The sequence below is a fragment of the Vombatus ursinus genome, unplaced genomic scaffold, assembly GCF_900497805.2.
Source record: "Vombatus ursinus unplaced genomic scaffold, bare-nosed wombat genome assembly UNPS02014863.1, whole genome shotgun sequence".
Classification (NCBI taxonomy): Eukaryota; Metazoa; Chordata; class Mammalia; order Diprotodontia; family Vombatidae; genus Vombatus; species Vombatus ursinus.
This window is the reverse complement of record NW_020954641.1, coordinates 40,007,611-40,079,699: the sequence shown is the minus strand read 5'-3', so window position 1 is coordinate 40,079,699 and position 72,089 is coordinate 40,007,611. Positions and strand designations below refer to the sequence as shown.

Here is a 72,089-nt window from a genome sequence, read left to right as displayed (position 1 = left end):
TTTTTCTCCTTACCTCCCTCCCCACCCCTTCCCAAGCTAAAGAGAATTGAGAAATCTCTTGCACAACAGAAGCTACTGTCTAAATGCTTTTGATGGTCGGCATGGGAAAGAAGAAGGAGACATGGAAACCCCTTCCCTAGTGATGCGGCCGGGATTTCTTCACCGGCTAGAACTGCCTAAGCCGGTCTCCCGAGCTTCACCTCCAAGCCCTTCTCTTGGTTTCCCAGTTCCTGGTCGACTATGAATTTTCAGAATGTAAGGTCTCTATCCCTTTCTTTCCCCGGTGACGTCAAGACTGGTACCACCAAGAAAGCAGGAGAAAAAAAAAAGCCTTATCTTTGCTACGCATGCAACTGTTTCCTCTCTGGATTTCTCCATCTCGGCATTATATAAACCCACTTCCCTCCCCACCCCCTTTACAGCATTGCCCCCCACCCCACCCCTCAAAACCCAAAGAGAATCCCAGGGGCAAAGCAAGGAGACCAGAGTCTAGAGAAGGGTGGGGATGGGGCCCGAGGAAACCGGAGTCCTGCACAGCCCCAAGAAAAAAAGGCGACTGCGAAACAGTTGCACAGAATAAAATGCTAAGGAGCAAAGGTCAAACAGTAAAGATCTTACACGCCAAGGAGCCGAGATCAAAAGTGCCCCAGGAGGGAGACACCTTGGGAGCCCTAAGCTCCGACGAGACCCACCCAGGAGGAAGGAAAGGGATCATATCAGGGATCCTAAGGAGAAGGGAAAAAATCTACGTCGAGTGCTTAGGCCACTGCGGTTGGGGAAGGAAAGTTAGGGCGAGGAGGTCCCCTTCGGCAAAGGGCGACGGGGCGGGCGAGCAGACCTATCTATAGGGCACCCCCAGAGCCCCGGGAGGCGGTTCCTTTGCCCCTGCCCGGCTAGGGGCAGATGCTCCCTCCCTGCGTCCGAGGCGGGTGAGTGCAGGGAGAAGGTAAGCGGGGAAGCCAGAGGGGGAGTTATAGGGACTCGGAGATCCTAACACAGAGTAAAGGCTGGAAATGCTCCCGTCTGAAACAGCGCATCCCGTTGCTGTGATCACCCAGAGCCCGGTGACGGGCTTGTATGGGAGACTGCGGGACCGGGAGTTCCTCGCAGCTGCCTCACTGCCGTCTGCGAAGGCGCAGGGACAGAAAGTTTATAGGGACATGCACCAAAAAGGGAGCAACTTTGCCCCTTTTGGAGGAAGGAAATGGCCTTCAAGATCAAATTTTCTGGAGGAAGAAGTGGGATCTAAGAGCCTTAAATCAGCTACTTACTTTAAGTAATCCAGTCAGGAGCATTTCTCCATAGGTACTTAATCCTAAATTCCAAACAAGTCAGTGGCTGTCCTTGCAAACCCCAGCCAGATGAAACAGCATTGATCCCGGCGACCTGAAACGCCTGCACAGCGCTGTCAGCTTTCCCCGCTCTGCCTTGGTGTTGCAACTACTGCCTGGGAAAATGGCTTTTTTATGAATGGGAGGGAAGGGGGCCTCTCTGCGCATGCGTGCCTTCCCCAATTCTATGAATGGGTGGGCACAAGAGACCCTCTAGGCGCATGCGCTGCTTCCTTACACTCCCCCTCCCCCCTTTTTTATGAATGGGGGGCCGGAAAGGAACTTAACCCGTCGTTGCTGGGGGCTGTCGCTCCTTACCGGGCTGTCGCGCCTTACAAAGAGGAATGATTGTTGGTTTTTTTTTTTTTTAAATGAATGGAGGGCGGCGGCAAGCAGCAGCTGCAGCTGGATCAGCTGCGCGTGCTGTACCCCACCCGGCCTGGGAAAGAAGGTAAAGAAAGCCTTCACGCCGCGGGCCTGTCCAGTATGTGTGCGTGTATGTCGGGGAGGCGATGCGGCCTCAGTCGTTGGGCCCGGGAGCTAAAAGGGTTCGCGGAGTTGGGGAGGTGAATGCACACTGAAATCCATATGGGAATCTCCACCCGGCCGCGACGGCCCCAGATAGCACAGGCTGGAGAGGCCAGTGGGAGAGTAAGAGCCAGGATGGAGGGAGGGTACAGCGGGTAGCCCACTCGTTGCCTACTGCGGAGACAGTGCTGATTAGGTGTTCCTACTTCAAACCCCTAGGACAGACTAAGCTATACCTGAACCTTAGAAACTCACTTTGGAGACGTGCTTAAATCTCATCCCTATGTCCATATCTGCAATGGGGACCACCCTAGGCTCCTCGGGTGTGTTCAGTGGTGGGGAAGGAGGTGCTTTGGCCTCCAGCTACTGAGCAGCAAGGAGGCTGATGAAGGAAGATGTAGGGATTGCGTTTCCTTCACTCCCTGGGTAACCTAGAGGGGCCTTCTTCCTCTGATCTGACGTTTCTTCTCATTCTCAGTGAAATTACCGCAGCAACTTTCAAGTCCCTCTGGAGCATATCCCTAAGCATCCCTTCCCCACCCTCCCCCACCAGCCCCAGTAGGGTTCCCCGCCCCGCAGATATCTTTTGAGAACCTATAACCAAAGGGCTGGGGGGGTGGGGGGGGTGGGGAAGGGGGAGAGGATTCCTGTAGAAGGCCGAGGGGCTACGGTGAAGGGGTGGGTGGTGGTTGCCTGAGTAGGGTTGGCTGCTCTCCCCTGCTCTGGGTGCGGCTCCCAGATGCTGCAGTGATGGCGACCAGATTAAATAACAAACAGGCCACTTTGAAATCTTTTTTCTACCTTTTAAGCCCATGTGATTGTCAGAGATAAGCCTTAGGTAGAGTTGGAGATATGTGGGCCACCACAGCAGATATGGTCAGATTTAATTGTCCCCTTCCCTCTTTTTTTTTTTTTAATCTGACATCTCTAAGGCCTAACTCACAGAGACTGTGGGCAGTCAGTCGCTGGTGCAGTAAGAGAGATCAATATGGCATTTGCTGGTGGCCTTTCAGATAGCTTAAATTTTAGAGTAAGGTAAGAAGAATAGAGGCCTAGGATTAGGGAAATTTATCATAAAACCTAAAGCTAGAAAGGACCCTTAGAATTCATGTAGACCATTCTCTTTACTTGTACAGTTTAGGAATTGGAAGCCTAGAGAGGTTGATTTGAGAAGGTCATACAGGTAGTAATATCAAAGGCAGGTTTTGAAATCATGTCCACCAATTCCAAATGCAGTGGTCTTTCCACTACATTGAGACTAGAAGGCCTGCTTAATAAGGATCTAGTGCCCCTGTCAGTAAAATGCAGGAAAAGAAACTGAAAAGAACTTGTTAACGTCAGGCCACCCACAAACAAAGCAGAGATAGCCTTGGCTCTCTGAACCATTTTTTTTTAAATAGGCAGAGATCTCTCCTTCCTCAGGGGATATATCCTTTACCAAGACATACTGTATACATCCCAGAAAGACTCAGAAAGAATTGGCATTTAAAAAAAAACCCGAATACAGCTTTTTTTCTCTCCCAAACTGGTTGCTATAAGTAGACATTTGCTTAGTGCTTGCAGTCTTAACTTGATTTGAGGTACAACCTAGTCATTGGAACTAGAAAGAGCTTCAAGTTTAAGTGGTCTGATTCCCTACAGTTGGGTAGTAGGAACTAAACATTAAAATAAAGGCAATAAAATCAACCATTGAAATCAATCAATTAACAAATATGTCACCTGACAACAGATGCTTTACATCCAGTACTATCCTTCCCAAATTTCCCATCTTTTTACTCTTTCTCTTTTTTGCTTATTACAACCAGGGACAAAACCTCCTGTATGTTCCAGTTCTCCTTTTCTAAATAGGGACTCTGCTCCCTTCTGTTCCTTTTGCTTGCCCACCTGCTCTCCTAAAGACCCTGACTTCTTAGACCAAAAAGGGCCCTGGCCCTCCAGGGGGTCTTTGTCTTTCCATCCAGACCAAGCCCTTTTCCTCAGCCTAATGAGCCTTCCGTCTCTGCTCAGTGATGCTATCCCACGCTGGAAACAGCTACTTCTCAGGTATTACAAACTGCCGTGTTATTTCAGTATTTTTAACAAAGGAAGGAGGAGCAATTAATTTTCCAGCAGGTGGTTAACCCAGTTGTTCTTGCCTACACAATGAGAAGGTTAAACATAAATAAAATCATTCTGGAGCATTTCAGAAAAATGAGGTGAGAAGGATACTCTGCAGAGTCTTCCTGATAGAGTTTCCTCTATGAAACGCATTAGCAAAGGGACAGAGATGATTCCATTTCCTGATCCTTTCTCAGCTTTCCTGAAGGAGGATGAGGGAAGCTCATATTGCCTGCCCTCTGCAGTGCTAAGGATGAAGGAGACCATATTTCTGAGCAATGAATCCAGCAGTCTCATGATAGAAGCACAAAGCTGGACTGGTGATGGGGGTTAAAGGAATAATACTGTGAGTAGGGGAATTTTTGAAATCACTGGCTCTTGGGCTAATTTAGACAATTACACAGATAGATTATTATAAAGCTGGACAATATTTGGCAAATTAAATTTTAATAAATCCTCTGAATTTGGCACCTAATTTACATGCTTTTGATTATATTTGTGGCATGGATTGTTTCCTGCCTACTCAGAGTAATTGAGAGATTTTATTTGGTCTATGATTCTGTGATTCAATTAAATAAAAATAATCCAGGTTACTGTTCACCCCATCTCTTCAGCCCAAGGCTGAATACCCCTCACTCTCTGTATGCTTCTGAAGAAGAGAATTTGGACCGATGATAGTTGATAATGAGAAGGAAAAGAGAAAAATAAAGATATGTTGACCTTTTGTCACTGTATTCCCAGCACATAGCATAGTTCCTGGCACATGGTTAGTGCTCAATAAATTCTTGTTCAACTCCACTTGAAACTGCCTGAGAATGTCCCTATTATTTATACTTATGTAAATCACACATGGACAACATTGTCCCTCTTCTTTTTCTTATACTTGGATGTGGTTCTCAGGAAATGAGTGCTATAGGGTTGGGACTGGAAGCTTTTCAGAGCTACAGTGCCAAGTCTCATTTATTCATTCACTCCCTTGGTTAGGGTAGAGATGGAGAAGCATCCCTCTTTACCTGCTTCACAATTAGGTCTGCTACCCTTCCTGGTCATGCTACTCATAATAAACGTATTCACTCTAAACAACAAGTTGACATTTATTTAAACTCTGCAGAGTGCTTTACATTCATCTTCTCATTTGAGCCTCACAACAACACTGGGATGAATACTACAGGTATAATCATCCCCATGTGAGAAAACTGAGGTTCAGCGCAGTTGTTATCTTGCCTAGGGTTGCTCAATAAGTCTCAGAGGCAGTATTTGTACCCTAGTCTCTCTGCTTTCTCGACTAAGCATGCCATCTACTCTACTGCCCTACCTATCATCTTTGTCATTTGGTACCATATAGGTTGCTAGCTTCACTGAAGTACAACCTCAAAGAATGTAGCTATCATGGAAAGATCACAGAATTTGCTTTCAGCGTGCTCAGATTCTACTCTACAGGCAGCTAGGTGGCCCACTGGATAGAGTATTGGGCCTGGAGTCATGAAGACCTGAATTAATGTTCAGCATCAGAGGTTTCCTAGCTGTGTGACCTTGGGCAAGTCATTTAATCTAATTTAGCTTAATTTAATCTGCCTGCCTCAGTTTCCTCAACTGTAAAATGGAGATAATAATAACATCTACCTCTCAGAGTTGTAGTGAGGATCAAGTGAGATAATATGTGTAAAATATCTAACCCCATGCCTGACACTTAGTAGGGGCTTAATAAATGATTGTTCCCTTCCCCCTCTTTGCTTCGTCATGGTTCAGCTATGTGATGTTGGGAAAGTCACCTTAACTTCTTGGTGTCTTAATTTTTTCATCTGCAAATTAAATTGACTTGGCCTGGATGGTCTCTGCGGCTTGAATCCTTTAATGCTACAAAGCAGTTTGATTAAATGGTCTCCAAAATCCCTTCCAAGGGTCTCTCTTTGAGTGTATCTACCCTGGAGTTGACAGGAAGAGGAAAAGGCTTGGAGATATACTTGTTTTCAGAGCTCTGATCACATTCCATGTGGGAACATTTAAACGTTTTCATCACTGTGTGCTGCCTGTTTAACCTGGCTGTGCAGTCTCTCTAAATCACTCTTCATGGGGCCATGCATAAATATCACCATTCTATTCTGTTTTTATTAATTACATGCCCACTATGTGCCCGTTACCTTCTGTGACCATGTGAACTAGAACCAGACCTCGGAGGCTGTCTAGCTCAATCCTTTCATTTTACTGAAGAGGAAATCGGGTGTTAACTTGACCTCAGACCTCACAAATAGAAAGCAACAGAGGTGGCATCTGAAGCCATATCCTCTAACTTCATGGTACCAAATTACCTCCTTTATGATAAGTATCTCTTATAGCATAGTTCTTTAGACTTCTAAGAGTCTGTAATCTGTCATCCCCATTTGATAGATGAGGAAAATGAGGCATAGAGGTATTAGTCAGAGAGGCAAGAGACAAAGCAGAGAACAATAGGAAGAAAACAATGAGCCAAAATGTGTGGTAAATGCTCTTTCTTATTTCTCAAATAGAGATTTTAGAATAAGGAATTTTCCTCAGGAACTTTGGGGTTGATGGCATTGTAACTTACATTGGCAATTGACTTAGTCCTTAGGTTGGGAACTCTTTGAATGATTCCTTAGTCAATCAACCAACATATTTATTGAGCACCTACTGTGTGCAATATGCAGAGCTTTTAAGCATTTTCACATAGTAGAGCTGCTATATAATGAAAGGTGGGGGATGGGGAGGTCTTGCTTTTTCTGTATATTCCCTATTTGGCTTGCCTGTCCCTGGATTCTTCCTGTCTCTCCGGAATTGTCTCGTTCTTTTTCTCCACCATCACATTTTTTTTATTCATACAAACCACCTCTTTATTACTTCAACTGCACAGCCTCCCTCAGGCTGTTGTTGTGTGTCCTCTCCAAAGTGGTCAGACCAGCTTATTCACTGGGTTGGTGTAGGTTGGTGACCAAGCCTGGCTGGTCCCCATTAGCAAAGCTGGGATCTAAGACAGGTAGAGGATCTTGGTCTTTTATTCTCTATAAAGTCCTGTTTGTTTCTATGGTAAGACTGGTCATATCCCTTTCGATACATAGCTTTGTTTATTGGAATAAAGTAGGCACTAGACAAATATTTCTTGACTAGCCAGTAATAACTAGATATACTGTATTTATACAGTGTTTTTTTTTATGCAGGCTTTTTTCAAAAGACTTTGACAAATATTAGCTTACTTTTAATCCTCACAAGAACCCCATGTGTAATGTAGGGCAGGTTTTAGTGTCCCTGTTTTACAGGTGAAGAAACAGAGGCACAGAATCCAGTGTGCTTTCTCTTATACTACAAAGTTTCCCCTTTCCCCAGAGGGGAGGACTTAGGAGAAACCTAGTTTGTGGTAGAGTCTGATCCCTTCATTGTTACTCCACATACAAGGAGTATGGTAGTCCCATTTCAAAGAAGGAGTAGTGATGAAGTGCCTCACTTCAGGGAGAAATTATAGGATTTTAGAGGTGGGAAGAGCCTCAAGGGGCATCTAGTCTAACCCTTCCATTTTACTAGTTGAGAGCCTGAGGCCTGGCAATGTTACGTGACCTTCCCAAGTCAGCATAGATACTATAGACTTAGCACAGTCAAGGAAATTTTGAGATTATCTAATCTAAGCCTCTCATTTTACAGATGAAGAAACTGAGGCTAAGAAAGGAAGTGATTTGTCAAAAGACACAAAGGTAATATATGGCAGAACTGGGATTGAACCCCAATACTTTGACTCCCAATCAATTTTTAAAATGCCTGCTATGTGTCAGGCACTGTGCTAGGGGCTGGGAATACAAAGAGGAAAAAATGAAACAGCCCCTGCCCTCAAGAAGCTTTCCTTCAATTGAAGAGACTGCATATGCTCATATGATTATATCATTTTATATAATCATATATATAATATTGGAGGGATGAGGAGTAGGGGTTAGAGTGTGGATCAATACATACCTGGTATATGACATGGTGGTCAAGTTGACCCCATGTTCTTTGGAATGCCTCTGCAAGGCCGTGAGATGCTGGGGAAAAGCACTGAATTTGGAGTCAGAGAATGTTGGTTCAAATGCTACCTACCTGTATGGTAGTAAGGCCTCTATTTTCTCATTTATAAATTAAATAAGATGCCCTCTAAGATCCCTTCCAGCTCTGAAGCAATGATCCTAAGATCCCATGATATGATTAATGGCAGATCAGGAGGAAAAATTCAGGTTTCCTGTCAAAATTGGTAACTGAGGCAGCTAGGTGGTTCAATGGATAGAGCCCTGGAAGTTTGAAGCCTGAGTTCAAATTTGACCTCAGACACTTACTAGTTGTGTGACCCTGGGCAAGTCCCTTAACTTCTGCTTCTCTCAGCTTCCTCAACTATAAAATGGGGATAATAACAGTATTTACCTCACAGCATCATATGATCCTGTGTGAGGATCAGATGAGATGCTGTTTGTAAAGTGCTTAGTGTAATGCCTGGCATGTAGAAAGTGCTGTATAAATCCTAGTCCTTATTATTGTTAACAGAACTAAAGTTTCTTGACTTGCAGAGAAGTAAATTCAAGCCATCACTGAAATGACAGGAAGCTTGGAGATGCTTCTTGGTGTAGGAGGTAGGAGGTAGGAAGATGGTGCACACATCATTGGAAACTGCTAGAAATAAGGTTTCTTTCTTCACTACCTAATACCATGCATTTACCTCCCTGTGCTTCTGTACTAAGGAAAGGACTATTATCCAAGATTTAGGATTAGAATTCAAAGATACCTCAAGGTCATCTCCTTTAGCTAAGTGGTGAAGTGGATAGAATGCCAGGCCTGGAGTCAGGAAGATCTGAGTTCAAATCTAGCCTCAGATACTTACTAGCTGACAGTAGATACTTACAAGCTGACTTACACAGCTGACTGTGTGACCCTAGGCAAGTCACTTAACCTCTGTTTGCCTCAGTTTTCTCATCTACAAGATGGGAGTAATAATAGAACCTGTCTTCTAGGGTTGCTATGTGGATCAAATGAAGTAATAATCGTGAAGTGCTTGGCATAGTGCCTGGCACATAGTAGGTACTATATAAACTTTAGCTATTATTGTTGTTGTTGTTATTTATAGATGAGGAAAACAAGCTCTAGAGAGATGAAGTTGCTTGCCCAAAGAAGTTTGCCCAAGCAGTAATGGGTCTGGGATTTCAATCCGGGGTCTATTGGCTCCACATCTAGCATCTTTCCCATTATATCTACCAACTTTAGTCATAGCCTAGAATACAATGACATCTGAAAAGTACTTTCCCCAACAACACAGGGCACCAGAATAGCACCTACAAGAATAAGAAGAACTTGGGGCAGTGGATAGAGCACTGGCCCTGGAGTCAGGAAGACCTGAGTTCAAATGTAGTCTCAGACACTTGACACTTACTAACTGTGTGACCCTGGGCAAGTCACTTAACTCCATGGCCTAGCCCCTCCCCCCCCCAAAAATACAAAAATAAAAAGAACTTGCATCTTTATCATACTTGAAGGTTTTAAAAAATTACTTATTTTGGGGGCAGCTAGGTGGTGTAGTGGATAGAGCACTCAAAGTCAGGAGGACTTGAGTTCAAATCTGGCCTCAGACCAAACACTTGACACTTACTAGCTATGTGACCCTGGGCGAGTCACTTAACCTCAATCGTCTAAAAAAATTTTTTTTTTACTTATTTTTATTCTGAACTGAACCAAATAAATAATGGAAGGGAAAAAAGAGGGTTGTGTGTGAAGCTGGTAGCTCTCTGTTATGTGGAGTTTTTCCTTTTTAATATATAATAAATTTAACCTGTAGCTTTTAAAACTGTCCTGCTGCATGAAGATCTATAAAGTGCTTTTGTTACAACCAGTACGCGAAAGGGAGTATGAGAATTCTTGTCTCCATTTTATAGTTGAGGAAGCTGAGGCTCAGTGAGGCTGTGGCCTTGTTGGGGGTCACAGAGGAAGTGGCAGAGCTGGGACTGAAGCTTCTAACTCCAAGCACAGGGATCAATCCATCACAACGCATTAGCTCCCCAAAACAAAAGGACAAAAAAAATTTAAAAAATGATGAACTTAATGAAAGCTGTATGTTCCAAATTATTAGACATATACAAATTGATTAATGATACATTCAGTTCTACTTACAATAAAATATCACTGGATTGTATAGTATGTGGAGGGGAGAAAAGGCAAAAGACTGGGAAGGTAGGAATGGGCTAGATTGTGAAGGGCTCTAAAAGCTAAACTGAGAACTTTTGGAGGTAATAGGGAGCCACTGGAGTTGCTGAGTTGGCAAGGAGGGGGGGGGACGCCTCAGACCTTCACTTTAGGAAGATCATTTTGGTAGCTATGTGAAGGATGGACTGAAATGGGGAGAGACTTTTGGCCGGAAGACCAAGCAGGAGACCACTGAAATAGTTCAGGTGTGAGGTGATGAGAGCCTGCAGCAGGATGGGGGGCACTATCAGAGGAGAGAAGGGAAAGTTTAGGGGAGATTTTGCGAAGGTAGAAGTGATAAGACTTGGCAACAGATTGGCTATGGGAGGGGATAAGAGAGAGTGAAAAGTGGAAGATGACACCAAGGTTTGGAGCTTGGCTAATTGGGAGGATGGTGGTGTCCATGACAGTAATAGAGAAATTGGGCCAAAGGGATGGGTTTTGGGGAAAGGTAATGAGTTCTGTTTTGGACATGCTGAGATGTCAAGAGACAATTGGTAATGTGAGGCTGGCTCTCAAGAGAGAGGTCAGGGCTGTATGTGTAGCTCTGGGAATCATCTGTATGGAGATGATAATTGAACTCATGGGAGCTGATGAGAGCACCAAAGAAGATAGTAGGGAGGGAGAAAAGTAAAAAGTAAAAATAAGAGCAAAGCACTTTTCAATGCAAAGTACTGAACTGACATACCCTGCCTAATATCAGTAATGGGGTATTAAATGAAAGTATTCCCAGGAACAATGTTAGACTGTACTTCAGTGGTTCTCATCCATGAAGATAATCCCTTGAAATCTATATAGCATCATGGCACAGTGGAAAGAACTTTGGTTTTAGAGTCCAAAGACCTCATTTTGGATACTGACTCTGCTACTTACCACCTGTGTGACCTTGAGCCAGTCACTTAATCCCAACAGGTTGCTAATCTATAAAATGTGAAGGGGGTAGTTTGAACTAGATGACTTCTGCAGTCAGTTCTAGTTCTGAGTCTATGCTCCCAAGATCCATCCACACCTCATCTTGTAGGATTCTTGTCCACATCCTCATATTCCTTTCATATAGTATTTACCCATTGTAATTGAGACCTATTACTAGGTCTTTTAGTATTCTGTGGGTACAAGTGCAGTCATTAGATAATTATGTTGCTATTGAACCTTCTTACCTCCTGTTCTAAGCATGCTTTTCCTAGGTTTTTTTATGTTTTATGCAACTTTTGTGCTCAAGTGACCATTGGTTATATGTTCCTCAAAGTGGTTCTCGACAAGTTTCCATAGGTGTGCCATGAAATTCCTCCTCCCACTGTGAGACTTCCAACATTCACCAACTTCCATCCCTACCTGCAACTTACTTCCTGTTCTTGCTGCCAGGAAGATCACAGCAGCAGCTGTCTCCCAGGAGGTACTAAGCTGCCTCCTTTATTGTGAGTTCTAGGGAGATAAAGAAAAAAAGAGAGAGGATGGAAGAGGCGAAGGGGAGGCAGAAGAATCCTTAAACTTGTGTGATAGGTCTTCATGAATAGCCCAGGAACTCTTCTTAGTTCTAAATTTAAACACTTAGTGGGCCCCAAGTCCTCACTGTAAAGAATGTGTTGGGAGAGGGAAAAAAAAAAAGTTTAAGAACCTCTTGGCTGAGATACTACTGAGGCCTGCCATGAATCTCTCCATTGTTCTTTGGGTTGCCTACATTTTGATTCTTCCGAGGTTAGAGTGCTACATGATTCATTATCATATAGCATCACTTGGAAGAATATCAGTTAAAAAGATGTATTTTGTGTTAGGGAGTAGTTTGGGATGCTTGCAAGCTCTGCACAATTGACTTCTTCCTCTTTGCCTTTCCATGCATAATAACTCTTTGTCCCAGATTTTCCAGGCCCCGGCTTGGTTTCAAGGAAAGTAATCAAATTAATCAACATTTGTTAAAGCATCTGCAATGTGCCATGTACTGTGCTAGGCCATGGGCATACAAAGACAAAAACCAAAACAGTTCCTGACTTCAAAGATCAGCACCTCCTTCCTCCAGTAATGCATCTTAGAATACCAGGGTCTATTCCCAAGAGCCATCTTTGACTTCATGAAAGAATTATATTCTGGTGGGAGAAACAATATGTACACCTAAAAATAAGTGCAAAATATACACAAACTAAATACAAAATAATTTTGTGAGGGTGCCAGCACCTGGGGTGGATGCAGAAAGGCCTTTTGTAGGAGGCGGCACTTGATTTGAGCTTCAAAGGGAGATGAGGATTTTAAGAAATGGAAGTGAGGAAGGAGTTCCATGCTGATCATGGGTGACAGATGGCCTGTGCAAAGGTTAAGAGACAGAAGATGGTATACTCTATAAAAGAGTATATGTGGCCAGTAGGGCAGTTTGGCTGGTTGGTAGAGTGCATAAAGTATAACAGGGAATAATTGAAAGGTAGGGTGGAGCCAGATTTTGAAACTTTTTAAATAACAAAAAGCATAGCTCATGTTCTTTCCTAAAGGTAGAAGGGAGCCACTGAAGTTACCTGAGTAGGAGAGTGCTCTTTCAGACCTGTACTTCAGGAAGATCACTTTAGTAGTTGGGTGGAGGAGAGTGGAGAGAAAGAAGACTTGAGATGTAGAGCTCAATTAGGAGGCTGTCATATTAGTCCAGGAGAGAGGACCATTCCTTTTCAATGACTCTCCCTCCTCATCTCTACTTCCTGGCTTTTCCTAGGATGGTGGCTGTGTGGGGTGGAGAGAGATGAATGTGAGATATGGAGTCAATAAGTGCATTTTGCAGAAGGAATATCCTTTGTCACTTTGTGTATCCCAATTTTTGGCTATAAAAATAAGGATTTTATAGGTATAGTTTGTTGATAATATCACATGGAAATGGAGTGCTCTATTATACTGACAGGGGGCAAAAGTGTCTGTCCAGCACAGTGATTTCTAGACCAGGCAGCAAAGGCTGTTCATATATTCTGTTCCTTACTCTAGGACATCCTATTCCTGCCCCCACACTCAATTGTAGTTTCTTTTTTCCAATTACATGTAAAGATAGTTTTCAACATTCATTTTTATAAGATTTGGAGTTCCAAAATTTTCCTCCTCCCTCCCTCTCCTCCCCTCTCTTCAAGGCAGCAAGCAATCTGATATGTTATACATGCATAATCATGTTAAACATATTTCAACATTAATCATGTTAAAAGAAAAATCAGAATAAAAGGGGAAAACCACAAGAAAGAAAACAAACAAAAAACCCAACGACAAAAAAAGTGAAAATAGTATGCTTCAAGCTGCATTCAGACTCCACAGTTCTTTCCCTGGATGTAGATAGCATTTTCCATTATGAGTTTTTTGAAATTGTCTTGGATCATTGTATTGCTGAGAAGAGCTAAGTCTATCAAAGTTGATCATCACACAATGTTGCTGTTACTGTGTACAGTGTTTCTTCTCGCTTCACTCGGCATCAGTTCATGTAAGTTTTTCCAGGTTTTTCTGAAATCCATCTGCTCATCATTTCTTACAGCACAATAGTATTCCATTACATTCGTATACCACAACTTGTTCAGCCATTCGCACAAAAAGAGCTCCTATGAATACTTTTGTACATGTGTATCCTTTTCTCTTTTTTTATGATTTCTTTGGGATACAGACCTAATAGTGGTATTGCTAGATCAAAGGGTATACAGAGTCTTATAGCCCTTTGGGCATAGTTCCAAATTGCTCTTCAGAATTGGTAGATCAGTTCACAACTCCACCAACAATGCATTAGTGTTCCAATTTTCCCACATCCCCTACAACATTTGTCATTTTCCCTTTCTGTCCTATTAGCCAATCTGATAGGTGTGAAGAGGTACCTCAAAGTTATTTTATTTTATTTTCTTGACTAGACAATGAGGTTAAGTGACTTGCCCAGGGTCACACAGCTAGTAAGTGTTATGTGTGTTATATGTCTGAGGCCGGATTTGAACTCAGGTCCTCCTGAATCCAGGGCAGTGCTCTATCCACTGCGCCACCTAGCTGCCCCCTCAAAGTTATTTTAATTTGCATTTCTCTAGCCAATAGTGATTTAACGCATTTTTTATATGACTATAGATAGCTTTGATTTCTTCATCTGAAAACTGCTTGCTCATATCCTTTGGCCATTTCTCAATTAGGGAATGACTTGTATTCTTATAAATTTGATTGAGTTCTCTATATATTTGAGAAATGAGGCCTTTATCAGAAACACTGACTGTAAAAATTATTTTCCAGCTTTCTGCTTTCCTTCTAATCTTAGTTGATTGGTTTGGTTTGTGCAAAACCTTTTTAATTTAAATTCTTGATATCCTATTCTTTTTGGGGCCTTGGTCCTCTTCAGTTGCTTTCATCTGTAAAATGAAGATAATCGTATTAGCTTTGGAGTCAAAGGGCCTGGGTTCAAATCCCACCTCAGACACTTACTATGTAACGCAAAAATCGTTCAAAATCTGTAGGCTAAAGCTGCTACAACTATAAAATTAGGAAGTTGGATTAGATGGCCTCTGAGGGCCCTTTCACCTCTATAGCTATGGCCAGTGACCCTTCTGCTCACCTCACAGAGTTGCTATGAGGAAAGAATGCAAACTTTAAAACACTCTAGAAATGTATTTTAGTTATTGTTGTCATTGTCATATTAAGGTGGAACCAAAGCCAAGCCAGAGCTGTCCATCCAAGAAACCCAAACAGCTTCATTGTAGGAAGGGCCTTGAGTTCGCCAATCCTCAGCCTGCAGGTTTCCTGGTGAGTTGTGCCAGGAATCAGCTAGACAATCAGTATAAATTCTTTACTAAAAACAAAAGTTGGAGCGGAGGGAAAAAGGAAGAGGATAGGAGGAATTAGAGGTTTGAGAGAGAAAAAAAAAACCGACCAAACCAAATAAACAAACAAACCCAACCTGACTTAGAAATAGCAATAAGAGGCCTAACGATGAGACATGATGGATCGAGGGGCGGTGTGAGTGAGGATGGAGAGGTCTTGAGGTGATTTTATAATTTTCCTGTCTGACTTTTTTGCATGAAGTCAAAGATGGTTCTTGGGAATGGACTCTGGTATTCTAAGATGCGTTACTGGAGGAAGGGGATGATGAGGTGGCTTTGTAAATAAGCACCCATGCTTGGTATGTTTACTCAACCATGCCTTTATCCAGGCACCCGGGAGGAGACTGCTCCTTGGTTGTCCTCCCAGGCTACTCTCCTAGGGTGCTTGGGTGGCCCTAAGCCAGGCTGTGTGGAAGACTAAGTGACTGGTTTAGGCTCTCAGATGAGTCAGCGACAATGCTAGGATTAGAGAACACTTTGGTTCCTGTACTCAGCCTGGGCAAAAGCATGGGAATATGGATGGGGGTAAGAGGACAGAGGTTGGATGTTGGGTCTGGACGATAGCCCCGAGTCATCAATGATGAAAATTCCCATGTCTGCCTTCTCTGGAGCTTGTGCATATACACGTATCTTCCTTCACACAGATCAGTCTCGTCCCTTCCCCCCAATGAAACAGCTGCTGTTGTGTCTCATTAACCAAAAACCCATTTCCTTCCTTCCCTTTGGCTTCCTCAGGGTTACTTGACAACATGCCCCATTTTCAAAATCCCACAATTAAGTGGCATGTGAATCTTCTCCTGGGATTTCCCCCTCCAACTTCCAGAGGTGGGGGGGAACATGAAATATTGGAGCTTCTTTTGAGCACGGCTGGGAAAAAGTGGTTAAGAGGGTTCTCTCCTCCCCTCTGAGCTGATCAGGGAGATTGACAGACTTTAAACAGAACCCTATACTAGGGTGCTATGGATAGATAGAAATAGAATACAGATTTCTCACTCTCAGAGAGTAAACTATCTAGTTGGCTAGATAGACTACCAATATGCAAGTTGAATTGTGTGTACATTTCAATCAGTGAACAAACATTTATTAAATTCCGTATATAAGCCCTCAGGCACCTTGCTTGGCGCAAAGATTACAACGCATCCCAAAAGTCTTAGTGCAAGTGTAAGCTAAAGCACTAAGACTTTTGGGACACCTTATATAAAGATATTCAGAGCTGTCCCTGCCCTTAAGAAGCCTATGTTCGATTAGTATACACTATATGTACACATAAACATATTTACAAAACAAATACGAGGTAATTTTTGAGGAGGAGTCAGGAGAAGGTGGTAGGGTGGGGGGGATATGAGGGGGTGAGAGGAGATTAAGAAAGACTTCATAGAGGTGATTGAGTTTTGAGGGAAACTCGGGATTCCCAAAAGTCTCCCAGCTTCCAGGTACCACCATCTTCCTTTACCATTATACTCCTTGAAGAAGTGACCTAGTATGGATAAATGGGGAGGTAGCAATAGGACTAATGAATAAGGCCAGTTTATGGTTAAAATACTGAATCTTCTTAAAGTCCCAGTTTTAGAATCTGGAATACTTAGCAATCAATCAATCTACAAGCATTGATTAAGTACCTACTATGTGAAAGGCACGATAATAGGTGCTAGGGAAATAGAGAAACCGATGAATCTCTAAATATTTATTGGACACCGACTACGAGCTTAGTCAGCATTATGCTAGATGTTAGGGGTGGGGATGGGAGAGAGAAGCATGAGACGTGTCTCTAACTTCAAGGAGTTTCCTTACTATTGGGGAGTCAAGATTAAAATACATAAAAGAATGATTTCCCAAATGGAAAACAATGCAATTAATTAAAAGACAATGTAGTTACTTGCTAACTTGTACAATTTAGACTATCTGTGCGAGAGTGAGGAACCTGCTGCCTCAAGGCCACATGTGGCCCTGTAGGTCCTCAAGTGTGGCCCTTTGACTGAATGCAAACTTCACAGAACAAATTGAGATTTGTTTTTGCAGTCAAAGGTCTGCACTTGATGACCTACAGGGCCACATGTGGCCTTGAGGCAGCAGGTTCCCCACCCAATCTGTGCTGTTCGGAGATCCAGGATGGTAGAGACCAATGAGAATGGGAATAGTCAAAGAAGGCTTCTTGGAGAAGATGGATTTGAGTTGGGCCTAGAAGAGTGGCTAAGATGCTACTAGGTGGGCAGAGGTATTCCAGATACAGGAGACAAAAGGCTATTAAGTTGAAGGGTGGGAGAGCAAGCTGGACTAAAAAAGAGGGTATATGTTAGGGAGTAGTAGGAAATCAAGTTGACTGAGTAGGATAGGATAAGACAAGGGAAGTCCTTGAAAATCAGGCTGAGGAGCTCAGACTCAATGCTATTATAGGAAACAGGAAACCATTGAAGATTTTTTTTTAACAGGAAAATGATATAATGGTAGTGATGTTTAAGGAAGTTAAATGTGGCAGTGGTGTTTGGGGATGGCTTGGAGGCAGAGATACTAATGAAGGTGCTCTTGTAACTACAGCATCAGGCTTCCTCATCTAGAAAACCAGAGAATGGGGAGGCAGTATGGTATAGTAGAAAGAACACTGGATATATAATTAGATGCCCTGTATTTGAAGCCCAGCTGTGTTACTTAGTAATATATTAGCTAGCATTTATATAGCACTACCTGTGTGACCACATTAAATTCATCTGGGCCTTATTTTCCTCATCTCTAAGGCCTGAGTTCAAATGTAGCCCCAGACACTTTTTCTTGCTGTGGGACTCTGGACTAGTCACTTAACCTCTGCCTGTCTTCATTTCCTCATCTGCAAAAAAGAGAATTTTAATAGCACCTATTTCCCAGGGTGGTCATGAGGATCAAATGAGATAATATGTGTAAAGCTCTTTGTAAACCTTAAAGCATTGTTCAGATGTTGTTATTATTATTATTATTAATTTTTACTAGAGGCTTTCTAATGTCCCAGCAGCTTTAAATCCTGTGAGCCTATGAGAAGTAATGAGACCATAGTTTGAGAGCTGGAAAGCACATTCAAGTTCACCCCCCCATTTTACAGATGAAGAAACCAAGGCCCAGAAAGGGAATTGACTTCTCTATAGTCACTTAGCTAGTAAGTGACAGAACTGGGATTTGAACCACATGTCCTCTGACTTTTAAATCAGTGCTCTTTCCCCAGTGGCACACTGCCTCTAAGGGACTCATAGAAGACATATTTTGAAGGGAAAATAAATGTGATTTGATCTTTGACTGGATACAAGAGAGATGATTCAAAAGAACTACAAGTTTTAAAGTCCCGATAGATAGGAGAATGTTGGGTCCAGTGACAAAGATGGTTGGGAAGGGTTCTATTTGGAAAAAAAAAAAAGAATATAAGTTCCTTGATGGCAGGAATAATTCTGTTCTTATTTTTAGATTTCCCAGTGCCTGGAAATACACATAGTAGGTGTGCTTTTTGCTTGGCTAATTGACTTTTGTGCATGGGTGGGGTGAGAGTGAGGAAGATGAGATTTTTTTGACTTCTACCCTCTATCTTTCAAGTAGATAAATACTCAGCCTGAGCTCATTTTCATTCATAGTTCTATCTGGTGACAGCTTAAATATGCAACTTGCCTCTTTTCTGGATCTATTTATCACAACCTTGCTACAATATGCTTCTCTGACTTTCTTCTCCTCTGACTTTCCTCTCCTCCCACTACTATTCCCTGTTTCCAGATCTTGGGCCTGGTCATCTCCCAAGGGCATCTGTCAAAATTGTTATTACAGGTCAGATACCATTATGACAAACATCTCTATGTGAGGGGAAAAAAGTTCCCTAGTTCCAAACAATAACCTACTTTAAGCAGCATTCAATACAATAAAATTCCAGATGGATCAAAGAATTTGGAGAATCTTTTTGAATTGTCTGCAGGAAGTCATTCTGCCTATAGGCCTATGTGTAAGCACCGCCCAAGAAGCTTCTGTGAGGTTCCAGGCCCACAATAGAAGAGCACCCCCAGGGTCTGGGGACAGTGAGTTGGAGGGGCCAGGAATTTAAATGTACGCAGGTGTAGACATAGATCCAAAGCAATGGGGTGGGGTGACAGTTCCAAGGACAAACAAGCTGTGTGGAATGAGTCCTAGCATCACATTTCAAGATGACTGTCATTCTCTCTTCATCAGGGAAGTCAATCATAGGAAGAATATTTCTAGCAGTTAAGCCCTGCTTACCAATTAAGCGCTAGAGCTGCCTTCCCTTGTGACTTCTAGCTTGCCAGCAACTAAATGAAAAAAAAAAAATCAAACATATGGGGGAAATGTACAATGCGGCTGAGGCTCTCTCCTCCTGAACTTCACCCCAGCTGGAACAAGTTAGGTTGTGAGTCTGTCTGGGTAAGTTTCAGTGAGTTTGAAAGAAATGGTGAATGTTCCCAGAACATTTTATTTCTTAGCTGATGGATGAAAATTGGGATTGAGGATGGATTAAGGGGCGAGGTGTTCCCTAGTCGAAGGGCTGGGGGAGAATATTTGACTTAAAGCTTTGTCTTGGCTATACACGTGGACTGATGTTGTTGTTTCCCCCCCTGGCCTAGGCTGTGTTTGTTTTGGCCTAGGCTGTGATTTCATTAATGTCAGAACCTCCCAGAGTGGAAACTCCCTTCCTGAATGAATATCTGCAGCTCTTATGTAACTTACAGCCTTAAAGAATTCTGTTGGACACTGAGAAGTTAAATGATATGGTGAGGGTCACACAATGTAAAGTCAGAAGTAGGACTCTGATCCAAGTGCTCTTGGCCCCAAAGCCAGCCCTCAACTTCCTTCTAGAGGTTGCTTTGGCATTTGTTTTACTAGCAGCTCATAGGATCATGGACCTTAGAGGTCATCTGGTTCAGTCCCTTCATTTTACTGAGGCCTAGAGAGGGAAAGTGACATGTCCAAAGTCACACAAGTAATGAGTGGCAGAGCCAGATCTGAAGGATTAATACTACAAAGTCCACAGCAAATTGAATACATTTTACTGGTGTTTAAGGGGTCTTGCCTGCCATAAATAAATCTGGGTGTTCCTTTTTTCCTTAGGAGCTGGGAGAGTTTCTTTCCTACCCTGACCACCAGCATTACCCTCCTCATCCCCACCCCCAAGCCCCAATGAATTTTAAATGCCACTGTAAAGGGTTGGCTGGTGACCTGGAAAATTCCTGCTTGCTTTGTTACTGTGTTAATGACCCATCAGTTTAAATCTTAAACCCCTATGAACCCTTCCTTCCCCCCCTCTTTTTTTTTTGTACAGGAGCTAAAGTCTTTCCTGAAAAGACTTTTTGGAAAGGGAAAGGGAAAGGAAGGGGGATTAAAAAGAGGAACTTTTAAAAAATTGGCTGATAGGAGGTCATTCTATATCAATGTACAGGGATGCAAGCAAGTAGGGCCTTTAAATTTTCTTCTAAATGGTGCTGATAAGTTTTCTCAAGAAATAGTATCATAATCTTGTAGATTTTTTTTATTGGGGAAACTGAGGCACAGTGCAGTGGATTACTTTTGTCCTGTTATTACATAGCTTCTGAACCTTCACTCGTGTTGTCATTACTGAATCATCTTGGGACTTTAGAGACACGATGCAAACAGAATACCATGCTCACTAAAAGAGATGAGATGCTTCCGGAGGTATACAGTGGTCCTCCATGTCTGGAATGTAGGTTCTCCTCCCATCCTCTCCTCTACTGAAGCATAATATAAGTTCTTCAAGGGCAAGGACTATCTATTTATTTATTTGTCTTTGTATCCCTGCAGGCCCAGAACAGAACCTTGCACACTGTCAACATTTAACAAGTTATTTGTTGATTTGAATTGAATATGAGCTAAATTCAGACTTTGGATTCCTGAAGCCAGGGTATGATCCCTAGATCACAAAGCCTCTCTTGACAAAACTGTGGTGGGGGGGAAAGGGAATGTTCATTGGATTTCACTTTTCTGTTATAAAAGCTAGAACCTGAAGTTTAGACTCCCAGGGAAGACAGGATTTGGGGATATTCCCCTACCCTGTATGTATATATTACTTCTAAATTTTTCACATTTTTTTTTTGGAGGGGATGTCAAAAGTCATACATCCAACTTCTTCAAGGGAGAACCTGTAGTATGGTAGCTACAAAGCTTCTAAAATCAAGGTGAAACAGCGGCAGAGCAGAACTACCCAGAGGCAAAGGAGTGGGGGAGCCAGATTTACCTTGTGGGCTTAATTTCCTTGAAAATGAATTTGTTCCTGGGTAAAGCAACCACACGAAAGATTGGAACCATCTGCACTTGTCTAAAAACCCAGGAGCAAAGAGACTGCAGGTTGCCTAGCCTGAACAAGGCTTTCTTGGCAGGTCTACATACCACCCATTTCCTACCTTCTCCCTACTGTATATATGCATTCCCAGGGGCCTACTCTAGTGTCCAATCTTGTCTCATTTCCAAGCATGCCCCTGCCCAAAGCAAAAACATCATGGTGAATATGTTGAAAGGTGAAGGGAAGGACAGGAGTCAGCTGGAATGGCAGCTTGTGGTTCATGTGTCCTGCCCTCACTGTTATTTGGGGTACATAGGAAGTTCATCCATTCTCGTTAGCAGCTCCACCAAATGGTGCCTCTGTCTAGTTAAGGCAAAAACCCAGTGTTTTATGGGGATTATCTTTGAAAGGAACCAAGAGAATAAACAGAGAAAAACCAAAAAGGTGTCTAAGGCTGTTTTCTTAACACATCAGTTTTAAGCATAAAATCCTTGCTTAGAAGGGATCACTGGAGGTCATCTACTCCAATTCTCTGTCTTCACACTTATGTTTCTCATTTTTACAAGTCTTTAGGGAAGGAGCTAGCACTTGATCTGGAATCAGATGATCTGGGTTCAAATCCTAGGCTTGCTTAGTGTGATCTTGGACAAGTCATTTAATCTTTTGGAACTTCAACTTCTTTATCTGTAAAATGAAGGTGGTGGTTTCAGGGAGGCGTTGGATCAGTGAGGTCAAAGATCCTTTCCAACTCTAAATACTATGAATTTTCCCTCAGTATATAAAAGCTCAATAAAGTTCTTCCTTATCATCTTACCTGAATTGTTCTTGCTGCAGTTTGAAGCTATTTCCACATATATGTATGTATGTATATACGTATGTACAGGCATATATTCACATATACATATACACACATATATAAACTGAAAGGGATCTTAGCAATTATATTCTAGCCCAATCCCTTTATTTTAGGGGAATTGCTTAAGGTCACACAGCACCAGCAGCAAAACTGGGTCTGGAACCTCGGACTCTTGAGCCATGCTCCCCTGCTTTTTCCCTATTGCCCATGGCCTAATTCTTTGCCTTGTAGTGAATCCATTCCACCTCTGCCCAGCTTTTAGGACTCTAGTGGAAAGTGTGTAGTTATGGCTGGCTCTTTATTTTTATTTGACTGCAGTATAATAACTTTCATTTATTAACTCTCCCTCTGCTCAAGGGATTTTTCTCCTTTCCTTGATCAGAGTCAAGGTCCTCAAACCATACTCCTGGGTTCTTAACCTAGGGTCTGTGAACTTTTTTCTTCTTAAAATGTTTTATAACTATTTCAACGTAACTAATTTCCTTTACAATCCTATATATAACGCATTTAAAAAACATTATTTTGAAAAGGGAACCACAAGCTTCACTAGTTGGCAAAAGGGTTCAGGACCCGAAAAAGGTTAAGAAGCCAGGTCACAGAATCACTGCACGCATGGAGTCCCCCTGCAGTACTGACCTACTGTAGGTCCAATGATGCCCTCCGAACGATGTTCAGCAAAAGCCTCCGATGGCACTGTAAATATCAATCACTATAACAAAGCACTATAAATAAATGACAATATAAAAGCTGTGTGTGCATATCTGTATCTATCCAGAGATATAGCTATACAGAGTTTATCAATTTTTAAAGGTATACATAGTTCTGTTTTTAAGACTCAACTGTTTAATTTTGGAGTTCACAGAGCTCTGTATGTTTTTGAGACTAGAGAGGCAGCAAAGGAAAGGCAAGCTGTGACGGGAAAACAAAACACGGAACCCCCCAGGCAGTCGAGGCTGCGCTGCTGGGAGGGGCCGCTGCTCCCGTTCAGCTCCTGCTCCGGGATGCTGGCCCCCACCCCCCTCCACCTCCATCCCCCTTAGCCCCCTCCGCTGAGGATGGCCCGGATACTGCCATCAATCACGGATCTCTGCGGCAAGCTCTCCTTCGCTTCCCCCCCTCTCAGGGCAATGTTCAGAAGAAGGAGATGGGGGGGGCGAGATGCAGAGAAAAGAACTTGGGGGGGTCCCTGCTCCTGCCGCTCACTTGATGGCAGTCCCTCCCCCCCCCACCTCCGTTTTGCTGCAGTGCTCATCCTCCCCTCCCTCTCACTGCTGCTGGTCCTCCTCCCTGGAAGTCGATCCGACCTCATTAAGTTTTCGGAGCAGATGCTCGTGCGAAAGGGGGCGGGTGGGGAGGTCAGGCGGAGCCCCCTCCGGTCATTCTCCGCATTCCGGCTGCGCCCCCGGCTCCTCCTCGCCGCCCGGGGTGGAGCCGTGGCTGGGGGGGAAGGGAGCCAGGGTGGAGGCGTGCTCTCTCTCTCCCCTCCCCCATCCTCCTCTCCCCCATCCCCCCAGCCTAGGCTCCCTCCTCCAGGTTCCCGCACCCCGCCTCTTTTCACGGGCGGCGGGGCGGCTATCGCTTTAAGAGCCTGTGAGCTGCCTCCGCCTGGCAGGCGCCCGGAGCCTCACAAAAGAACAGGATGTTGTTGATTTGTCACCAAACCACAGAGAGGAAATGATTGTAAATTTCCTTTAAACATCCCCACCGCGCTCGGCCTCCCTCGCTTCCGCCTCCGCCTCCCCCGCAGCAGCCCGGGAGCTGCCTCCTCGGCCTCAGCCTCTCCCCTGGGGCTGCCTGCTCTCTGCTGTCCTCCTTCCAGGCTCCGCTCCCCACGACCTCCAGAGACCGGCTTCCTACCCGAGCCCATCTCGGGAGACCCCTTAGATGCGCCCCCCCCGTTTTTCATTTTCTTATGGCTTTTTCGGGGGGGGGGGGGAGTAGAGAGAAGAAGGCACATAAAAGGCCTTAGATCCTATCTGCCTGTCTACGTGTCTCTTTGTCTTTTTCTCTCCTTTTATGCCTTTTCTTTCTTTGTCTCTGTTTCTTCCTGCTTTTAAATCCTGTTTTATTTACACTTATTTGCTGGGTGACCACGGCCAAGTAACCCAACCTTGGAGCCTCAGTTTCTTCAACCGTGAATTGAGACATGAGCCCCTTCCAGCTCCGTGATCTTTAATCTGGGATCATCTCGTTTGAAAGACAGGAGTACGATTGGCGGTAGATGCGTGTTATAACGTTCGTTTTAAAATGGAGTTATATGTGTGTGTATACACACATGTTAAGTTCAGTCTTCTGAAACATAATTCTCTACTCCTTGAGGACTGGGATAGTGTCATTCATATTGTCCCCAGAAACCTTAGACCTAGCTTTTGCCCGTAGTAAGAATTAAAAAAAAAAGTTAGTTGACCGAATGAATAACTGAATACTCTTAAAAGCTTGATTAATGCAATTAACCAGTAACTGTATTACTCCTGTCCCTGAAGAGCAGCCTCATAAAGGAGTTCCCTTGTTTGGATGGAAGTGTAATTCAGGGAGTCTTTACTATAAATGAGGCTACAACAGTGCCTTCATTCCATACAAATAGCCCAGAGAATGCTCCCAAAGTGGATGCATTTTTAAAAACAGAAAACTGTAATGACCTCTGGGTCACTTGTGGTGGTCTAAATGCAGCTGTCCGTAGCTCTTCAAATCTGAATGCATTTGTTTATGGATTTCAAGAGCTGCCATAGCTCCCCACCTGTCCTTTCCTGTTCAGCTTTCCTTTAATGCCAGTCAGAGACACTAAGGCCATTTGCGTTTGTGAGATCCATCTGTTTAATTATTTCCATTCTACAGAAAGGAGCCTAAGGCATTGGAAGGTTAAATGATTTATCTTTGGGTACAGTTGGTTAGTCTCAAAGCTGATCCCAAGCCTTTTCTTTTTATTTATTAGTGATTAAGTATGAAAAACAGCTTGGGTCCATTACATAGTGTTATTTGAAAGAAGTGACCTGAATACAACTATTGAAGGACCTTGTGCATTTGGGGATGGTTAGCCTGGAGAAGAGAAGACCTAGGCGGTGAAGATGGTAGCTGTCTTCAAGTATTTGAAGGACTCTCATGTGGAAGAGGCAGTAGGTTTGTTCTGCTTGGCTCCAAGAGGGCAGGACCAGAAGGAATGAGTGCAAGTTGCAGAAAAGCAAATTTCAGTTCCATATAAGGAAAACTTTCCTTATCATTAGAGCTGTCCAAAAATGGAATGGACTACCTCCTGAGGTAGTGGGTTCCCCATTATTGGAGGTCTTCCTTTGGAAGCTGGATGATCTGTTGCTAGGACATCTTTTAGAGGGGATTCCTGCTCAAACATTGTTCATGCCAGGTACCCTCTCAAGTTGCTTCTGGGTCAGATATTCTGTTATTTTCTGTGGATATTTTGGTGGTACTTTTGGATCTGTGTGTTGAGGGAGAAGAGAATTATAATCTTCAATGCAGGAAAAACCCAGCTCACTGAAAATGGGCAAAAAGCTTGCCCTTTTCTATCACTGGGGTAGCTTTAGTGGGCAGCTTTCTTTCCTGAGTAAATAGTGATAATCAAAACATTTGAATTAGTCAAATGAAATTTTAAAGGAAAACAAGCACAAATAAGACAAACTCTGCAGCCATCTTTGTTTAGTCAGATAGCCAACAATGTAGTTTATTTTCTGGTTCTTACTAAAGTTTCCATTAAGAGGCAGTGACATATAGTGGAAAGATTATGGACTTGGGAGTTGGGGAGACTTGGCTTCAACTCTTGCTTTAGACACTTATTAACCTAAGCAAGGAACATTTCAGAGCTTCATCCCTGAAATAAGGGTAATGATAACTGTAGCACCTATCCCGCAGGGTTGTTGTGGGGATAACACAAAACAATGTATATAAGACTCTTTGAAAATCTTAAAGCCCATATAAATATCAGCTATTTATCTATTTTGTTTAGTTAAGTTCTTTCTCTTTAATTTTACTGTCTATAATTATATAGCCTCCAATGTAGCAGCTCAGCAGGTTTATGAAGCAATACAATGAACAATTTCCCTTTACCCGGAGAAGATGTGAGTCTGCAATTGGTTCCAGGAGGGAGTGGAGACAGTTTATCTTGGGCTGATGCTTTGTATCAGTCAAAGAAGGAGCCTGCTCTTCTCCATTGTGGAATGAAGAATTTCAAAGAACTGGGGGGAGAGGAGGGGGGTGATGGAGATGGGAGGAGAAAGAACAGGAAACTGGGCCATTACCCAACTTTTCTTAAATCAGGTATTCCCAGTGTTGCTTGCTTGTTTAGGTGAAAGTATCATGAATTCCCAGAATTAGACACACCCATATTCAAATGTAAGTACAAAAACATGCTCCAAAGCCAAATATAAATGATCTTTGAATTATCCCCTCCTGCCCTTTTAAAAAACGTATCCACGCTACTGCTGCTTTTCACTAATAGAGATAGTATGGTATGGGGCAGTGATTCTTAAGCTTTTTGGTCTTGGGACCCCTCTGTACTCTCAAAAATTATTGAGGACCCCAAAAAGCTTTTGGTCATACCTATCAATGTTTATTACATTAGAAATGTAAAGTTTTAGTATTATTATGAAAATAGTTTTGACCTCACAATCTCTTTTAAAAGGTCTTGGGGATCCATAAGGGTCCCTGGTTCACACTTTGACAACCTCTGATGTAGTGGGCAGAATGCTTGACTTGGAGTTAGGAAGATCTGGCTTCTTGTCCTGACTCCAAACACTCTGTGTTACCACGGGCAAGTCAATCCTGATTTTTTCAAATCTGTGAATTGAAGATGATAACTATAGAAACTATGTCACAAGGTTGCTGTTAGACTTCAATGAGATAATAACACATGTAACATGTTTTAAAGCTATATAGATGTCAGCTATTAGGGTTAGCAACAATGTAGTAATGAACAGTTAACACTCCATCACTCCAGGAATCACGAAAGGGAGGTATGATTGATTGGGTAAAAGAATTTGGATTATATGGGACTTCTTAGATCACCATTTTAGTCTGGGGACATAAAATTTGAGTTCAAGGATTCAAATCAAGTGCGAAAGGGTATATTTTTGAGTATGTATTCAGGATATTTTGTAGTTGATTAATAATCCTCGTAGTAGGCTAATGGGGGCACCCACTTCTTAAGTACAGAAAGTAAGATAACAGTATTCCATACAACACTTGCTAATCACCAGTTTATATGAGGTACAATGCTAGGTATTGAGGGTACTAGAACAACAACCACAAATTCCTGCCCTCAAGGAGTTTTCATTCTATCTGGGCTGAAGGTATTGGTGGTGGTGGTGGTGGTGGTGGTAGTGGGGGGTGTGTGTGTGTGTGTGTGTATCTAGCATGGTTACACTTATTTCTTATTTATAGTACAAGAAGAGATTGCCCACATTTACCCGCAGCCTCATTGGCAAGACTGCAGAAGTTAACCTCCAAGTTTCCTAAGCAGGTCACCCTGGAGTTTGCTCTGGAATAAAATCACAAAAGAAGATTTAAATTGAATACAGGTTATCTGGGAAGTTTTTCTGCAGTAGAGAAATCCCAGAAGAGTGACTCACTCATCTAAGGAAGTGGCTATTTCCACTTCTTTAGCCCGAGATAAACATTATCTGTGGGAGATATTGGCAGGCCTAAGGCACTGGGGGGTGAAGGGGAGGTGGGGGAGAGGAGCTGAAGAAGGAAGTAGAAGAAAGAAGAGGGACACAGCAAGGCTAACTGAGTGTCCCCAGGACACACACAATATAGAAATACATATAATATATATTATATATACCTTATGTTATATTCATTTCTTGGAAAATCGTTTATTAAAGGTCTGCAGCATATATTGATTGCACTGTTATGCCCAAGACTGTCTACCTGTAATATAGATCATTTAGAGAGAAGTACATGTAGGAGCCATTGGTCAGGAGTCTTTACTGAGTTCTTTCTTGTATGGGGCATTTGAAGATACAAAGAAGATATGATCTCTACCTTCTAGGTGTTTATGTTGGAAGATACTATTTTGGTAGCAAATCCTGCCCTGTCTGAAGGGCAGGGCCAGACAAGCAGTTAGTCCTTTCTCATCCCTGCTTCTTAGGATTCTCTCTATTTCTTCCTGTGCATTGTGGGACAGTAATCACCTCTCTTAGCCTTCCTTTGATGAAAGAGTTTCTGGCCCTGTAAGTGTCCTTCATCAGGTCCTGCCTTGGCAAGGGGAGCTTAACTCTCTGCTTCTCTCTTCCTCCCATCCCCCCTAGTAGTTAACCTCTGCCTTTCCCCAGCTAAGAACCCTTATCCCTTCTGCCTTTGTTGACTGTATCTAATGAAAATAATTGATCCTGTCTCCATTGATAACTGCCTGAGAACAAATAACGCCCTACCCCAGTCATCTGTCTCTGATTGAACACACCCACTTGCTAAACCTTTCCTCCTGAAGCTTATTTAATAAGCCCCCACCAAATAGTTAAATAAACATTTGCCAGTGAATAAATTAACTATAGAGAGTGGCTAACACCCTATTGGATAGGCTCCCAGTTGCTGAAGGGTTTGAGTCTCAGATATTTGGCAAAGGGAAGCTGGGGCCAGGGGGCACAGATTCTTACACCACTTGTTGCTATGGAGTGTTGGAGCAGTCTTTTTTCCTGTACATAATTCCTTTACCCCCTCTCTCCCACCCTCATTTTGTTCAGGAGAATCCAGCTGATGATATCATAAGGTATACAGGCAAGCTTCAAAAGTTACATTAAGTTGCTTTTTAAGAATGGGATCAGTATCTTGTTTTTAAATTACTTGCATTTCCACATATCCTTCCACCCCCACCTAGAAAACCATCTCTTATAATAAAGAATAAAAAAGAAAGAAAAGCAGTTCAGCAAAACTAATCAACACATGAATCAAATCCAGCAGTATATGTAGAACTTCACATCCATGCCTCCTCCCAACCCCCTTCCCCAACAAACTTTGGAAAAGAAGGGAGAGAGTTGCATTCACTTATCTCTTCTCTGTGTGCTAGAAGCAGCTAGACAGCATAATTGGATAGAGCACTGGTCATGGAAGTCAGGAAGACCTGAGTTCAAATCCTGTTCAGATTTCCCTTATCTATGTTGTGAGGATCAAATGAAATAACTTGTGAAGCACTTTGTAAATGCTAGCTATTATTATGTAATATAGTCCCTTTCCAACTTTTTGCGTTCACAAATGAGACATATGAATCTTTTGGGTCCTTCTTTCTTTCTTTCTTTCTTTCTTTTTCTGATACCTTTATAAGAAAATCCTGGCAGTGGAATCACTGAGTCAAAAGGTGTGATCAGTTTGGGGGCTCTCGGTCTATATTGCTTTTTCAAATTTTGACACTTGTTTGAAGTCCCCCTTCAGCAGAACTGCCAACACTGAATTTTGTCATTGCTATTTTCATCATTCTAGTGGATTTAAAGTGACACCAGAAGCATCATTTTGATGCACGTTTCTTTGGTTATAAAGTTTCTAATTCTTCTTGAATAAATTGTCTGTTTATGTCTTTTAACCCTTATTCTGTTGGAGAGTGTAAATTATTAGTGTTGCAAATATGCATCACTTCTTTAGAGATTTTTAGATGTTAGACCTTTGTTTGCTTTATTTACTTCAAACATTTTCCCCACTAGCTTTACATATTTTAATTTCACAGATTTTTTTTTTTGGCTGTACAAAGTTCTTTTATCTTTGTATAATTAAAACCATTGATTTTTGTCTCCAGTAAATTTTTCTCTTTGTTTAATTGATAGAAATATGCCTCTTCTGATTGGTTGAGACAAATCTATTCTTCTTTCTTCCAAGTTTGTTTTTTGTATGTGTGTGTACATGAGGTTTGTTTCTTATATTTAAACTTTGGCTCCAGTTAGAACTTATTGTGGTGTACGTATCCAAAAGCTTATTCCTCACTCCCCCCAACCCGCCAAACTCTCTAGTTTCCTCAGGAGATTTTGTTGAGTAGTGAGTGATTTCATTCTCCTATGTTTTTTAAGCATGGGTTTATCAAATACTAATCTTCCTTGGGTTCTCTATTGTGTTCCAATAATTTTTTTTTAAAGTACTAGACACTTTTTTTTAAATCATCATTGGTTTATAGTACATTTTGAGATCTAGTAGGATTATTTTTTCCATATACATTTTGTTATAACTTTATCCAGTTCTATGAAATTGCCTCTTGGTACTTTGGTTGGTATTGAGATAAATCTTTAAGAAAATTTGGGCATTGTTGCCATTTTTATTCTATTTGTTTGACTTTGTCCATGTACTAGATATGCCCATCCATTTGTTTAGTTTTTTCTTGATTTCCTTCAAAATCAGTTTGAAATGATAGTTTGGTCTCATATTCTTCAGGAGTTAATGCTGAAATATTTGTTGCATTTTGCCATTATAGTAAAGAGTTTTTCTGCTTCTGTCAGTTTTTTAAAATTTTTGTTGAAAGCACATCAAGAAAAGCAAATCATTGATGTAAGTTTATTTTGTATCCTGCTACTTTGCTAAAATCATTAGTTATTTCCATTAATAATTTTTTTTGTTGTTGTTAACTGTCTTGGGTTTTCTAGGCATCTAATCATGTCTGCAAAGAAGAGATTTTTAAATTTTAGTATTTTTACACTTTATTCCTCTTGTTAATATTCATAAAACTATGCTAGATATGAAAGATTTGTTGCTTTATCTAGTGATATAAATATGTAACCTTTTTTTCCTTTTGAATAAAACCTGTTAGATTGATTGCATTCCTAGTATTATACCACCACTGAATTTAATTTTAAATCTTTTTTGTTCATGATCAATTTTTAAAGTATTTTATTTATGATCATTTTATTTATACTTTTGTGTTGGTATTCATTAAGATATTGGTCTTTAGTTTTCTTTTTCAGCTTTGTCTTCCTTTAGTTTAGGTTCAAATTCTGAATTTGCCTAATAGGAAGAACTGGACATCCCGCTATCTTTCTCTATATTTTGAGTCCATCTATATATGATAGAAGTTCTCGTTCTTTAAAAGTTTGGTAGAATTTAGTTGTGCTAAGGGGTAGCCAGGTGGTCAGTGGATAGAGCATCGGCCTTGGAGTCAGGAGGACTTGAGTTCAAATCCGTTCTCAGACCAGACACTTGATACTTACTAGCCATATGACCCTGGGCAAGTCACTTAACTCCAATTGCCTCGCCCCCCCCCCCAAAAAGAGTTTAGTTGTGCATCTGTCTGGGCTGGCTCAGTTCTTTTTTCAGAAACCCTCAGATATCCTCTCTGATTTTTCTTTCTAAAGTTTGTCTGCTTAGATTATCCACTCCCTGTTTTGTTAGTTTTGGTATTTTATACTTCTGTAGATAATCATCTCTTTAAATCCCCAAATTTATTAATTTAAGAACAGTATGTAGTAATCTGACAGTACTCTTAATTTCTTTTGGTTTCATTGTGTTCACTCTTTTTCTCATTTCTAAATTTGATTTGGATTTGCTATACCTGAGGGAGAGTACCATGAAGACATCAGGGCATAGAAGAACCTGTTGGTGCCAGAGTTGCCTTGGCTATACATGTTCCCTACATGAGTCTCACTACCACTACCACTCTAAGCATATTAGTGTACTTAGTATACTCTATCTATACTAGTGTACTCTAAATTTGTATCCAAACCCAGCACTCTTTCTATTACAGAATATTGCCACTGGACTTTAATGACTCTAGAAGAGAGAGTAAGGCTGACAACTTTGTGCAACTCTGCCTCACTTAAATCCAATTTAGAAAGCCAAGACATCACCCTATGATGTCATTGGTCCTCTTCAAAAATATGAAGAAAGAGCAGCAGCAATAAATTGAAACCATATTTGACTTTTTCCCCTACTGCAAGGGGTCTCACTCCTTAGAGCCACCTCTGGATTGACTGGATTACTCCCTGGATCTGCCTCCTCCTGGTATCTCCTACTAAGCAGGTAACTTTGCTGTAAGATGACATGGCCAATGGGAGGAGGAGAAAAGGAGGGAGAAATGCCTTTCCTCCATGATGCCATCAGGTAAAGGCTCAAGGGAAAAGGCAAAGAGCAATCCCTCTTAAGAACTGAGATTTTTCTTCATAGATGTTGTTCTTCTAGGCTGTGATGAGTCACATTCCACAAAGCTTTCCTGTCTTGATACTCTCTCTAGAACTGGCAAGCTACCAGTTCTAGAGATAGAATTTAAAGGCCTTCTGGGGTAAGGCTGATCTTTGGCGAGCCATCAACAAGCTGTCTTTCTGAATCTATCATACTTGATCCAGGACTTCTTTATCTATCATAAAGAGGTTGCAAAGAATATAAACCGTTTTTTATGCTTCATTTAAAACCTTTCTACTCAGCTAAAAGTATACATCAATTGATCAGAAGTGTCCTGATCAACACATACCCCTAAAGTTATGTTCCTTTTTTCCAAACATCCTTCATTTTCTAGAAAAGTTCAAAGTGCTTCTTTTAATTATTTCTTTTTTTTTCTCTTTTTGGTAAGGCAATTGGGGTTAAGTGACTTGCCCAGGGTCACACAGCTAGTGAGTATATGTCTGAGGCCAGATTTGAACTCAGGTCCTCCTGACTCCAGGGCCAGTGCTCTATACACTATACCACCTAGCTGTTCCTTAATTATTTCTTTTTTTTTTCCTTAATTATTTCTTTCTGCATTTCTTTTTTCAACACTGAAGGGTTTGTTTGTTTGTTTGTTTTGGTTACCATTGTACTGTTGGATCTTATCAATGATGTTTCTAGATGTGTTAATTCTTAGGTTCTTCCCTGGTCAGACTCTATGGATCCTATTTTTCTGGTTTTTATTTTATTTTCCATTTATTTATTTGTTTGTTTGTTTATTATCACATCTTCTGCCTTTTGCACGGGTTGTTCTCATTACTGGAATAAAATCTTTTTTTTACTCTTGTCTTGTATAGTTCCTAGATCCCTTCAAAACTCAACTCAAATGCTACCTCCTATAGGAAGCTCTCACAATTGCCCTAGTTCAGTAGTTCTCAGACTTTCAATTTTTTTCTTCTAATAGCACAGCTTTCTTTGCAATGGGGAATTGTAGTACACTCAACATGTAAGTTGACAACATGATAGGATACTTGTATTGCAAATGCACAATTTTCTTTTAATAAGGGTAGCTATTTTTTGTTGAGTTCTTTTTGAGTTCAAGGTGTGACATTTTAATTTTCATGCATACATGTTGTAGGCGAATTTTGTTCATTTTGAGAATTCTACATTTACTGTACTTTATGTACTGAGTAAGTAAAATAAACATAAAACAAAAGAATAGCTATCAACCTGAGATCTAGTCTTAGGTTCACCTAAATAAGAATATGTTATTAACATCATTTGTGTGCAATCACAGTTACTGACTGGAAGATGGAGAAAGGAGAGAAAACTCTTCACCACCCTCTTAAGAAGTCTCAGGAAGAGGCTGCCTGAGTTTTAAGTAACAGGCACCCAATAGAGGAAATAAAGAGAAGGAAAAGGAGACAGAGAGGGTAGAGTCACTCTAAGACTACTAAATGGACTTTTCTTCCTAGATCATTGACGTATCCTCTTTGACACAGCCCTTGAACATTGAAACACATGAGGAAGAACCAAGAGTCTCTGGTCACTGAGTCCTTTAGCAAAGTCTGCCTCCATCCTACCTTTTTTGGTTTTAGTTTCAATTGTTCTACTTTAGACATTCTTCATTGCTTACGCTGGGAACTGAATGTAACATAACGTCTTCCATTGTGTTATTTACACTTAGGCACACCCGAGACATATAGACCACACCTGTGATTTCATTGGTATAGGAAGCTCCCAGGGACGAAATTCCCTCTACTAATGGACTCTCTCTTTGTTTATATCTTTCAGAATTCTTCTCTTCCTGCAAGTCCCAATTTAGGTGTTTTCTCCATCGCTATGTCTCTCTACCCCAAACTATTTATGCCCTACTTGAATTTTCTTAGAGCACTTTGCCTGGATCTCTGCTTTGTCTCTTTTTAATACTGTATGTTGTACTCAAGCTTATCTGTTTAACTGTCGTAGCCCTTCTATTACCTGCCCCAGCCCTGGTAGAATGCAAGCTTCTTAATGGTACAGACTTTGTTTTTTTTGTTTTTGTTTTTTCATCTCTGTTTTCCCAGTGCCTTGCACTTAGTGGGTACTTAGCAAATGATGGTATCGAATTAATGAGCTCTTTAAAATTCAGTTTCACAACATTGTTTTTAGGTGTTTTTATTATAGTTCTTAACCTCATGCAATGGGCTTGTATAATAAATAGGGTCATTAAGGCAGTTTATCATCATTGTTAGCAAGATATTTTTATTAAGCATGTAGTTGCCCAGGGGCGATACAAGAAGAATTACATAGACTTGCTTCCTGCTATTCAGGAGGTTACGGCTTAAGATAGACACACTCTGGTATGGGCACACCCTCACACAGCATATATACAGAAAATTGACATATTAAGCCAAAGGCATGAGTGGGCAAGAAGGGATTTACATTACTACACACTTATATACAGCCAAGTTTACATACACCCTGGTCTAAAGAACCAGGAAGCTGTGTTTTTGTTTTTTTTTTTTAAGTGGGCACTTGGGAACCGACAACACTGTTGTTTGGTTCCCAACATCTAGATGGGGAAAATGAGGCACAGGTCTGTACAATATCCTGGATATGATCTATCTAAGGTTATTTGATATAAGGTCTTCTTCATTAGGAGCAGCTAGTAAGTATAGCAACCTTCAGGGCAGCTAGGTGGCCTAGTGGATAGGGCACCAGCCCTGGAGTCAGAAGGACCTGCATTCAAATTTTGTCTCAGATGCTTACTATTTTGTGTGACCCTAGGCAAGTCACTTAACCCTGTTTGCCTCAGTTCCTCATCTAAAACATGAGCTGGAGAAGGATATGGCAAATCACTCCAGTATCTTTGCCAGGAAAACCCCAAATAGGGTCACCAAAGAGTTGGACGCTACTGAACAACAACATTTACACCTTGGAAATTAGAAAATTACAAATCAGGACTTGATTTGTTGTTTTGTTGATTGTCTAGACTTAAGATAGTGATAGAAAAAAATGTTAATAATGCACACTAACTTTAAAAAGTGTGTCCTGCATAGTTTGTGAAGAGTCAGTTGTAAATACTCACCAGCATACCCCTGGGGTTGGACTCAGTGACTTCTGTCTTCCATCTCTCAATCTTATGGTCTAGAAGTCTTAGTTCAGTGTTCTTGAACTTCCATAGTAGAGATAGCAAATAATTTTTGTTGGGTTGACAAATGAGAAACTTAGTGTGATCTTGTCAACCAGTTTCACAGACATCATATCATAACCCTTATATACTATACTATGACAAGATGAAGAAGCATGGTGGTACTGTAGTAGATGGACTTAGAATCAGGAAGACCTAGCTAACACTTATGTAAAAATAATCAGAGGTAGCATCTATGTGGTGTTTTAAGGTTTGTAAAATGTGTTACATTTATTAATCATTTGATCCTCACAACAGCCCTGTGAGGAAGGTATTGTTGTCACCCCCATTTTACAGATTAAGAAACTGAGGCTGAGAATAAGTGACGTGTCCTGGGTCACACACTTGGTAAATATCTGGGCTCAGAAGTGAATGCTGTATACCGGGATGGGGAGGCTGTGGCCTTGAGTCACAAATTCCTCATTCCTGCTCTATACCAATTTGGTGCTCTATGCATTTGGCCAATTACCTGCTCAGATGGGGCATATCAAAAGGTGGAAGGAGTTGCCACAATGCAAAACAATACTTTTCCAAGTGAATTGATGATTCAGTTCGTCAAGGTGTAATTTATATGGTGTGATGGGAAAAGTTCGGGATTGGGAGTCAGAGAACGGGGTCTTGAATTCCATATTTAATCTTTGTGACTTTGGATACCAATCTAGACCTCTGAAAAATGAGGGATTAGATTTGATTAGCAGTTCCCAAATTGTGATTTCTAAAGGGGAACATAAGGATCCCTTTAAGGGAGTCTGTGAGGTCATAACCATTTCCATCCTAATACTAAGATGTATTTGCCTTTTTCACTCATTCATTCATTGATATGGTTTCAGATTCCACATCGCAACTAACTTTTAAGATACTACCATTTGTCAAGGTTGGGTAAAGTATCTAAGAAGTAGAAAAAGCTATGAAAATACTCCTCCCTTTTCCAACTATATATCTGTTTGAGGCTGGATTTTCCTTATACACTTCAACCAAAGCAACATATTGCAATAGATTGAATGCAAGCAGACATGAGAATCCAGCTCTTTTTTTTTTCTTCAGTTGGACAGTAAACGAATTTCCAAAAATGTAAAACAATGCCACTCTTCTCAACAGAATTATTTTTGTTTTGGAAACATATAGTTATTGCTCATAAAAATATATTATTTATGTTAACATGTAATGAGTTTATTATTATTATTTTAAAATAAATTAATGAACATTTTAAAATTTTACCAGTTTTATTCTCTAATGTGGTAAATATCATTAGCTATAGCCCACACAAATGAAAACACTTTGGGGTCTTCCATAATTTTTAAGAGTGTAAAGGGGTCTTGAGACTAAAAAACTTGAGAACTAATGGAACAGACAATCTCTAAAGTCCTGTATCCTAACCCGATGACACTAGATCCTGTGCACATGAGAGATAGGTCGCAAATTGGGAGGGAGAAAACCTTAGAAAGCAAAAAACCATATTCTTTTGTCTTAATCATCTGAACTGTGGAGCTATCATTTTCTGCAAGTGGTGGGACTACATTTTAAAATTCATATAGAAAGAAACCTAGTTCTTTAAAAACATTCAACCAATATCACAGAACCCCCAGGAGAATGGGAACTATGGCAGAATCTAAATATGCTATATTTTGTATGGTCTTTGTGCTTATAGAAATGTAATAAATAATAAATAAATTTTTTATTTTATAATAACTGATTACAAGATACTATTTTCATAATATAAAGTATAACAATTAGAAATAAAATAATGAGACTATAATTGTTGTTCAGTTATGTCTGACTCTTTTTCCATTTTGATCCATTTTGTTGTTTTCTTGGCAAAGACAACTGGAGTGATTTACCTTTTCCTTCTCCAGTTTATTTTACAGATGAAGAACCTGAGGCAACAGGGTTAAGTGACTTGCCCAGGGCCACACAGCTAGTATCTGAGGCTGGATTTGAACTCAGGTTTTCCTGACTCAAGGCCCAGTGCTCTATTCACTTTGCCACCTAGCTGCCCCAAAATTATAATAGCTGACTTCATATAAACATCATATTATACATATTTATATGTTATACTATATATTATACCATATGTTAATGTTTACAGACATATTCCATACATTATCTTATTTAATTAGACCATAGTAGTTTTGGAGTTGGAGCTTGGGTTCAAAATCTCCCTCTGCCACTTACTGGATTTGTGATCTTGGTCACAATCTCTCTGGGTCTCAGACTCCTCATCTGTAAAATTAAGAGATTAGATTGGATGATTTCTGGGGTTCCTCTTACCTCTGACTCTATAATCTTATGATCTTCGAGGCCACCCTATGAAATAAGTGTGATTATTATATCCCTATAGGACCTTTTGGTGAGCTCACCTGGAGTCACCAATTAGGATTTATGTTCAGTGAAGCCAGAATCCAGTGTACTAAAGGCTCCATGAGCTCCAGTGAGTTGTTCTAGAGACTCAGGTTGTTAAGGCCAGGAGGCCTTAGGGAGGGGAGGTGCTACTGTATTTCCAAGTCCTTTTCCTCGGGTAGAGCCAGGCCTGAGTTTTTGCTATAGTTATCAGAATGAGCTCTGATCATACCTGAATGCACTTTTCCTAGTCCTCTACCTTCTTACTGGCCCCCACTGGAGTTCTCTGGGACTAGGGGTGGAGGAAACAGCTAGAAGAACAAAGGTGAGTAGTACTTTGCAATAAAACAGGAAGCCAGAAAAAACAGGTTTGTAAGATTGATGACTTTGGGGCTTGTGTAGGTTAGACATGTAGTCTCCCTTGAAATTATTGACATTCCTGATTGAGACTTTCGAGTTGCAGACACTCCCAAGTGTGCTGTTAGCGCATGGCTAGCTGGTTCAACATCTTCCTAGATCTCTGCTGCACTAATAGTCTCCATACAGAAGAAAATCGTAAGCTATTATGAGCTGGAAGGGACTTTGGAAATTATAATATAGTCCCATCCCTACCCCCCCCCCCCCCACTTCTCCTGCAGTGGATAAGAACACTCAGCCTGGATTTAGGAAGACCCAAATTCGGATTTGGCCTTACATACTAACTACCTGTGTGATCCCAAGCATGTTATTTAACCTCTTTCTGCCTCAGTTTTCTCATCTGTAAAATGGGAATAATGATATCACCTATCTCTCAGGAAGGATAAAATTATTTTGAGGATAAAATGAGAGAATATTCGTAAAGCAATTTGCTATTCTTAAAGCTAGTATTGTATTTATAGAGGAGGAAACAAACTCAGGGAAGGGAAGTGACTTACCCAAAGTCTCACAGGTAAGTAAATTGTCTAAACCAGAGTTCCACCTCAGATCTCTTGACCTTCAGGAGTTCTCATTCCCTTGTATTACGTAGAGTAGCTCAGCCACAGTATGAATTAGATTTGCTTTTTTTTCAGTCTGTTCTCTAAATCTTAGTGTGATTCCTATAGACTTTTAGCTAATAGCTGCAGTATCTTGAATCTCATTGTGTTATAACAAGAAACCATAGGGTCACCCTAAATCATGGGTGGGCAAGGCCACATGTGGTCCTCTAGGTCCTCAAGTGTGGCCCTTTGAGGGAATCTGTGAAGTTTGGATTCTGTCAAAGGGCAAAATTTGAGGACCTAGAGGGCCACATGTGGCCTCAAGGCCAAAGGTTCCCCACCCCTCCCTTATATTGTACTTTTTCTAGGGTGGGATTTGGATTGGGGTGAGGGTTCTCTTTTTTAGGAGGGGGAGGTCTTTTGTCTTTTAACATGGTAAATTGGGATGTTGCAACCACGATTTCCTGACTGATTCCCTCAGGCTGTGTAATAATATTTATATACAAATGCTGACTCTGTCTTTCCACCCAGGAAAACATCAGATGCTATTGAATATCTTTTTTTTTTGCGTGTGACAGAAAACAGAGGGCTGGGGCTCACACATGCCTGTCTCCTTAAGCTTCTCTGGAGAGTGTTCTTGGGCTAGAAAGTGATTTTGATTTGTGTTTTTCAGTGACATCCCAATGATGCATACAGGCAAATACAGAAATATTTCAGAGCCCAAAGAGCCCACTTCTGTCCAGAGGAGACTCAGAATCTTTGGTTATTATGGACTGGGAAAAAATACATTTTTGAGGGGGTTAGATTCAACCTCCTCTCAGGCCATCCACATTTCAGATATGGAGACATAAAAGACCAGGCTGTATTTCTAAACAAGCCCTTAGAATGCCTGTGGTAAATGGGACCTCAGTGACACTCTTGATTAACCCTGAAAGGAAAAGATTGGAGTCAAGACAAATAAAGCGCCATTGAGATAAATTAGTCAAGGGCAGACTGAATAATTGTTCTTCTAGTTGGCTGAAAGTAATACATAGGATAATTACTTTCATAACAGTTACCCTCCTGAAATCCCACCTCCTCCAGGAAGCTTCCTCCATCTAATTGGGAGAGTGATGGTGATTTCCTTGACATATGACCCTGAGGCCTCCCCCTTCACTCACCACCCCACTTAATGCGTTTACTTAAGGCATTCATGTATTTAATTTATGCATCTGTTTAACTGTCTTCTCCTGGAGTAGATGGAGAGCTAGATTTGGAGTCAGAAGACTTGGGTTCTAGTCCCAGCTTCATCATTTACTAGCTGTGTGGTCTTAGGCTGGTCCCTTAACCCCCCCCCCCCCGACTTTATTTGTGTGTAAGATAGAGATAATAACAAATACATCATCAGCTTCTCAGGGTTGTGAAAAACTCAACGTATCAACAACAACCTGTGATTTCCTCGGCATGGGATTCCCTCCACCAACACCAATCCTAGTCCATCTGTGACTCAATGAGTAAGTCTGAGGTATCTGTCAAATGAATTGCCCAGGGTCACACAGCAAATAAATCTCAGAGGTGGGCCATGAACCCATGTACTGCAGATTCCAGGTCCAGCATGCTGGACTCTATACCATCTACTTCTCTGTTGTGAGGAAAGTGCTTTGTAAACCTTAAATCATATGTAAGTGTGAGTTATTTTACATATGTGTATGTATGTATACCATGTATAATACATATATTTCTAAATGATGACATAGAAATATATATGATATTTGACTGGACCTATGATTTTATCATTGTATGACAAATTATAGTCTTAGGGAGCTACCAGGGCACTGAGAGATTAAATAATTTGCCAAGAGTCACACAGCCACCATGTGTCACAGGAAGGACTTGATTTCGGGTTTTTCTGACTGCCGGGCCCATCCTCTGATCATTCCACCAGGATTTTTCTTCTTCCTCCTCCGTCTCCTCCTCCTTTTCCTCTTCCCTGTCTTTCTTCTCCTCATTATCATACCCTGTTCCAATATAGGTTGCCTTTTGAAATTAAATCATCTAATTGGGAAAGTGTTACATAACTTGCAATTCATTTTGTACTATGTCTATCATTGTGGTACAGCAAGCAGTTATCTAATGAAGACTTTACTGAAAAAACCTAGGTCAAGGCCCACCTCTGACACTTTCTTGTGTGACCTGGGGCAAGTCCCTTCACCTTTCTGAGCCTTAGTTCCTTCATTCCTAAAAAGGCAATGGTGATACTGGTGTTACTTAACCCCCAAACTGGGAAGAAAATGTTTAAGCCTGAAATGTGAGCTATTATGATCTGATGGTGTGCCATGCTTTCGCTCTCATTTTTAAAACTCATATTTAAAAATTTGTGATCCCAAAGTTTTAATCCAGGTTAATTATTATCTAAGCAGATATGTCATTTTTTACTCTCAATGATTTATTTCCTTCAGAGCAATCAGAATTTATCAGTTTGTTTTGTTGTATTGTGGTTTCTTCCCTCTCATTCTTCCTTCCTTCCTTCCTTCCTCCCTCCCTTCCTCCCTCCCTCCCTTCCTTCCTTTTTTTCCCCTTCCTTCCTTTTTTCCTTTCTTCCTTCTCAAATGTGTGAACGTCTCAAATGTGAAACCTGAGTACTTTCCTCTACCCAATTTCTCTTGCTTTGCCAGAGAGATGGTAGGCAGCTAAAGCACTCTTTAATTTGTTTTCTCAAGAGCCTGCTCCCTCCCCCCAACTGGAAAAGAAGACATCCATTTTCTAATGGGCTCCCAGCTGTCTCCAGCCTCCGGAAAGGCATCCCCAGAGCAGTGGGTGTGAACTGGGTAGTTAATTCCAGGCCTTCCTGCCTTGAAGTGTCCCATGACTGGGGGCTCCACTGCATTCCCCTCACACCTGGCCTATTTGGGGGAAGGCTGCCCAGCAGAGCCTTTGAGAAACAGCCAGGTTGGTGGGAGGTGAGAAGCAGACAAATGCCCAAATACTGTCCTCCTTTTTCTTTTTCCTTAAATCTGATTGCTTTGCACCCCCACCCACACACATACACACTCCTCTTAACACCCTGTGCCACCCCACCCCGCTCCATAGACAGTTTGGTCTTGGTATTCCACCTTCTTTCATTATCTAATACTATAATGCTTTCTATCGGAAGGAGATAGCTCTACTTTAGTTAAATGTCATGTGCTAGCTGCAATTTAGACAGACCTTTTAGAGGGAGGGAAAAACAGGCACCTTTGCATGGATGTGTGCCTAGTAAATTTCAAATATTATTTTTGTGTATAACATTGTATAATGCAGCAAGCCTTAGACAGGAAAATTGTGGAGCAAACATAAGTTGCTAGAGACCGTCCCTAATTGCCCCTTTAGCATCCTTAGTCCCCTGAGGCTGTCACCTCCTGCTCTCGTGCTCTGCCCCCACCCAGCTTTCAGGAAAGGCTTTGATAAACTCATTCACTGGGGTGTGTAAATGACTGTGGAGTCTTCCTGTGTTACCCCTCCCAGGGGTATTTGCATTTTAAAACCTTTAGCCAAAGGGAATCTCCAATTCTGGAATTGAAGACTTCTTGGAGCTGGGTGGAAGGAAGTGTGTGGGAGAGAGGAGAGCTTGCATCTCTGGAATGGCCCCACATGGGCAAAGCAGTCCCCTGTCTACTTTTGCAGCTGGTCCTGCTTCTGTATCATGTAAACTCCTTTAAAGCCAGGGCCATGTCCCATTTCTGATACACTCTGGCTACTCAGGAAATGAGAAATCCTTGCAATGATGCAAATTTTAAAAGTAGAATTTTTATTGTTTTATTTTTGTCAATTTTTATTGTTAGTATTACCTTTAGTTCAGTGGGAAGGACAAGGACAAATCTTAGGAGACTCATGGAAGGATCATAGATGCAGAGCTTTAAGGGACCCCAGAATCCTCTTGTCCAATCCCTTCCTTTCACAAGACACTGCATCTCTGCCCCTGGGCATTTTCTCTGGCTGTCCCCCAGGCTTGGAACTCTCTTCCTCCTCATTTCTGCCTCCTGGTGTCCCTGACTTCTTTCAAGTCCCAGCTAAAATCCCAATTTCTGCTAGAAGGTTTTCCCAATTTCTCTTAATTCTCACGCCTTCACTCTGAGTTGATTTCCCATTTATCCTGTATGCTATAAGTTGATTGGATAATGTTTGTCCATAGTTTTCTGCATGTTGTCTCCCATTAGACTGTTAGCTCCTTGAAAGAGAGAACTATCTTGTACCTTTCTTTGTACCCCTAGTTTAGCGAAGTATCTGGCACATAGTAGGAAGTTAATAAATGTTGAATTCCTGACTGACAGGAAAATGAGATCAAGAGCAGTACCCAAGGTCACCTAGGCAGTGAGAAGCAGAGGGGTGATTGAAAGCCTGGTGCTCTGACTCCCAGATCCAGTGTGCTTTCAGCTTGCCCCACTCCTGCCCCAAATTGTAGACTTCGCTGCCACTATCCTCCAGATCTATGGAAAAATGGGAGAAAGGATCTGCTTGAACTTTAAGTTGCTGGGTTTCATACAGACTTTAAAAGATTCTTTGTTTCATCCCTGAGGGTATTAGGATTGAAATCCTCAACAACTGTGGTGGCCAAAAAGAAGAACAAAAAACAACAATAGTAACTAAAGTTTGTGTAGTATGCCAAGTGCTTTACCTACATTATGGCATTTGATCCTTACTACCTACCTAGATGGCACAGTGGATAGAATGCTGGGTCTGGAGTCAGGAAGACCTGAGTTCAAATCCAGCTGCAGACACTTACTAGCAGTGCGACCCTGGGCAAGTCACTTAACTTGCCTCAGTGGCTTTACCTGTAAAATGGGGATAATAATAGCACCTAACTCCCAGGGTTGTTGTGAAGAGCAGATGAGATAATATTTGGAAAGTACTTAGCACAGTGCTAGGCACATAGTAAGTGCTTATTAGCTGTTATTACCCTGTACTGTTGTTCAGTTGTGTCTGACTGTTTGTGAAGTTTTGAGGTTTTCTTGGCAAAGATACTGGAGCCATTTGCCATTTCCATCTCCAGCTCATTTGACAGATGAGGAACTGAGGCAAACAGGATTAAGTGACTTGCCCAGGATCACACAGCTAGGAAGTGTCTGAGACCAGATTTGAACTCAGGGCTTCCTCACTCTAGGTCAGGTGCTCTTTCTGCTATGCCACCTAGCTGCCCAATTACCCTGTAAGGTAGGTGCTTTCATTAGTATAATTTTACACATAAGGAAATCAAAGCTTTAAAAAGCTGCCTTACCCAGAGTCATATTGGTGACTGAATTCAAACACAGATCCTCTTGAGTCTAAGTCCAGCTCTCTGTTTACTGTGACAATTCATTACCCAGTGGGCAACCTTCTGGTGATGAATCTGTGTGCACTCAGGCTGCTCCATAGGCAATAGAGAGGCAAGCTACCATCTTAGTCCTTTGCTATACTGCCAGAATTGACCCTAACCTTCCTTAGCCTTTGAGACTCCAGGGTCCCCTTCACACTGGATGGGGCATTAAGGGATCTAGAATCAAGCTCTTCTTGACTTAAAAGTCCTTTACAACCTGGCCTCAGCTCACCTTTCCAGGCTTAATACCCATAATTCCCCTCATGATTCTTAATATCTGGTTAAACTTGTCTTCTTGCTGTTGCTTATATATGACACTTCATTTCCTGTCTCAGTATCTTTTCACTTAAATAGAACGGACTCACTCCTTCCCTCTGCCTCTTCGAAACCAGTCAGTCAGTCAGGAAGCATTTATTAATAATGTGCTAAGTGCCAGGCACTGGGCTAAGCAATGGGGATTCAAAAAAGAAAAAAAGAAAAAAAATAATCAGTGCCCTCAAAGAGCTAATGTTCTAATGAGTATACTGTAGTCTCCTTAAAGACTGGAGAAACACCTACATGAGACCTTTCCTGATCCCATCAGTGGCTAGTTTCTCCTTTTCCCCTTCCTCCAATCACCTTTTATCTATTTTTCGTAAGTCTTAAACTTGAAGGGAGGGAGCATCCGAGCTCATCTTGTCTAGCCCTCTTATTTTTATGTTGAGAAAACTGGGGTCCAGGAAGATTAAGTGACTTGTCCAAGGTCACACATGTTTATTACCTTAGAATATAAGATCCTTGAAAGAAGGGACTGTTTTACTTCTATCTTTGTATCCTCAGTGCCTAACACGGTACCAGAGACAGCTAGATGGCACAGTGGATAGAGCGCCAAACCTGAAGTCAGAAACAGTCATCTTCCTGAGTCTAAATCTGGCCTCAGACACTCACTAGCTCTGTGACCCTGGACAAGTCATTTAACTCTGTTTGCCTCAGTTTCCTCATGAGTTTCCTCAGTAAAATGAGCTGGAAAAGGAAATGGCAAAGCACTTCAATATCTTTGTTATGAAGAGTCAGACTCGACTGAACAACAGCAAAGCACAGTGCCTGGCACATAGTGGGCACTTTAATAAATGCTTTCAATTGATTTATTAGTAGAGGATGAAGTTGACAAGTAAGGCCTTGAAATTCCATCTCTTCTCAGGGGACTCTGGCAAAGCTGACTGCTGCTGCTGCTGCTGCTGTTACTGATGATGAAGATTTCACATCAAGTGCCAAGCTGTGCTCCAGCCCTGGATGCATCTAGGGTGAGAGAAGCATTTATCCTACAAATACCCTTCTGAAAGAGCTTCCTATTATAATAGAAGCCTTCTAATAGGGACCAGGAACCTATAAGAGAGGAAACTCCTATGCTCACATTCCCCTTAAAATTCTTCATTTTTTCACTTACTCCCTCCCTGCAAATCTATCCCAGCCCAGCTGAACGACCTTCATTATAGTTTTGTCTACTGTTACTACAGAATCCTTAGGGAAGGCTCCCCACCCCTGTCTTAGGAAATTCTTTGTTTCTAGGGGAAGCATTAATGCAAAGACAAGCCCCAGGTCCTCCTCTCAAGTTATCATTTTCCTCCAACTTAAAAAAAATGCCCTCAAGCCAACAAGCCAGGATTTGGAAGTGACCAGTTGGTCACTCAGCCCTAGCCCATAGCAACTTGATCAATAAAACTTCCTATACCAGAACTGAGGAAGAAGATGGGGTCGGTCAGAAAACAGATGTCAGCTTCCTGAGAATGACAGCAGCTGGTAGGGGAGTTGTTGACAGGCAGGTGGGAAACTGGGGCTAGGTAGAATGATTTCATTTCCCTTTAATTATAGTTTCACAAAACCCACTTGGAAGCAGATTGAATGTGGGAGGCCAGGTAAGCAGATTGAAGAACCGAATGAAACCTTGCTGGTTGGGTGAGGGGAGGAGCCCTACTCTTGTCCCATTATTGGATCAGATCAGAATTTAGAAAGACTTCATTATCTTTCCATTTTTCTAAAGTTCTAATGAAGTGGGATTGCATTTGGGTGAAGTCAAACTCAGTCTCTTTTTTAAATCTTTGCATTTTATTTTCCAATTAACAGGGATTTATTTTCTTTCACTCTTACCCCTGCCTTCCATTGAAAAGAAAAAAACCAAACTTAACAAACATGAATATTCAAGCAAAACAGATTCATGCGTTGGCCAAATCCAGTCTACATCTTGGATCTATCATCTCTCAAACTCTGTCTCATTAAAAAAAAAATTCCTATCATTCATTCATTTTCTTATTTAGTAACAATTTATTAAGTACCTAATAGGAGGTAGATACTGTGATAGAACAGGGATAAAAACTTCAAAAACAAAAAATCAGGACTTATCTGTAAGTAGTTTATAGTTTATAGGGGTATGGGAGTGAGAATGTGTACATAGAAAAGCAAGTATAAAGTAATATGAGGAAGGCCCTAACGTACGTGTGTATGTGTGATGATGGTGATGAATCAGGAAAGGCACGTCCACCTGAGGTAAGGCTTGAAAGAAACTTGAAGATAATGAGGGGTTCTAAGGGCAGCTAACTGGCACAGTGGGTAGAGCACTGGGCTTAGAATCAGGAAGACTCCTCTTTCTGAGTTCAAATCTAGCCTCAGACACTTCCTAGCTGTGTGGCCCTGGGCAAGTCACTTGACCCTGTTTGCCTCAGTTTCCTCATCTGCCAAATGAACTGGAGAAGGAAATTGCAAACCACTTCAGTATCTTTTCTAAGAAAACCCCCAATGGGGTCATGAAGAATCAGACATGAGTGCAGTGACTCAACAACAACAGAGGAGAGGTGTGAAAGAGGGACAAGAGAAGGAATTTGACTTCCCTTTCCCCAACTTCCCACCCAGAAAAGGGAGGCTATGATTGGAGATTTGCATGGTGTAATGGAAAGGGTATTTAAGGGACAAAGAGTAGGAAGACCTAGATTTCAGTCCTGGCTGTGCTCCTTAGGTGTACGGCTTTGGATAAGTCAATTCCCTCATTTTTCACTTCTTCATTTATATGATGAGGGGGTTGGAAATGACCACCGACCCCTTGTGTTTCAGTGATTTACTCATCTCTTCCAGCCAAGTCCCTGTTTTTTTGTGGTCCCCCTGGACCGGTAGGTCAGACTGGGCGAACACTCTTTATTGAGGCCTGGGAGGAGGAAAGTGATCAAGTTTAGATTGCTGCTGGGTAGGGGAGCAGCCGCTAGCCTTCCTCTTCCAGCCCATTCAAAGCAGTTTTAAATCGGATTAGCATTTCAACAAACACTTCTAGGTTTACTCTCCTCCGAGGGAATCAAAGGGCCAAGGAAGAACCTCTGCTGTTTGCTTTTCCTTTATGTAGAAATTTGGGTTGTGGCTATAGCCAGCTTTGGCAGTCTTCTCTCTCTCCCATCTCCTCTCTCCAACTTAGAACTTTTCTCACATGACCCTGCTCAGTGTTGTAGAGCTTCAGAGCTGGAGGGGGCAATAGAGATCTGAGAGCCCTCATTTGACAGAAAGGGGGTGGCCTCAAGGTTGCACAGGTGTCACTGTGGAGCCCAACCTGGAACCCACATCTTTTCCTGCTACCATGCTGCCTCCCCATTGCTGTTTTCTTGGGGTAGGAGAAAGATGGCTCCAGCTGCGTCTCAGAGGCCCAAGGCATTAAACACAGGAATCTGACTGCAAGTGTCCTTTTTGCTCTTGTCCCTTAGCTCAGCTGCTTTGGTCACCAATGCACTAGTGAAAGGGAAGAATGCTTTATCGTGTGAAATAAAGGAAGCACCCTGTGTGGAAAGTGGAAAGAAGGATGTGACTCTGGAAGAGAAGACCTGGGTTTCAATCCAGGCTCTGACATTTACTACCGATGTGACTGAGCAAGGCCCTTCCTCTCTTTTGTTTTCAGTTTCCTTATCTACAAAATGAGGGGGGTGGGTAGTATTCTTCATCATTGGCCCTCCAGAATCATTTTTGGTCTTTGGATTGATTAGAGTTCTTAAGTCTTGCAAAGTTATTTTGTCTTTATAATGTTGTTATTGTATAAATGGTCCTCCTGGTTCTGCTCACTTCACTCTGCATCAATTCATATAAAACTTCTCAGGTTTCTCTGAAACCATCCCCTTTTGTCATTTCTTTTGGCAATGACAGAAGTGATGGACTCAAGATGCAGACATTCAAGGACATGACTAGTATAGGAATTTGTTTTTCTGTACTATACACAACAAGGGTTTTGTTTTCATTTTTTCCCCAATTGGTCAGGAGAGGTGGGAGGGAGTGAAAATAAATACCTATTCATTAATTTTTTTTTAAATAAGGAGATTGGACTAGATAACTAAATGACCAGCCACTGAGGTCTCTTCTAGTATTAGGTCTATGAACCCTAGATGCTTAAATATCTCTTGCCTCCGTTTTAAAGGGCTGGTAAATAGAACTGACTTCCTTTCCCTAATGGTAGAGAAAACAATGAAGATGGAAAGTCTTTGCTCAATGTTGCAGAGGTAGATGGTCTGGGTGGGTGGCTACTGGAGCCAGGCATGCAGAAAGTATAAAGGAGACATTTTTCTTCATCTTTTCTGCTGATATTTCCTAGTCATTTCAGTGAGATGTTTTCTGTGCATTCAGTTTCATAGTCTTTGCTCACAACAAAATAATAATCCAAGACATTTCTCACCATTTAATTGAAAAAGATGGGCTAGAAAAAGATAGAAAAGGGAGTCTGAGAGAAATAAGATTTGAACTGTACCAGTTCTGCTAGTTGCCCTTCTTATAAAAATACTATCCCTCAGGCCCCAGAACTGAGTCAGTTTTAGTTTGTTGGTTGCTACCTGGAGCATAGGATTGTAGATTGAGAAATGGAAGATACCGTAGAGGTCATACAATCCAACCCTCTCATTTTACAGATGAGGAAACTGAGTCTCAGAGAAGCGATCTCTTCTGTTAAAATGGATTGGAGTCTCCTATCACACTTAAGCACAGAAAATACTAAAATGATCAAGAGGAACATGAGGCATGAATTCAAAACCAAAAGTTTATGTTTTGGGTAATTATAGTTATCCAAGTATGCCTCAAGCCTATCCAGTTCATTTTCTTGGATGATGCAGGATGACTGTTAGTGTCTTTATCGCTTATTGAGCCAGGCTGAGTACGTGGCCTCAATTCCCTTGGAGTGTCCAACAGTTGGAGTATTAGGCAAGAATGAGTCAATCTCTGGATTCAGCCTTTTTCACTCCTGTGGGTAGAGGTCCCCTTTGGCCTGGGACAGTATTTCCCTAAACCTCCAAAGAGTTTCAAGATGCATTTTCTTTTCTATGTCTCTGAATCCAGATTTCCCAATATGGGCCTTCAGCTGGTACCAACCATCCAGGTACAACTGGTAGGTGGGCCCTTCATGTATCCTGATTTCCCAACTCTTCACTGAGTCTAACTTCCCTGTCACCAGGGAATCTAACCTCCCTGTGGACAACAGGTGGTGGCCCTTGTCTGGAGCTATTTCATAGGCTGGTAGTTTTTCAACTACTTGGTATGGGGTGGCTCTCCACTGGTCAGTGATTTTGCTATTTTTTATTTTTTTTGAATATTAAGATTTCATAGCAGGGGACTTCTGGCCAAGATGGCTGTCTGAACCAAGGCAGTCAGCCCATCTCCCTTACAGCTACTCCAGAAAGAACCTACAAATTGTACTAGACAAATAATGAAAGATAAAGTATGGTTAAGAGCTTTTTCCACTCCATAATTTCATTAAAAGTCAACCAAAAGCCCATGAGCCATAGAAAAGAGAGTTTCCAGCAAAGCCATCGTTAGTATAGATTAAGCATGCTTGCAGTTTCCCAGTGAGACCACGTATAGGCTGGAGACACCGGCCTGCAGAACTCTAAGTCTGAAGGCAGCAAAATCAAAGGACTCACACAAGAAAGTCCTAGTGTGGTAAGGGACCCACAGAGTGGGAGCTACTGGGAGTGGCTGTGACCAGTACAGGCAAAGCAACACCCAGACCAGACATCCTGGAGTCTGGGATGCCTGGCATTCTGTTCTGAGATATTACAGAGGACACTGAAGATGTGGCACTCAGAACCTTGAAGATCAGGGGACTTAACCAGGGGAGGTACAAGTTAGTATAGGAACCCTGGGGGCACAGGGTGAGGCTGAGCAGGGTTGACTATCACAAACAAAAGCATAGCTCTGCCCTGGCACAAAGCTCTCTAGCTCTCCTAAAGCTTGAGAGAAGTATAAGCCAAAGAAGACAGTGACAAACATAAACAAATCATACAGATCCCCAAAAGGTGATAGGAACTCCATAACTGCAAACAGAAATGCAAAGGAAAAAAAAATAGATTTTCCACAAGGGTTATATAAACACCTAGAAGCAGTAGGTTTTTAAAAAATCAAATAAATCTCTGGAGAAAAGAATATGAAGGAGAATAAATAACATAGAACAGAAAGTAGTAAACCTTATCCAAGTAACAGACTCCTTGAAACTTAGAATAGACAAATAGAAATCAATGATTTTATGAGATAGCTAAAAATATTAGAACAAAATAAAACAAATTTTTAAATAGAAGAATATGTAAGTTATCTTATATCACAAATAACCTAGAAAACAGATCAAAGAGAAATAATTTAAGAATTATAGAATTTTCTATAAATCATAATTATAAAAAAATCCTAGATACTATATTCTAAGAAATTATAAATGAAAAGTTCCCAGGTCTATTAGAACCAGAAGGCAAAATGAAGAGAGGAAGAATCCACTGGTCATTTCCTGAAAGAAACCCCAAATGGAAAAGTCCCAAGGATGTCATAGCCAAAATCCAGAGCTCCTGCTGTGTGTGTGTGTGTGTGTGTGTGTGTGTGTGCTGACAATACAAATACAAGCAGGAAGATATCCCCTGCCTTCAAGAAGCTTAATTCTAATGGGAGAAAACTATATAAAAGCACCCCAAGCCCAAGCATGGTAATGAAAATCGGGAGGAAAGCCCAGGGAAGAATGAATATATGGCTGGCCTGGACATCTACCTTAAAATGGAAGCTTCTGGAAGGAATTAGCCAATTAGAGGGAAAGGTTACAGAGGTGGAGGGTACTTTCCCCAGTGTGAGAAATCCAGGGATGTGTATGTATGTGTGTACATATACACATATATATTCTAAGCAGCAAGAAAAGAGTTCAAGTACCAAGGAACTACACTCAGGATTACATAATCAATCAATTAGGCACTGTGCCAAGTGCTGAGGATACAAAAAGAGGCAAAAGACAATCTCTGCCCTCAAGGAGCTTGCAATCTAATGGAAGAGACAACAAACACACATAAAAACAAGCTAGATACAGGATAAATAAGAAATAATCCACAGAAGGAAGGCACTAGAATTAAGAGAGGGTAGGAAAGGCTTCTTGTAGAAGGTGGAATTTTAGGTGGGAGTTAAAGAAAGACCAGGGAAGCCAGTAGGTAGAGATGAGGAGAGAGAGCTTTCCAGGCATGGAGAATAGTCATAAAAAATGCCCAGGGTCGAGATATAGAACATATTGTGAGTGGAACAGCGAAGAGGCCAGTGTTGCTGGATCAAAAAGTATGTGGCAGGAGTAAGGTATAAGAAGACTGGGAGGGAACATAGGGGCTAGGTTATAAAGGGTTTTGAATGCCAACCAGAGCATTTTATATTTGATCTTAGAGGTGATTGGGAGCCCTGAAATTTATTGAGTGAGTGTATGTAAAATGGTCAGACCTGCCCTTTAGGAAAATCACGTTATTGAAGGGAATAAATGTTCATATAGCACCATTACCAGGTGCCAGGTAAAGCACCTATCCTAGGTACTTTACAAATATCATATTTTATCCTCACAGCAATCCTGCAAGATATTATTGTTCCCATTTTACAGTTGAGGAAACTGAAGCAAACAGAGGTTAAGTGACTTGCCCAGTAAGTGTCTAAGGTTAGGTTTGAACTCAGCTTTTCTTAACTCCAAGGTCTAGCCAGGAGTGGGGAACCTGTGGCCTTGGGCCATATGTGGTCCCCAAAGGATTTATTCTGTGAAGTTTGGATTCAAAGGCTGCACTTGAGGACATAGAGGGCCACACGTGGCCTTGAGGCTACAGGTTACCCACCCCTGGTCTAGGCTCTATCCACTGTGCCACCTAACTGTCTCTTTAGTGGCTGAATGGAGGATAGATGGAAGTGGGGAAAGACTTGAGGCAGGCAGACCCTACTGCTAGAGTCCAGGTGTGAGGTGATAAGGGTCTGTACCTAGAGTGGTGGCAGTGTCAGAGGAGAAAAGGGGGTGTATTGGAGAGATGTTGCAAAGGTGAAATCTACAGGCCTTGGTAACAGCTTAGATTTGGAGGGTGAGAGATAGTGAGGAATCCAAGAGGACCCCTAGGTTGTGACCCTGAAGGCCTGGGGGATGGGGTTGCCCTTAACAGTGTAGAAGGGGCAGAGAAGGCAACTGATGAGTGAGAGGTATGGAGGTCATTGAAAATTGGGCCCTGAAAGATGAAAAGAAGATGGAACAACAAGAATCTATTTTAAAGAGGCTAAGCATATTATAGGGAAGGTAGACAAAAAACAGAAAGAGATAACTTAGAAGTTGATCATTGAGGTAAGGGTGTGCTGGTAAATGTTTAACAACCAGCTCTCCAGGAAAAAATGTACCCAGGACACACTTTTAAGTTAATATGCATTATTAATATTTTTCCATCACTTTCTTATTGTGTCCAACTCTTCATGACCCTGTGGATTATAGCACTCCAATACTGTACATGGGGTTTTCTTGGCAAAGATACTGGAGTGGTTTGCTATTTACTTCTTCAGTGGATTAAGTCAAACACAGGTTAAGTGACTTGCCCAGGGTCACACAGCTAGTAAGTATCAGAGGCTGGATTTGAGCCCAGGTCTTCCTGACTCGAGGCCCAGCACTGTATCTATTAAGCCATTAAGCTGCCTCCTAAACAGTCAACAGAACAATAAATGAAACCCTGATTTTAGCGTTTGCCTATTTTCAAGGTGTTAATGCTCACAGTTAAAGTTTATTAATTGCCCCAGAGCCCACACCAGCTTAGGACAAACCGAGGAGTGAACTGAGTTGGCCAAGTCTCTTTGTCAAGAACTCAGAGAGATGAGCAGGTCAGACTGATGGACCAGAACCTATAGTGTTTGAATGTTGCCAAAGAAAAGAATTCTCAGAAAGAAAACAGATATTAAGACGAGATAAAGCTACCAACTCAAGAAGGGCCAGACCCATGCTGAATTTGCTGAGAGATCAGTAACCATGCTGAAAAAGAAAACTGATGACTTGGAAGATGACTTCAGTGGCCAGGCACCGAAGTGTGAGACCATTAGCAAGGAAGTGGACAATGCCCTTGATGACGTGACCTCCAAGTAAATTCTTACCATTCCTTCTGCTCTGTTCTGGGTCTGCCTCCTCTAGCTTGAAGAAACCATCTTGCTCTCTACCCCCCACCCTCTCGTTCTGTGTTTTCTGGATTCTATTCTGTTTGGCCTGACTGGTCCCTTGGCATGGGGTGGGAGGATCACAGGGCCATTCTGTGCTCAATCCCCTCTTCTATACTAAATTAAAACATTTCCAAACTGCAATAAATGTTCAAACAAACAGCTACAGCTTCTTTCGTGCACTTTGTTGTTGCTCTTCTCCAGGCTCTGGATCTGAGCCTTCTTGTCTGTCTGAAAGAAACACCTCTGAGCAGTGGCCCAGCAGCAAAGTCCTGACTTGGCCTGGTTCTAAAAGGCCAGCCCCTAATTGAATCTCGGTGGCTCACAACCCAGGGGTTTACCTGGAGCTCTTTAGGGCCAGTTTTTGTTGCCTTAACCTACTCTCCCTGTCCATGTACTTCCTCCAGGATTGCTGGAATCCATTTGGGGCACCCAGTGGCTATTCCTACTATTCATGTAGCTGAAGGTGCACTAATAATAAAAATAATAAAAGTTAACATTTATATAGCACTTACTATGTGCCAGGCACTGTGCTAAGTACTTTACAATTATCTCGTTTGATCCTCACAACAATTTATTCCTATTTTTATTATTATTCCTATTTTACAGATGAGGAAACTGAGGTTAAGTGACTCGTTCAGGGTCACACATCTAGGAAGTGTCTGAGGCTGAATTTGAACTCAGAGCTTCCTAACTCCAGGCCCAGGGCTCTATCCACTGTACCTCCTAGCTGCCTATAAAATGGCATAATGCCAAATTGAGTCCCGTTAGGTACTTGAGTCAGCCTTAAGTGGTTTGTGTACCCCATAGCCACTGTGCCTCTGGTTATGGCTCTTTGTAGCAGCTTCTCCAGCCTTAGTACCAAGGTCAAGATTCTCTTTCCCTCCTGTTGGGAAGGAAATTAGAACTCCATATAGTTGTCCTCAGAGGACAGCTACTAGGTGGTACAGTGGATAGAGCACTAGGCCTGGAATCAAGAAGACCTGAGTTCAAATCTGGCCTCAGACACTAAGTATGTGACCCTGGGCAAGTCACTTAACTCTGTTTGCCTCAGTTCCTCATCTGCAAAATGAGCTGGAGAAGGAAATGGCAAATCATTTCAGTATTTTTGCCAAGAGAACCCCACACGGGGTCATGAAGAGTTAGACGTGACTGAAAAATGACTGAAGAGCAACAGAAGAGTTCATAGCTTACTATGAAATTTCCTCATTGCCACAGGCTGTGGGCACCTTCCAAAATGACAGTCCTTGATGAAAATCTAGTCCCATAACTTAGACAATGTTATTCCGGCAAGGTGTACAATATCACTTTAACCTATGTTGGTAGAACTAGTCGACACATTTTCAGTTTCTTTGGTAAGCTTATCATAGGCATAACTGGCTGGTACAAAATAAGTTCCTGGGGTTGTGTACTTTTTTTCTTTTCCCGCTTGAGTGTTCCCTCCCTTCCCAAAAGGATGTCCCCTAGGCTCAGCAGTAATATTTGGGATTTAGGCTGGGGTAAGAAAATTCCATTCACCTTACAGTTAACTCTAGGGCCATGAAAATTACCTTTAATAGGCCTCCACAGCACACTTAGCATGGTACTGGCAGCATCAGAGGAGCAGGGTAGTGCTGTGAATTGAATTCTTGCTACTTCTCCTAGGTCCCAGGCTCCTTTTCATTCATATTCAAAGTTCATCCATAAAATGCCAGAACTGGAAGGGAAGTTAGATAACATTAATCCAATCCTCTATATCTTAGAGATAGGGAAACTGAGGCCTTAGTGGAGTGATGTGTTTAAGGGCTCATTGAAAATAACTTGCTTGAACTTACTAAAATCCAGTTCTCCTGACTCTAGATACTCCCTTTCTAGGCTCCAGCACATGATGTCATGAGACCCTAAGGGCTGACTGCAAGAGCTGGGCCTCTTGGTAACGGTCAGTGTCTATAAAGTGGGGCTGAGAAATCTGCAAAAATCACGGGGTGGTTCAGTAAATCCAGAATCCTCCAAGAGCAAAGTGGTTTGATAGGAAATCAGTGTCCCTTTCAAACCTAGGACAGCTATTAACAACACTGACCCTACCGAGTTCTTTCAAAATCTTGTGCTTGTTTAATAGGTCCAGTGCTACTTGGCAGCCTACAGGCCAGAAAGCAGAATGGAAACATGCAGAGAGCCACAGACCATTCTTCTCTTTGCATGCCAGGCCCTGTTAAATGTTGGAAGAAGAAAGAATATTTTTCTGGCTTTTCAGCTATTACATCCTGTGGGGAGAAAGACTTAGAACAGATGGGGCCCTGAGAATTGTAAGGTATTTGTTTTTTCTCCCCCTCCCCTTGGGAATGTTTAAATTTATTTTCTTGGTGAAGATAGTTCTCTAAAAATGAGAAACCCTGTTGAAAATGTAGGGGTGAGAAGATACCATGGGGCTAGGGGGCCAGAGATAACCCTTTCACATTCAGAAGGACTTTTTTTTAATATAGGTCCAGTGATAATTTACTAGCCTTGTCAGTTTGGGCACTGCTACTGTTCAGGTGGCTCTGTGTTCAAGGGGGAAACAGAAAACGATGGGCAGGTTATAGAAAAGTTGCAAGTTTGCAGATCTGGACAGATTAGAGGGAATGCATATGTGAAATGTTTGCTGCTGCATTTGAGGAAGCAGAGACTGGGTCTTTAGATGGTTTTTAGCCTAGGACTCTTTGAAGGCAGACTTTCTGCTGCTGATAACTGCTGTAGCTCATTGGCTACAAAACACAACAAAGTATAATGGGCCTGATGATTCATAGCAGCACACAATATGTTTTCTTAACTTAAAAAATAAAGGTCTTGGGGCAGCTAGTTGTCGCAGTGGATAGAGCACCGGCCCTGAAGTCAGGAGGACCTTAGTTCAAATCTGGTGCTGGACCAAACACTTGACACTAACTAGCTGTGTGACCCTGGGCAAGTCACTTAACTCCGATTGCCTAAAAAAACGACAAAAAAAACCAACAAAAAAAAAGGTCTCTAATGAAGTGTTGTCTCAAAAGGGAGCCTTCCCCCTACCACAAGGTTATTCTTGTGCTTGTGACTCCTTAACCCTTGCCTCAGAGCACAGGTTCATTTTGCACAAGTGATCTCTGGAATTGCACAAGGAATCGCTGGAATTGCACAAGGGATAGGGGAATTGCACAAGGGATTGCACAAGGGGTCCCAGGAATGGGATGGGGGTCTGGGAATGCACTTGGACAGTAGGCAGCCTTGATGAGCAGCTTTGACCATCCCATGAAGCTTTAGGTTCTCAGAAGAAAATAGTGGCTGATTGACTTTAGTCTTATAGATTATCTCACCCCTTTTTTCTTTTTGGTTTCTATTTTAATTTTAGATTTTTTTCAATGTGCTTTATCTTTCTTAAGGAATCTCAGTGTTCCCAGGTTTGATTGGCTGGGAGAGAGTAAGGTGAGAGTCAAAGGGGAACCCATTCCTTGGGACGTGAATAAAGAATAGAATCCTGCTTGATCTGTTTGAATTACTCCGACTAGCAACTGCACATTGTTTCTCTGAAGCAGAGATTCAAGGTGTGTGTGTATGTGTGTGTGTTTGTGTGTGTTGTGTATGTGCATGTGTGTGTTGTGTGTGTATGTGTGTGTTGTGTGTGTATGTGTGTATGTGTGTGTTGTGTGTGTGTGTGTGTGTGTGTGTGTGTGTGTGTTGATGGAGAGTCACTTTACAGAGAAATTCCAGAAGCTTCCTGGGGAAATCAGAGACAACTATTTGGCCAGAGACCTAGATATCTGTGTTTAGGTGGAAAGACCTACTTTTTCTTCTTTTAAAAAAATTTATCTAATTAACCCTGCTCATCTTGCAGTGTTATGTATACCAATGAGAGAGATACAGCTTTTGACTCTTTGGGGCTACGAGGTATTTCTAGCCAACCTTTATCCACCATAGGGTCTCTCCATTTGGCTTTTTACTCCTTATCTCTGAAACTAGACATTATAATTCAGTCCTGAATAGTAGGGAGAAGCTAGGTAGCAGCTAGGTGGTGCAGTGTTTAGAGTGCTGGGCCTGGAATCAGAAAGACTCATGTTCCTGAGTTCAAATCTGGCCTCAGACACTTACTAGCTGTGTGACCTGAGCAAGTCACTTAACCATTTTTGCCTCAGTTTCCTCATCTGTAAAATGAGCTGGAGAAGGAAATGGCAAATCAATCCAGTATATTTACCAAAAGAAAAGGTCAGGAAATGATTCAACAACAACTGAATAATAGGGGCAGTGAGAGGCAACATAGTGTAGGGCATGGAGATTTGTTTGCTCTCATAGTCAGGAAGACCTGAGTTCAAGTCCTGTCTTTGGCCTATACTGTCTGTATGACCCTATTGGACTGCATCATAATTTAATGTAGAAGACAGGGTGTAAAAGCTATGTATATCCAGGATAAAGAGGAGGTAATCTCAGAGGGCAGACCCTGCCATTAAAGCCAATTGGTAAAGGCTTCCTGTAGCAAGAGAGATTTTAATTGGAATTTGAAGGAAGCCTTGAGATCCCTGGTAATTTCAAGAGGAGGAGAGCAGAGGCAGAATGGTGTATTGACAATTCAATTATATTCAAATAAGCATTTATTAAGCACCTCCTATGTACAAGGTACTGCATTAAGTACTGGGAAGGCCAAGACAACATCAAAAACAACCTAAGTATCACAGATTTAGAGCTGGTAGGAACTCTACTGATCACTGGGTCTTGTCACCTTATTTTACAGATGAGGAAAACGACATGAAGTAAGTTGACTTGTCTATGGTTACACAGTTGGTAAACAGCTGAGCAGTGTTTTCAACAGAAGTCTTCTGCCTCCAAATCCCATGCTCTTTCCTTTGTACTGCTCTGCCTCTTTGTGTCTGTACTTAATTGATAGCCAGCATCAAATTTAGGTAGGGGACCTTTAAGAAAAGGATACCTATCCCTCTGTCTGGAATGGTCCAGGTGAGTTCCTGCCTGAAGGCAGGGCATTGGTTGGATGGCCTCTTGATGGAGTCCATGACTGCCAACACTCTAGACCCACTTGCATCACAGCCTCTTTGCTGTGTGTGGAGTTTTCAATTTAGTGACATTTACCTGGCCCACTAAAGAGCAGGGTAGACCTTGTTGACAAAGGGAAGTCTGGTGTAATTTTCCTGTAAGTTAAAAAAAGACAAGATGGAACATCATGGATGGGTACCCATAACCTTTAACTTCAAAGCCTGTCACTAAAATGCCAAGCATCTTTGAGACAGAAAAATCTTGTAAGGCTTGCTTGATATGGAGATATAACTCTAATTGAGTTAGGGCATTCATCACACGACCAGTGGGACTTGTCTGTGTGTTTATCAAAGTTTCTGGGTCCTGCCAGTTTAGCCTTTTGGGAACCCCAAAAGAGAAAAGCACACTTCCACTAGAGTGGTGGACATTTTTATTTCTGGGGATAGGGCAGTAGGGCCTTGATCCAAAAAGAAAAAAAAAGAAGCCCATAAATGATCCTCACCCCTTATCCTGAATAAACTCATAAATACATACAAAGCCACAGCTGGAAAAGGCCTTAGAGATCAGCCAGACTAACCAATTTACCTGATAAGGGAATTGATATATGGAGGGGTGGGTGAATGGACAAACTGCAGGTCACACAGGTAGTAAGCAATAGATGTGCCATTCAGCTGTAGAAAAACTATTATTAGACCCTAGGTCAGCTAACACCTGGTCCTCCTCTTTGCCCCTCCTCTTCCCACATTTTATTTCATTTATAACTCCTCTGTCATTTCCATCAGGCTTCCATAATGGCCATACAGGATTATTGAGGCTAAATGATAGGTGTCTGCAGTCATCCGGTCTCATGGGCCCTTTGCCACAAGGGGAAAGCTGTTTAAAAGCTGTATTGCAGGTCTTTCCAGAATGACTAGTTTTTTCTGAAAACACCTGCTTCCCACCCCCCAGCAATTAGAATTGTATTTTCCAGTGTGCTTGGGTCTTTCAGAACTGGACGCTGTTTTAGGATCATAGATTTAGAGCAAGAAGGGACCTTCAGGGTCATGCAGACCACCTGCCACATTTTATAGATGAGGAAACTGAGGCCCACAGAGAGGAAGTTATTTGTCCAAGGGTTGAGGGTGGTGGAACCAAAGAGACCATCTTCTGGAGATTTTAAACTCAGGCCTTTCCATGCTAATAGGTACCTATGACCATATCTCTGTTGTTGAGTTTGGTGGATGTGGACCAAGGGGAGAAGTGTGTCGCGCTCTTATTTTTTTCCGCAGGAGAGCTTACCCGTTTTGTTTCAGCACTAGTAGCTGAAGCTCTGTATACAAACTTCTTTCTTTTGGAGGCAGTGGATTTTTGGTTTAAATATAATTCTTATGCAGATCAAAACATGCTATTTGCTATTTTTTTTCTTCTGTTGTGTTTTGTTTCCTCCTTCTGGTGGTTCCTCCTATTGGTTCTAATTCTTCTCTACAACATCACTAATGTGAAAATATGTTTAATAGGAATGTATATATGTACAGCCTATATCAGATTGTGTGCCATCTTGGGGAGGGTGGTGGGAAGGAAGGGGGAGAAAAATTTAAAACTCAAAAGCTTATGGAAGTAATTGTTGATAAATCAAAATAAATTAATTAAAAAAATAAATTCTAAAAAAATATAATTCTTAATTCTCCCCCTCCTTTTTCCTTTCCCCAAAGAATGAAGTTTGAGGTAGTCTCTAGGAGCTTCTAGAATCATAGATTTAGAGTTAGAAGGGATCTCAGAAGCCCTTGAGTTCAGTGCCCTCATTTTACAGGTGAGGAAACTGAGGGCAAGGAAGTGAGGTGATTTGCTCAATGTCATATAGCTATTAAGTGTCTAAAGCAGTATCCAAACTCAAGTTTTCCTGTCTGGCCTAGTGGATAGAGTGGAGTCAGAAAGTGCTGTGTAAGTTCTTAGACACTTCACTCTTACTAGCTGTGTGACCCTAGGCAAGACACTTAACCTCTGTTCTCCTCAATTTTCACAACCATAAAATGAGACTAATAATAGTGCCTACCTCCCAGGGTTGTTGTGAGGATCAAGTAAGATAATATTTGTAAAGCTCTTAGCACAGTACCTGACACAGATAGATGCTTAATCCTTCTTCTTTCCTTCCTTCCTTCCTTCCTTCCTTCCTTCCTTCCTTCCTTCCTTCCTTCCTTCCTTCCTTCCTTCTTTTCTTCTTCCTTCTTTCTCTACATCAGATTGCTCAATTTAATCTCAGGACTGACAAACACTATGGCCTACTTTTCAATAGCCTCTGAATCACTGTGTTTTTCTCAACTTATTGGCAAAATTGGCTTTATATTGGCACATCCAACATCATATTTCACTCTGAAACTCTTCTATAGAGGCAATAGGTAGATTCATCTTAGTGACTTTATTCTATGTGCGTGAATGGGTATTTTAGCCTGCATTGCTCTTTCTTTCCCCTTCTGGCCCTAAAGAAGTAGGCAGCCCGGTGTAGAGGCTAAAAGATGGATCTGAAACACAGACTAGAACTCAGGAAACCCTGGTTTGAGTCCCCATTTAGCCTCTAAATTGCTAGATGACCTTGGGCAAGTTACTTAATTCCCTTGAGTAAAATGAGAGGGTTGGATTAGATGCTTTTGAAAAGCCTTCCCAACTCTTTAACAGGGTTTGCGATGCCTCTGTCACTCTCATCCCTGCTGAGCATCTCCAACATTCTTCTCCTCTTCTACTACTACTACTAATAATAACAACATAGATAAGTGATAAGTATGATTTAGAGTCAGCCCTGGAGTCAGGAAGACCTTTGTTCAAATCCTGCTTCTGACAGTTAATAAACTGTATGACTAAGGACAAAATCACCCAACCTCTCAATGACTTTGGGAAATTCTAAGACCATAAATGAGTTGTTAATATATATTAGTGAATGGAATTTCCACAATAGGATTTTTCTCCAAATCAATAAAATCATAGATCTGGACAAAATAAAAAAGAAAAGAAAAGTTGATATTACATAGTACTTTATGGTTTAAAGGATATTTTACATGGATTATTTCCTTTGATCCTCAGAACATCTCTATGGAGGTAGGTGCTACTGGTATTTGATCTCCATTTACAAAAGATGAAGCTGAAACTTATTGAAATTAAGCGATTTATTCAGGATCACATATCAAGTAAGTGTCTGAGGTGGCAAGATGTGAACCTAGGTCTTTCTGATCCTGTAACTAGCACTATTCATTTATTCCACATTACTTCTTAAGTATCCTTTATAAAGATATGTGTTTGTGCTGTATTTTGATGACAAGGGCCTGGAGGAGAAGGAAGGGGTCTGTTTAGTTCTCTTCATGCAGTGCCTGACGTAGTGTGATGCTTAAATTGGCACTTAAATATTTCTGACAGCAAAACCTATGTGTCTGAGAGTACACACAGACACACACACACACAAAGTCACAAGGCATACATGCCCACACACACATACGCACACATATACCTGCACATGTACACACACAGAAACACACAGGCGTACGTACCTATAGGCATGCTCACATGCACATGCACACACATACATACTCACATGCACACGCACGCATGCAGCTTTCTAGCTAAATCATTTAAAAGGTGCTGTCTCATAATGTGCACACTCTGCATTGGTTTCATTTTTTAAATCACTCTCCTGAGTAATCTCTGAAGCTGTTCCTGTCTTTTTTTCTTCTTATTCTTTATCTCTGTCTCATGGCTAGCAAGGATAACCTTAATAAGAATTTGACTTCCACCATCATCCAGTCATTCAAACTGGTGCACAAGACAATTATTGCTTGGTGCCTTGGAATGATTGCCATCTGATAAGAATGGTGTTGATGTCCCTTCTTGGTCCCTGAGGGATCATCTTGCAAACCTGTGAGTAGCATCCCCTGGAGCAGGAGAGGCAGTCAGATGGACCTCCCAACAGTTCCATAATCAGCAAATGGAAAAGTGGTACTTAAAATGAATTTATTCAGGTGGGAGCCATGTAAAGCATGAAAATAAGGCTCTTGAGTTGCTACACATAAACTTGAGTGTAAATGAAAAGCTTTTTATTTGGTTTCTGAGCCAGACTTTGAGAAGCCAGTGAGGCCGTGTGGTCTGGAACCAAATGTTATGGGCAGCAGGTCGGAACAGGGGCCACTTTGAACGGCAAAGAGAGAGAATCTCCCTTGTACAGCTGGAAGAGCTGAAAAGTCAAGACGTTAGTAAACACAGAACCATGGCGTGGAGGAGTGTTTTCCCGAAAAGAGGAAGAAAGAGAAAATTCTGTCCTCTAGCTCAGTGAATATTTGAGAAGGAAAATGCTCATGTTAACCCATGTCAGCAGTTTTTACTGCTTCTCCCTGTTGTGTTGTGCATACCCCAACCAGGCCCGCACTTTATTTTCATGCAACATAGCTGTGTGGGACTAGGGAAAGCTCTCCCAACGGCTGCTTGGCTGGGCCCCTGCCAGGGCGGTGAGGTAGGTTTTGCCTCGATGACTTTCCAGTTCAGTCCAAATAAGGAGCAAGGCTGCCCAGCCCAGTGGACAAAGCCAGAGGCCCAAGCCAAAGGACTTTCATGGGGCCAAAGCAGGGCTGCCCTTTCCTTTTTTGTGGCTTGTTTGCTTTGACACTGTCCTCAAACATAAGGTCATTTTATGGCTGATGGTGGCTGGGGGGGGAGGAGGGTTGCCACAGTGAGGAAGTCACTTTAGGAAGGAAGGAATTAGGGTACATAGTCTAAATATTGTTGATGGGATATTGAACAGGGGCCCATACCCTAAAGAATTTAAATAGTGTTTCTTTGTGCCCCAGTTTTCTTTTTACCTTGGCCCTTTTTGTAATTGACATGAACATAGATTTGTACATTCCTGTTGTTTTTGGTAATATGTATATGCTAACATATATGAGACATATCAGCTAATGGGAGTATGTATGTAAATTCAAATGGAAGTCTTATACTGCTTTTTAGGGCTCTAGAAAGAGCCTGAAACCAACAAGTGGGCATTGGTTAGAGGAGCTAAAGCTCAGAACTCTCCCCACATTTTTAGAATTTGGATAAGAGAACCTAGATTTTCTGGTCCTACCTCCTTGTTTTAAGGATGAGTAAACTAAGACCCAAAGAGGTACAATGACTTTAAAAATTCAACAAACATTTATGAAGTGTCTACTCTGGAAAAGGCATTATACTAGTCCTGGGGGATACAAGAACAAAAATGATATAGTAGGTGCTTAATAAATGCTTATTGACTTGACTCGTTGACTATATTCCAGGCATTGTGTTGGTGCTAGAGGTACAAAAACAGTGACTGAAGCAATCACTATTTGCAAAGAGCTAATATTCTAATGGGGGAGAGGACAAGTCTGTTTATAAGTATCTACAGGATAAATATAGAGAATAATAAATACAATGTAGTTTGAAAGTGAGGGTACCAGCAGCTGATGGGATTAGGAAATTCTTCATGTAGAAGGTGGTACTTGAATGTAAAGGAATGGAAGGATTCTATGAGGCAGAGGTGAGCAGGGGAGTGCATGCCAGGTATGGAGGATGCCCAGTGCAAAGTCACGGAGATGGGAAAGTGAGTGTGAGCATCAGAGAAAAGACTGGTTTGTCTGGATTGTAGAATATGGCGGGAAAGTACGATGAGGCTGATATGATTTAATGCTTTATCATTTGTTTGACTTTATGCTTCCTTCAAAGTATGATAAAGTAGTCTGTATGTGTTTGTATATATGTACATGTGTGTTTTCATGGATATATGAACATCTGATTGATTTAATGCATTAATACATTCATCTAAAATAGGAAATAGAGACGGACAGTGAGCTGAGTTCTGAACTGGATAGTCAAAACAGAGTACTCAGGATTGCATTTGGGAAATTGTATAGTACTTTTAATAATGCCAAGCTGCTTCCTGATACACAGACCCATCTTTAACATAAATATTTACCCAGTGTTGCTATATGACTGAGGATCAGAGCAACAGAACTAGAACTGTGAGTGACCCAAAGGGTAATGTAGTGACATGAAGGGGGGGGAAGGCAGGCTGAAGCAACTTGTGTGCAAGTTAGGTTGTAAAAGGTATCATATAGCAAATGTGTGAATGGAAAAGGAGGTGAGTCTATATTGTAGGGAGAGTGAGGACACCAGATGGACAGACCTAGTGCTATGCTACTGCATGAAAGAGAAATGCTTCTGCCATGTTGAGTGATTTCTCTATAGAAGATTTATAGCAGGACATAAATGAGAATTGCCTAGCATGAAAAGGTATAGATGAGTTGTGATCTGTACCACTGGAGAGAATATTTACATGGATAAGATCATAGATACACTGAAGGATGAGATAGGAAAGGGAAGGGAATATTTCTTTCTATGTGCTTACAAAGACATACATATAATTATAGCTATCTTTATGGATCTATGACCTCCTTCATATGGCTACTCCCTTAATTGGTGTAGTTGGCAACTCCTCCCATGGACTTGTATCCATGTCCTCCTCTAAACTATCCAGGAGATCCTTAACATGTTGGTTACCTTGCTTCAAACCCTTAGCATTGCGTGGATGCCACTGGAGTTTGTGGGCAGCTCGTCACTTAGCCCTCCCTTTGACATATGACTGCTCCTTCTCCTTTTCCAGTCGTATATATCTATCTGTTGATGTCTTCTGTGCCGCTTCTCCCAGGCAAGTCTTGGTTGGTGGTATGCTGTCGCTTACTCAGACTCATCCTGTGCCACTCCATTGCCTTCTTGGTGATCTGTGATGTTTATTCTTCAGAGATAGTGATTTTCCATGGAAGGACTCATAACCATCTAGTATCACCAGAAGAATATTGATGTTGAAAAGACTTTGTTTCATAAAGAAGCTTGGGGTCATTAAAAAAAATCTGTTCAGTTTCCCAAAGGCCGTTCCCCTTGCTCTCCTCCTGGGCCCAGTCCATTATATCTGTAGTGTCTGTGAAAGATATAGATAGATAGATAGACAGACAGACATATAGATATCTTTCTATATATTTTTCACATCTTTCACATCTTTTCACATCTTTCATGGACATATGCATACATATTTATACACACATATTTATATACATATGTACATGTGTGTGATGTTATCTATAGAATAAGGAGATAAATGAATAAATACAAATGTATACATATGTATCTGTGAAAAAATTTTCTACATCTATCTATACATGTAGGGTAGTTAGGGGGCACAGTGGATAGAGTGCTGGGCCTGGAGTCAGGAAGACTCATCTTCCTGAGTTCAAATCTGACCTCAGACACTTAATAGTGTGTGACTCTAAGCAAGTTACTTAATCCTGTTAGCCTCAGTTACCTCATCTATAAAATGAGCTGGAGAAGGAAATGGCAAACCACTCCAGTATCTTTGCCATGAGAACCCCAAATGGAGTCACAAAGAGTTACATATGACTAAAATGACTGAACAACATAACTATACATATATAGACAGCTCTAGGTAGATAATCTCCAGATTTTTCCATCTATCTGTATAGCATAGTCTTGACAACAGGAATTCTTTTTTTTCCACTTTGTTTTCCCTAGGTTTGCAGCTGTGCAGAACTCATTTGAATGATTTTATGATTCATTTAAAGAGACTGCGGTATTCCAGGACTTGAAACGATCGACATAATGTCATCTGAAATATTCTGGAAAACTTCACCCTCTCTAGATACTCCCTTTTCTATTTGTGCTCTGAACTCTGTATGCTCCATGACAGTAGCAAACGCTTCTCATGAGCATGCATCTCCCTGTTTGAAGTCCCACTTGTTATTTCATCATGAGACTTTCAGAACACATCTTAAGACAGACTCCATATATATCAAGTTGGGAGTCACTGATAGTGCTGGCTGACCCCTTATTCACAGGTTGTCCTTAGGGATTCTGTATCCAGGAAGCCTCTCTCTGTCTTATCTCTTACATTTTCCTTTGACTCTTTACTCTTTGAGACATTGGTCTGAACATACTTCTCTCCCTCTCAAAGAATTTATCAGCCTTTGTATCTTATCTTTCTCTTAAATTCTTGTTTCCTTATTTATAATCGCCCACACGTCATTTATTATCCCATGATCCTGGCTTCCAGGTCTTGCCCAGCTTCTTTCCTCAGTTTCACAGTTTCTTTCCGTTTTTCCCCCACCTTAGGCAATTGGAGTTAAGTGACTTGTCCAGGGTCACACAGCTAGTAAGTGTCAAGTGTTTGGTCTGAGGTCGCATTTGAACTCAGGTCCTCCTGACTTCAGGGCCGGTGCTCTGTCCACTGAGCCACCTACCTGCCCCGCAGTTTCACAGTTTCTGACTCAAGGTCAGAGAAGTTGGTCAAAGGGAAATTGTTGCAGGAACTGGGGCTGGTTAACCTGAATCTAACAATTCACTGCGGCTGGGCCCAAGGGGATAAGACACTGCATCCTTTCCCTCTCCACTAAGGGTCTCTGCTCCAAACCCAGGCACTTAGTCTGGATGGGGTTCAAGCCTTGGCAGGGGGAACTCAATGGCCACCTAGAAGAGGGGTCAGACTTCTTTTTCTCAGACTCTTTGGTTCATCCTACCTTCACCCCTGCACCCAGGGGAAACTACTGAAAACTTAGGTTTGGGCTCATGTCTAGGGTTCCGCCAAAGAGGGGAGTAGAAAGGTATGTCCAATGTGGATCAAGTAAGAGATTGCTATTTATTGCCTTTATATAAGAAAAGGGCTAAACTCATAAATGTTTACTGACAAAAAAGACTTAAAACAGGATTCAGTAGCTTATAACTAGTGTTACACTCTCTCAGGAGCTTGAGACTTAAACCTCATAAAGCCATTTGTAGGATTGCTGAATGGACATTGGTACATTTCATCTCGGTTCTGCATTGTCCCACCAGATCGCACGTCTACTGGAAAGCCTTCAGTGAGGCCAGGGCTTGGACTCCTCTTGTCAGTGGTCATATCCTCCAATTCTGAAACTTCCTTTGCCTCTAGTCAACTTGACCCGATAAGTCAAGGACCTCCAAGACTTCTCAAACTCACAAGTTTACTCTAAGCCTGGTTAATGTTCAGTCACCTAGACTCATGAAGAAACAAAACAGAAACAGCATCTAGAGCTCTGAGATCCAATGTCAGGTTATCCTAGGCAGGGCATATACTTTAGTTGTCATGCACTGAAGTGGGGAAGAGATTGAGTTACCCTTCACCCCAATGCTTGCCAGGCTCTGAGGTTCCTGTTTATGCTCTGAGGGTGGGAAGAGAAGAATGGCAGAACCCCCTTTTAAAGAGCTAGATTAAAGACTCATCGATCTCTGTGTCAGTGGCTAAAAAGGGTAATGCTTTATCATCCCTTTTATTACTGAGTCATGCATGGTGGGAAGAAGTAGACAGGGTAGTGGTTTTTGTTTTGTTTTTTTTTTAATCTACAGAGAGCCCAGGCACTAAGCTAGCACTCATGGTTAGCTGGAATCAGGAAAGTCAGCTTTGTAAATACCTTGTTGGATGAAGAAGAAAAGACTTAAAAAAACATAATCGATGGGGCAGCGTGGTATAGAATAGAGAACTCTGAAGATATGGATTCTATCCTGAGCTCTGCCAATTACTAGCTATGTTGACCTTGGGTAAGTTTTTTGAATTTCTCTGAGCTTCACTTTCCACATATGTAATATAAATGGGATGAACTAGATGATACCAAAATTCCTCCTCAGCCATATCATTCTGCTTAAAATATTTGAAGGATCGTCACCTGGAAGACGGGGATCCAGGGACAAGAACTAGAACTCAGGAAGGAGTGGAAGTTTTGAGGCAGGCAGACTTCAACTTTCCTCTCAGAATTGTCCAGTAATGGAATTGTGCTGTCTTAATAGGCAGTGAATTTCCCATCCTCGGAAGTATTTAAGCAGAAACTGGATTACTTACTTGTTAGGGTTATTTTAAAGAGGAGTCATCAAATGAGAGGTTGTACCTCTGATGACCCTTTCAGCTCTGAAGATGCCATGTTTTAGAATTACAAGATCATAGAGTTAGAGCTGGAAGGAATCTTAGAGGCCATAGAGTCCAACTCCCTTGGCTTATAGAAGGGGAAACTGAGGCAAGAAAGGTTACGTGACTTGCTTGGATCGCATAGCTAGTAAATGACCAAGACAAGATTTTAATTCAGGTCTTCTTGACTCTAGGTTTTTGGCCCTAGCTACCATTCCATACTGCCTTGCGAATTTCCCATTATACCAACCATCTAGTGTCCTCAACGCAAGTTCTGAATGTCTAGTAATAAGAAACAAAATATTAGAAGTACAGAACACAGAGAAGATCCGCAATGATCTGTTTTCATACTATGCCTTCCACGGGAAGGGGGTCTTTAGCTTGTTATCGTACCCTGAATCTCTTTGGCAGAGAAATCACTTATAAAATCATAAACTCACCATACAACTTTGAGCAAGTCCCTTCACTGCTAAGGGCACGTCATGTTTTACATTTCAGTTCTCATTTTGGCTGTTTGCTTTCCTTTCTCCTCTCCTTCCTTCCAGTTTTATTGATGCCTTTTGTTTTTTACAGAACAGTCGTTTTTGGAAAGTGGGAGTTTTCCTCCTCCCACATCCCCAGTGAGCCTTCTCTTGTCACAAAGAAAAGCAGATGAGCAAAACCGATGGACACAGATAGTACATCTGACAAGATATGCAACATTCTGTCCCCTCAGTTTCCCACCTCTTTAATAAAAGAAGAGAGGTACATTTCCTCATTTCCTCCTCACTTCTAAGGCCCAAGGTCGATCATTCTATTACAAAGCATTGTATTTTTACTCTATTGTTGTTTTAATTTACACTATTGTAGCCACTGTGTCATTTAATGGATTTAGCTTTCTTCTCTCTATCAATTCATATGTCTTTCCAAGTTTGGTAGAATTCTTTATGTTCATTGTTTCTTAGCATTATATTATGTTCATATACCAAGACTTGTTCAGGCATCCCTCAATCGATGGGCACTCACTTTGTTGGAATCCACTTCTCCAGGGGTTCTGGGGAAACAGAAAACCATGATTCTTTGTCCCTCAAGCCACTGGAGTCTGATCAGCTTGAGCAAAACTGATTTGTGGGGCTTTGCAGTCAGAGTGATCCTGTTTCTTTAAAAAAAAAAACATGGTTGATTATATTTGACCCTTGAAGTAGCTGTGCCTAAGTTTTTACAAGGTTTTGTACACAGAGCACGGGAGCACACTACAGTGTTGTTTCAAGCTGACAGATTCGCCCCCTCTCCTTGTAGTACATTTTTCAGAAATCCCAGATGTTTCTGCCACTCTTATTTGACCTAACGGTTGAGTGTGAGTGTGTGTGTGTGTGTTTCTGCTCATGCCTCCTGAACAGTTGGGAGCATCCAAATTCCAGCTGAAGCCCTGGGCCGCCCTCGAGCCTGATGAGTGACTCCAGAGCTCTGCAGCTGCACCTGGTTTAGTTGCCATGGGGGGCTGGGCTGAGGAGGGGGGCCAGGATGAGGGAATGACTAATTCATAGGGGTGTTGGCTAAGACAGCTGTGAGAGTTTGGTGTGCAAGTGAAAAGGCAGGAGTTTCTAAATGACATTACCGCCCCTAACCTTATTACTTGCTGGTTCCTGTCCACTGTTTCCCCGCCAGGGGCAGGGGTCTTGCAGAAAGAGTGGGCCCTCTATTCTCTCACAAGCAGACCTTCAGGGTCTTGAGGGAAGGGAATGGAAGAAGGATTAATTTGGCTCCCCAGGGCCCTGTACTTCCTTAGCCTCACTCAGCGGAGGCAGATATTGTGACCTCTGGTATTGGGGGCAAACAACTGACCTCTCTAAACATATGGATGGACCAGCCTGGGAAATGTGTGGGTATATATGCAGGCAGTCCATGACCCCAGGTGAGGTCTAGACAGGGCCCAGACTTATTAGTTATTGAGTAGCCAACTTTTGGAAGGGGTTCTAGGACTTAAAGTTTTAAAAACAATTGGTATCTTTTGTTTTTACATCATCTTCATTTCTCAGTATATTCCCTTCCCTTCCTTCAGAGTCATTCCTTGCAACAAAGAATAAAAAAGATGAAAAAAAGCAGTTCAACAAAGCTAACCCTTCAGTTGAGTCCTACAGTATATGGAGTAGTCTCTGTATAGAAAGAAGAGAGGTTCATTCTTATATCTCTTCTTGGTGTCCAAGTTTGGTTCATATAGTGTTGATTTTTCTCCTTTCCTTCCTTCTTTCCTTCTTCCTTCCTTCCTTCCTTCCTTCCTTCCTTCCTTCCTTCCTTCCTTCCTTCCTTCCTTCCTTCCTTCCTTCCTTCTCCTCCTCCTCCTTCTTCTGTCTGTCTGTCTCTCTCGACATTGTTGTAGTCATTGTATATATTGTTTTCCAAGACTTAAATCTGAGGTCTTTTCTGTTGCTGCTACTAACTTAATAATAACAACAGTATGACCATAATGACAAGTCAGGGGAACATTTTTTACATCATTGTTGCAGTACAAACCTAATAAAAAGTTCACACAGAAACAATAAGCAAGTTCAGTGGAGGCCTGTGACAGCCAGTCATGACCACTCTCCAAAACACAACAGCTCCATACATTAAAAACCTGATATGATACATAAGTTGTGCCTTAATACCAAGGTCATAAGTGAAAGATTCAGTTCTATGTAGTGGAGCTAAAACAAGTATGGGAACTGAGGGGCAGCAACATAAAGCCAATATATTTATATGTACTTCTAATTCCATTGTACAAAAATGGGGAGCTGCAGCTTGGCCCAGTGGAAATAACATTTGTTTTTGGAGTAAAGATCTTTAGTTTGAATCTGTATCCTGCTACTTGCTTTTTTTTTTGGTTTATTTAAGAATTAATAGCCTTAAAAATATTACCTTTATTTCCAAGAATATTCTTCTTTCCACACCCTTATCAAAGAGCCATCCGTTACTTGAAATAGAGAATTAAAAAAGAAAGAGAAAAACAAGGGAAGGGGAAAACTGTTGTGCAAAATGAGACAACACATCAATGGAATCTGATATCTATTAAAAATTCCATCTATTCATAGTCTCTCCAGCTCTCCAAAGAAGGAATGAATTTTTGCTGTTTGTTCTTTGAGTCTAAGCTTGGTCATTATATTTAGTTAGCATTTAGAGGGGTTTTTTTTCGGTGTTTTTTAATGGTTCTTTTCATTTATGTTGTTCTAGTTGCTGTGTACATTATTTTCCTTCCATTTACTTCATTTTGCATCAGTTCATATTTCTTTCTATGATGGTCTCTAGTCTTCATATTCATTGTTTCTTATGGTGCAGCAATATTCCATAACATTTGGGTACCACAATTTGTTTAGCCATTCCCCAACCAATGGTATCTACTTCCCCCCCCCCCCCAGTTATTTGCTACTATTAATAGTGCTACTATATTATTCTAACATTAAGAAACTACTGCTGAGCCCAGGGGCTAGGATACTGTGCCAACTCCCTCTCCCTAAGGGGCCCTTCTCTTCTAGCCCATGAATGTGGTTGGACCAGATTCAGGTGTGGGGAGGGGGACCTAGCCTTTAATGGCAGTGGGGCTAAGCTCCCTTTTTTTTTCCTCACACTTTTTAGCTAGTTAAGTCCCCTATCCCAGTGCTCCAGGAAAAAAATTGCTTAATGCTTATGTTTGACCTCATGTTTAGGATTGTCCCAAAATAGGAGGAGAGTGGCTAAAAAAGATACTTGGTGTACAATATGAATCAGATATAGGACATATTTTTTTTCCTATATACAAAAGAAACATTAAACATAAAAGATTCACAGTGTGCATGGACAGAATAATTTAAAAGAGGACTCAATAACTTA

The 72,089-nt window shown here is 41.6% G+C and overlaps 1 protein-coding gene, 1 long non-coding RNA gene and 1 pseudogene across 4 annotated transcripts in view; 1 reads left to right on the top strand and 2 right to left on the bottom strand.

The window, feature by feature from the left end:
* SPRY4 (sprouty RTK signaling antagonist 4) overlaps window positions 1-1,422 on the bottom strand; it is a 16,876-nt gene extending 15,454 nt beyond the window's left edge. For both annotated transcript variants that reach the window (XM_027842037.1, XM_027842036.1), the window contains exon 1: window positions 1,272-1,422. The gene's annotated coding sequence lies outside the window, so the exon portion shown is untranslated. The remainder of the gene's footprint in view (window positions 1-1,271) is intronic.
* A 20,240-nt stretch (window positions 1,423-21,662) lies between these two features.
* LOC114027556 lies at window positions 21,663-23,475 on the bottom strand. 2 transcript variants are annotated; one of them, XR_003567274.1, is made up of 3 exons: window positions 23,373-23,475; window positions 22,705-22,777; window positions 21,663-21,896 (listed from the first exon to the last, which is right to left on the bottom strand). It is a non-coding gene; the product is annotated as an uncharacterized LOC114027556 (long non-coding RNA). The 2 variants fall into 2 exon arrangements; XR_003567273.1 differs by having other exon boundaries at window positions 21,875-21,896; window positions 22,705-22,761.
* A 14,646-nt stretch (window positions 23,476-38,121) lies between these two features.
* Window positions 38,122-53,276, top strand: LOC114027697 (annotated as a pseudogene).
* Window positions 53,277-72,089: the final 18,813 nt, after the last annotated feature.